The sequence below is a fragment of the Mangifera indica genome, chromosome 19 (genome assembly GCF_011075055.1).
Source record: "Mangifera indica cultivar Alphonso chromosome 19, CATAS_Mindica_2.1, whole genome shotgun sequence".
NCBI lineage: Eukaryota > Viridiplantae > Streptophyta > Magnoliopsida > Sapindales > Anacardiaceae > Mangifera > Mangifera indica.
The window spans coordinates 1,378,548-1,450,636 of NC_058155.1; the positions used below are offsets into that span (position 1 = coordinate 1,378,548).

Genomic DNA, 72,089 nt, shown 5'->3' on the forward strand with positions numbered 1-72,089 from the left:
TATTTGGAATATATTAGATTTCATGTAGGTATAGGATTCAACCACCTCATAAAACTCATTTGCTCATGTCCATTCCTCTTACTACAACCCTTGTGTTGTTTGTTACCTATATACATCTAATTCACTTTCTTTGAAATTCAACAAAAATCTACTAAAGATCTTCTATCATAAGGTATTTGGTAAGTAGCTTCTGAGTCTATAATCCACGTAGGATAATACTCAGTTAATATCATAGTATTAGAAAATAAAGTTTTATTACTTTATGTAGAATGAGACTATTATTTTCAGTTCCGTTCATTTACGAGCAAAATAACTCTTGTTGTTTCTATTACAACGATTCATTTTGTTTCTGTATCTTCTTCCAGTACTTTTGCTACTCTACCGTTTCAATTTCTTGTCCTTATTGTTTAAGCATTATACGACCTCCTTCCCTTATTTGGATTCAGGCCACCTACTTTTGAAACTCGACTCTGCAACATATGCATAAATACTAAGTCTAGCTACTTTAAGAGCACTTGTCTTCTAGTTCTATATGGCAAGAACTACTAACAATAGTCCTTATATTTTCATTGTGGATTATATTTACCTTCATATGCCCTCATTTTTTAGAACAGATAGCTCAACTACATAAACCTATTGCTCATTTATCAGGTTGCACCTAGCTGACTTCAATCCCATAATCATATTTGACATTCTATCAAATTTAACGATCAACTATCTTCATTTGGAAACTACAGTTTCTCTAAACTTTTTAATCAAAATCATACTTATAGCATAAGTAGTTGAGCATTACCGGTACTCGTATACTAGAGCATTATTCATGGGATAAGTCAAAATATTACATGAAGTGATTCTTGCTTCTTACATAATTTTAATATGTCAAATCGAATTCTATAAATTACAGTAAACATAAATTTGTGTACCCGATTTCAAGTTTGCAACGAAGTCTATTTGAATACGACGTGAGGTGTTGATGTGAGTCATTCCTACAACTCTATTTGACTATGTATTGCATTCTTTTTGGGAGACTTGATCTCTCTATGTTTTTGGTTTTGTGTACGGAGTAGAAGAAGAGAAAATTTCTTCTGTAAAATATTGCATTTTTTTTTTCTTTAGGGAGACAGTTTGGACATTTAAATAGATGTCCAACTGCCAATAACTCTTTTACATCAATTACCCTTGGCAATTAAAGTAAATATCAACCTGTCATGGGTGGATCTAGGCCTAATCCTTAAAATGCTTATAAGGTTGGAAAAACAACCAACACAATGGGAAACGACTACAAAGAATACTAAATATGATTTTTAACATGCAGCCAAAAAGAAGAAAGAGCCAAGAGTATCTAACCGTACAAAGAATGCCTTCACCCAGCCCATACACCATTTCACCAAGAAATCATGTCGAATTTTGAAAAGATGAGGGAAGAAGCTTCAAATCTCAAGGTATGAGAGTATCCTAGATTTTTTGAATCTATGTATTTAGACTGTGTCTTAACGCTTAATATATACCTTCTTCAAGACAACAGGGATTCCTAAGGATAATTGTTTCATTCTTATTTTATGATGCATTCACCCTTATGCCTACAACAACCCATGCATAAATCAAACACCTTTTCAAGAAAATCCTTCTCTTTTTTTTAAAGGTTGAACCTACTAAATAAAAATGATTTTTTGAAAAACCCCCTCGCTCCATTTCAATCTCCATACCACCGAACTAAAAACCACATTTTTAACTTACATAATCAAAGATTGATATAGAGAAATCTTATCTGCAAGTATGCCTCCTATTCTCATTATCTTTAATTTTGTTTAATCCATGGCTTGATCACGAACTATTAACTTTTCTCTCTTGAAGGTTAGTTGAATCACTTTCTTCTTCATTGAATTGTCCCTCTTTCCTTTCCTCCCAAAAGGTGTAAATGGTGGCTCTTAGGAGAAGTTTTCCTAGAATATACTTCTAGTCCTTTTTCCTCCAATGGTTGACCAAATGTTCTATGTAGGCATTCAATGGTAGTAAGTTAAATCCTATAGAGCAAAGTTGAAGATTTCTCACCCAAATCCTCCTAGAGAATGGATATCCAAAGAAAAAGTGATTATGGGATTCTTCCAAGGCCTTACAAAAACAACATTTCATGTTTCTTACAACCCCTATCTTCATCATCTTATCTTGGTTATTAAGTTTACCTTAAGGGGGCGTTTGGTTTGGGTAATGTTTGATTACTAAAATAGAAAGATTCTCTTGAAAATAGATTACTTAGAAGATTACTGGGTATAAATGATTATTATGTTTAATAAAATTTGATAGGTATAAATAATTATTGTGTTTGGTTAAATGTAATAAAAAATTACTAGTAAATTATTTTACTTAAATGTCCTTGAATATAATTATTTTTAAATATTTTTATATTATTTGTCATATTAATTAAAAATAAATTTATTTTTATCTCAAAAAATTAATAAATAATAATATAATTATAATAAACTCAAGATTACCCCAGTAATCTTTAAATACCTAAGGTGAAGGTGGTAATCAAATTACCACCTATATTACCTGCCACGTCAGCATTGGTAATAGAAAATTACTGTAATTTTTATTACTGACAAACCAAACAAGAGAATAAAAGATAAATTACCAAAGTAATCTTAAAATCCTTCAATCAAACGCACCCTAAAGGTGATCATGGGATGTCTGCCCTTTGATGGTTACTCAAGGTTTGAAGTTAATCTCAAACTAACTCAACTTTATTTCCCTCTTTAGTAGCATGACCAAGGGTTTTGGCTTTTGTAACACTTGGAGGAGTCAGTAGTTTGTAAGTACATTAATTGAGTGCACTTTCAAATAACTACATAGCTTTCAAGAAGCAATAACTAGTGTTAGGGCTAGATGCTCCATTTCTAAGTATCAAGTCTCAACATCAAGCAATTGTTTACTAATATAATAGATTGACCATTGAATTTTTCATTCTTCTCTAACCAGAGTAAGATTGACCATGTGCTATGACATCAATAATTATAAAAGAAATGCTTCTCCATTCATAAGATTTGATAACAGTGAAGGTTATCCAATGTATTTCTTGTTTGTAATATTTTTTTTTTTAAGTTTGTCCAAGTATTTCTAAAGATCTTGGAAAGCTTTTCATGTTTTGCTATCTATTCAAATTTCTTCCTTTAGAGGTAAAACAAGTTTGCTCTTCATTTGGATCAAACATTAAGGATTTGGTTGTAGCATGAATAAAGACATTCATAGCAACTAATAAATGCATATCCAGAAGTCGCATAAATGAACTAGTCAATTCTCAACAAGGGGAAGTTGTCTTTAAGACACACCTTGTTCAAGTCTGTTAAGTCAACACGTATCCTCAATTTTTAATCAAGCTTTGGAACCAAGACAAGCTTGGGTAGCCAAGTCGAGTATCAAGACTCCTGAATGAAGCCAATAAAGAGAAGTTTAACTACTTTCTCTTTCAATGCATCATACTTTTGACGTTTATGACTCTTCACTTTTATCTCATAGGGCACATTTTGAGATAGTTGTTGAATTGGTGACACATCACATTTAGGCTTATCCCTACAATGCTAATGTGAATCTTGATGAAGACCTCTAAATTTTTCTTTTAAAATGTGACCAATCATTAACTTTTAACACGTGGGTAAGTTCTTGTTATATATATACACCGAAATAATAACATATCACTATGTAATTGTGTGATTTTTAATTAAAGATAAAACAATATACAATTACATAATAACATATCCATAGGCAATATATATTTGATTTTTGCATTTTATAGTCAGTTAAATAGATAACATAAACACAACTTTTATATCCGATCACACCTTGTTCACAAATCCTTCTTCGTTCTTACCTCTAACAAATGTGATAGAAACCCTAAAAACTCTACTAAACAAACAAAATGCTATGTACACTTATTACCATCATAATAGTTAATCATATATTGGATTATATATCGTAAACTTAACTTTCCATAAAGTATCATGAGATATGCTTTTTTTAATAATAATTTATAAATATCACATCATCATCTTAAAAAATATCACAATTACCTTTTAATATTTTAAAATTTCTCTAATACAACTATGTTATTACTTTTTAAAAAAATGTATCAATCTATATATGTTATATATATCACATCGAACGATATATATTATATTATAGATTATATCTATTATATCATATCAATTTGATATATTTTAAAATACATATTATTTTTCATCTTCATCACTTCATAAAATATCTATCGTGTATCATAAAATACTATTAATCATGATTGTCATCCAATATGTAACTAGATGTTTTAACATTTAATCCCATTTTTAATTTAAAATAGGTTAAATGTGTAATTTTGAGTTCAATTCTTCATATATTAACCTACACCACCATATTTTGAAAAAAATTAAAGTAACCCTTTGCAATCGTGAGGCATTTGTAATAACATAGTCTAAGTATATAAAATTTTAAATTAACAAAATGTCCTTGTGAATTTTAATTAGAAGAAATTAGCTTCTTTTTGTTTTTTTCCCTAAACAAAAATAGCTAAATTTGAAGTATGAAGTTTATTTTATCAATAAAATTATGCATATAAATAACATAACAAATAACATATGCTCATATAATTAGATATTATATTATCTTTAATTTTAAATTATTAAATCACATGATAACACAACATTATTTATATACAAAACTATATATTACTATTATTTTATAGGCCTCAAAAAGTAGTTAAGTGTCAAACACAAACATCGATTTTAGGATTGCATGAGAAACCCCTCTCTATATAGTTTTTTATTTGTTAACAAAAAACTCTAAACTCATTGTCATTTCAAGACTGAATTGGATCACCCAAATAGATGAATCGATCAACCTAAAGAAATGAAACTTGTGCCCAATGACCAACTTCACAAATATTGCATTAGCTAAGTCAATAATTTAATCATAATATTTCATCAATAGATTTCAAACTCATGCCATCTTTGTTGCTTGAAGAGTCCCAACATTTGCCAATCAAGATACTCCTGGGGGCTAGAGATTGTGTGTGTGAGTGTTTGTGTATATAAAAAATTTAAATATTTTTTAATATTTTCATTGAATTTAGATAATTTTAAGGAAAAATCTACGGTTTAAAAATACGCTGGAACACTTGAGACAATCAAAGGCGAAAGTAAATTATCTAGTAACGACACTTCATGTGCAGCGTTGTGAGAATCAAGTGGGTATATGAACAAGAGTATGGGGCATGCATGAACTAGCATTTAGCTTTATTACCAGTAACAGTGTTCAAAAGGCGATGTAGTTGGAAAGCTTCACCTTGATTCCCATTCAATGTTCTTCTCTCTATGCAGCAAGCAGTAAGCTGCCTGAGTAACCTCTCCAGATATGAATGCAAGCAACCTTGCAAATCTTTCATGTTAGGGTTTGTTGACAGGATCATCGCATTAACTGTATCAGCCACAACCTCCCGCTGTGAATCCTCAAGAAGATACCCCACCAATGACTCCTGTGGCTTTTCATATGCCAGTAAAGCAACACAGTCCTACACAATTTTATCAAAAATAAGAGAATCATAACATAAGCAAACAACATTCTACTTACTTCACTCATACCTGAACCAAATCAGCAAATCCAGCCAACCCAAAATATTTAGTTAATTCGGTCCTTCCATAGTTCACAGCCTCCTCTAGTCCTCCAACCTGCATGTAATATCAACATGAAAAATCAAATTACAAAATATCGAGTTTTTCCAAGTTTGATAAGACTTTAACCTGCCATCATTCCTCCCAACAGCTCTTCATCCCTAAAGGCCAAAAGCTAAACTAACCTTACAAAGATTTAGGGTTTCCTAACTAAACATATGACTCTTCTCTTTAATAATGTTAAATTTCGGCAATCCACAACATATAAAACCTGGGGCATGTTTACCTCTTGGAATTGTATTGGAAGGGAAAGAGAAAGGGAACTGAAAAACAATAGATATTCAAATAGTGAATAACGAATGGAATAAATTATGATTCTGTTATTTACTTAAAAGAAAAAACATCAGGGAAATGGAATTATATATGTGATAGATACAAAAAAACTCTCAACATTACAATATTCAATATAATTTGAAAAATATGATTATTTAGAAAAGAATTGTAAATAACAAAAAACTTTAATACCATATTGTTAAATTCTTTATTTTTTAATTTTAACAATAGATGTTCTAACCTAAAAATCAAAATTTAATGCCAGGTCAACACTGATCAACTATCAATCAACACTAATCAATGGTGGACAACCATCAGCCAATGCCTATCAACAATAAATAATCAATCATCAATCAAACCGATCAATGGTTGAACATGTCCAATCAACAATTGTTAATCATCAGTCAACAGTGGGTAACCATAGTTGACTATTCAACAAACGTCATTTATAATACCTACTTAAATAATAGCTAAACTATAAAAGAATAAACATTGAAGTTAAAGCTTTAATAAAAAAATATAAATTAAATCCAAAATAGGTCAAAAATGTCATTTTTTGGGATTCCCTACCCCAAGAATTTGAATTCCTTGCAAATTTTCAAGGAATCCTTCACTCATATTTTTATGGAATTGATTATCTATTGGATTCTCATTCCCTCCTCAATTCCAACAAGTAAACAAGGGAATTGGGAATCCTACTTCCATTACCTTTGTCAACTCTTAAAAGTAAATACGGCCTGGGAATTCAAAAATTAAGAGACTCCAGCAACCAAATTCTTTTTTGGTTAAAAAAAAAAAAAAGAGAATTAAAATTACTTCATAACCTAAAAGTGACCAAAGATGTGATCATGATAGTAATAGAAATATGGATACCCACGTGCTCTTAACAACTTTTCAAATATGGTATTTACACATTTTAAAGAAATATCTTAAATTGTTGTCTACATTAAATCAGATGAAAAGCAAAGTCTCAGGCATCATGGATGCACTGAGATGCAGTTAAAATATGAAACTATTCCTTGCTTATAGAAGAAAAAATATTCTAATATCAAACTGTTTGGTTGATATTCTGCAACATGAAGCCACTAAGAAACATGATAAAGAAAATTTTACCCGTACTAACTCGATAAACTTTTGACAGTGCAGCAGAAAACAAGTGGAAGATTTATCATCCTGCAGAAAGCAAATTTCACTGTCATAATTTGGACAAATTAAGTTTTGTTCTTACGGAAGGCTTTGGTCGGCCAGTTTTACTAATGATCAGCCTTAGAATAAAATGGCAAAGCAAAGAAACATGTTAAGGAGAAAATTATACCAGTTGTGGACTTTTCAGGGAAAAAAAAAAAAAAAAAGAAAACTGAGTGAAGAATTTCATTGCAAAAGCTATATTGAACATGATTCATAACCATGACCTCAAAGACTTGAAATGCCTCGCTTCCCAAATCAATAAATAACAAATCCACCTGCATCACTAGATCAAATTTACATCAAGAAAATGGGCACTGTAACTTCCTATTAGCAGATTCCCATAATCCTAGAACAAAGGATGCTGATGTACAAAGTAGCTCAACATAATGAGCTGACACAACCTGATGCTGCCAACAATTCTATCCAATCCTGCAACCCAGGAAAGTCACTAGGAAACTTGGCCTGGAGAAGTAGATAGCATACTACAATATTCTAGTACAGCCATAATTATGAAAAATTTTCACCAAGAATATGACATGAAAATCCAATAACCAAAGCAGGGCTGACCAACTAAATCCTAAATGCCACATACTAATGACAAACCAAGACAGTCACAATGGTGAAAAAAACAGAACAGGGGCTGTGGAATACATCACCATCTATAATGTTATAAACAAATGTTAAGCTCATATAAATAAATTATAAGATAAACATGAACGGAGTCAGGTCACACGTGAGTCCTATTGATGCATGTATAAAATGTAGCATATTCATGACAGCAAATACTTGGACTTTCAGAAAGTATACCTGGACAATCCATGGGTACCAATTGCGCAATTTACAAAATGCAGCATCAATGTCACCACTCCGGATTAGCTTCATTAACAAAGATAACAAGTTAGCAAATCTACATAATATAGTGACTAAACTGATGTACTTTAGTCACATGGTAGACAAAAAAAAATCATCAGAAATGAAATTTAATAACCACCACCCAAGTTGGAGAAAATTATTGTGAAGTGGATAAGCAAAATACCTTGCTTATTTTACAAGAGCATTTTAAAATTAATTAGGCAAAAAGATTAACCAACGAGATTATGTGGAGGTCTTACTCTTAGAAACAGAGAAAAACAATAAATTAAAGATGAGCTACATTTGGAATTTTCGCAGGGTTCATAGATATAGCAAATCTATATGGATGAAGTAATCATAAACTCTTTAAATTGAATAATACAAAGATATACTCCAAATTGCCAACACCACAGCATCAAGAAGACTTTAATTTGTCCTGTTAAATTAACGCCTTCCCACAAAGAGAAACTGCATTAATTTCCTCACTTAAACCCAGATTTTTTTCGGCAATTTTCAAAATAATGTAAGACATCCAATAACTTGAAATGTCAAATCATTTTATTCATGTTTGGTCCAGTAGTTTCAAACAGAATGTTTATGAAACAGTTCTCCCATTATTGCTCTTAGAATTTTTTTTTCCCATCATTTGGCAACTAAGAGGCCATTTAACAGTTAGATTTCTCGTATCTCACATAACAGATAAATTATAATGGTCTATATGTTTTTAACATTCAGCAGTTGAATGGACATATTAATGACTAGATTACATTGTACAGTTATACAAGCCATTAATTTCTAACTACCAATATATTTGCCAACTCACCACATTTCTTGCCTACAAAACCATGTTCATCCACAAGGTAGAGCGAAATTAATTTCTGAGATTGTCATTTTCTTCTGGCTAATTACCCTGGCTCAAACTTCTTCTCAAAGCTATATACCAAAGATATGCTATTGGGTATATTTTCTAAAAGCATTCTGTCTAGTTGGTACTGATTCTAAGCTCATCTCTTCGAGAAAGATGTTTTATAAGATTCAGTATAACCTCCTAATAATTTAAAAAAAAAATAAAAATTTTAGGTATTCATTAGGAAATATTGACAGAATTTTTAAGTATTTGTGTATGTAGAACAGTTGTTTATATTAGAGGAAAATTACTAATTTGATTTCCTCATTGTTTCAAAAGACTCTGGTTAAAATACTAGACTTTTAATTTGTTTCCTTTTTTATAGGATTGTGGGGTGTGTCCACTTTTTTATATATTGTACCCTTATTACAAAAATAAAATGAAAGTTGTATATTGACATGAACCTTAAAAAAACTATACTTCAAAAGTTAATTACTAAGATTGGAAAGTCTAAAGTCATATAAACCTCACACTAGAAACCCATAGTTTCTGGTGTAAAATTCAAATTTCATACCTTACGCTTGAGATCCTAACATACCTTTACGCTCTACAACACTAGTACCCACACGGGCTAGCATTGCTAGTCTTAAGCGAACACTAAAATGCTAATGTCACTACCTGCATCACACAATTTCAAATAAAAGATGTGATGGTGACTCTAATACCAAATGATATGTGTTAGGTACCCGAAGCTCCTGCTATGGAATATCTTAGCACTTTGTTGCAGAACTAGGCCAACAGTTACACTCTTCTCCCAATAGCAAATAACGCAACAGCCACAAGCAAGACAATAGTTTCTAGATTGTAAAATGGTTCAATATGTAATGTGAATGTTGTAATGAAACAGTGTTGAACAATGGAAATTATTCTGATTTATGGAAATGTTTACAAATGAATAATACTACTCCTCGTTTTACATATCCAGCCACAAGTCAACATAACCAAATACGAAAGCCTAAACTAATTCCAGCATTCCAGAGATGGCCCTTCCCAGTTTTTACATGCAAAAACATAATGCCCTCTTTCTCACTTAAGCCCCCCTATATTTCATCTATCCCCTCATTAATGCTTCTCCAATCTGGTATTGCCAATTCAGCTTCTAGCAACTCCTAGCATGCAAATTGTCTCCTCACACAGTAACCCCATACAATACCTTCTCTGGAGGAAGGATAGTTTGTTGTTTCACTTTTTCCTTGCTATATTCCATTTGTTTCCTTCATCTTGCTGCCAGATGTCTTTGTTATAAAGCCCCTTCTATTCTTTCTTCTCACATACACGTTGACTCTAACAATATAAACCTTAAGAAAACCACACCTTAAATACTAGTTATTGAGATTGGAGAGTTCAAAGCCTTATACACCCCACACATGAAGCCTATACTTTCTAATGTGGTATCAAGTTTTATATCTTACACTTGAGATTCAAACACATATTCTCTCAAAATCAGCTTTATGGTATAAGAGCCAATAAGTGAAGAACTAATTTTGTTTAAGTAATCTAGTTGAGAGTTTGCTTGAAAACCGAAATCATTGATAACCCTTCTATTATTGGAAAAGTTCAGAAGTTGAAGAAAAGGCCCAAAAGTTATCAAAATGGTACATAATAAAATAACCAGAAACTATCAGAATAGTAGAGAAATTGTTGGAAAGTAACCAAAACTACTGGAAATATTCAGTGGCTACTAGAAAAGCATTGAAACTGCCCAAAAAGTATAAAATCCGCTAGAGAGCACAGAATTTTTTGTAAAAGTGTTGTCATCGCAAGAAAGGTCTCAGACATCATCTAAATAGCATAGAAAGTCCCAATCTACTCTTGAATACCTTCATCAACATTGAAAAGTGTTGATCTGCCTCTAAAAGAGTTGATCTACCCATATAGCTCTTTGTTGTCAATGAAAACACAGAGGCAGCCCCTATAAAGCATCAATTTATCTTTGTTGTTGACAAAAGACTACAGATCTACTTATCTCTTCAATCTCTCCTCTAAGACGCAAAATGATTAGCACAAGAAACGAGGTCTCTACTATAAACAAGGAAGTATTGTCTTTAGCTTCATCTGAATTGGTCTAACAAACCATGGTCTCACATTTGGTTTTAAATCATTCATGCAGATCATCAATCACAAGTTGGATGGAAAAAACTTCTTCCAATAGTCCCAATCAACCTCTTTAGTAATCTACAAAAGAGGGAAAATGGGATATATCACTAGTGAGGCTAGACAACCTGTTAGGAATCCCAGCTCTTATTCAAACAAAACACAAAATTAAAACACACAAAATATACTAAACTAAAATATTTAATTAACCAAAACGTTACAATAATAAACCGAACAATTCAAGGAGTTCGGAACCTCCCATTTTCCAGTCATTCGAGGCGTTGGAGACCTCCCTAAATCAGCCAAGAATGGCTGCCCTCACACCAAAACCCTAATATTTTTCTTCTCTTCCCACTCTTAAAACCTAAACATATATTTATAATAAAAATTAATCGTTGGATTGAGGACAAGTGTCCTAATCCTAACATTAAATGATACGAACCTTAGGAGAATCACACCTCAAAAGCTAGCTATTGAGATGGGAGAGCCCAATGCCATATAAACCCCACATTAGTTGCCCATACTTTCCAATGTGGGATCCAAGTCCCATACCTTGCACTTGGAATCTTAACATACCACAATGCTCCACAGCCCCGACGCCCACGCGGGCTGGCTGTACGCTAGCTCACTGCTAGCCCCAGGCGAACACTGCAATACCGGCATCACCACCCGCGCCGCAAGATTGCGACTGGAAGACATGGTGATGGCTCTGATACCAAATGATACGAACCTTAGGAGAACCACACCTCAAAAGCTAGCTATTGAAATGGGAGAGCTCAAGGCCATATAAACCCCACATTAGTTGCCCATACTTTCCAATGTGGGATCCAAGTCTCATACCTTGCATTTGGTATCTTAACACAACCCGATATTAGAGAACATATGCCATATAAGAGCTCAACAATTCCATCGTCATGGCCTAGTTGATCAACTCAATGGAACCCTATTTAAGTTGCACTTATTTCTTTTCTCCAAACTACCAAAGCTATTTGGGATGTCGTCAAACATAATTACTCTGATCTCGAGAACGCCTCCTAAGTTTTTTAGATAAAAACCAACTCAAAAACATATGACAAGGCAATTTAGATGTGATTGAATTTTACAATGCAATACAAACACTCTGGTAGGATAATGTATTTCCCAGGAAATTAGTATCCAAATTATGAAATATACAGAATAAACACCAAATTAAACACCAAAAGTTATAGAAAAAATCATCACCTATGGAGTTTTAATAAGGGATAAGGGCTTAGGAACTCACCACTCAATTGAATCCCAACCAAAGAGATAACATCAACCCACCACTCAAAGGAATCTACACAAAAGATAAAGAGTAAGAAAGAAACTAAGTTCTTAGTGTTCCTATAAAAAATTGTGGACTCAATGAATCTGTTGTATTAATAATAAAAGTCTTAATCTAAATATCACCTTAATTAATACTACCCAAAAACTATTCCAATGCCCATGAATACGAAAATACGCTTTTCTTATATTCTTATAACACTAAAACACAAGAAATTATTAATTTTTAACAAAACTTTCAATTTTTAATGGAACTCTTCCATTCTTAAATAATTCTGCAATTATGATAAACTCTTCAATTTTTGAGTAACTCTTCAATTATGATGGAAACCCAGCTTTTATTCAACAAAAGTAGAGGACGAAAACACAAAATACACAATAAAATAAAACTATTTCATTATAAAAATGTTACAAGGATAAACCGAATAATTTAAGGAGTTCAAGGCCTCCCATTTCGGACAGTTCAAAGAGTCCAAGACCTCTCATTTTTCAGTCGTTCAAGACTTCAAAACCTTCCTAAATCAGCCAAGGTTGGCTACCTAAATTACGAAACCTTAGAGTATTTTCTCTCCTTCTTTTGAAACCTAAACACCCTTTTTATAATAAAACTGCCCTAAACCCTATGGATTGAGAACAAGTGTCTCAATCATAACATTTCTCTCCCCTTTAAAACCACTTTGTCCTCAAAATGGGCTTTTTTTTTTCATATATACATTAAGTTGGATATATATATAAATATATACATATATACATATATATATTCAAAATTCACCTCTTTTTTTACTTCTTGATTTCATCTTTATTCAAATATTTTGACCTTTTTTTTTACTTTTCTTTTGACAACTGTTATAAAATATAATTTTTTCTTACTTTTTATGCAACCGCCATTCCATTTTCCCACTTGTTTGCAATTGCCATCCCACCCATTTTACATTTCATTTCATAGACTACCAATCTGCCACCTATCCCCTTTTTCAAATTTTTTTTCTCTTTCCTCTCTTTGTCTTTCCCACAATTGTCCCCCCTTTTTTTCCCTCTTCAATCATCTACAATCTTCTCAACTTCCTCTTCTTGTTTCAACCAGCCTTCTCCACTGCCATCGTTCCGTTTTCTTCTCCTTCTTCTTCTGTTTTTTTTTTTATTTGGTCATTTTTTCCGACATGCACCTGTCAACTCATTTCTTCCAATGATGATTCAAGACTCAATCGTGACCAATTTTCAATGACTCTTCACTTTTCCAATCATCTTCATCGTCTCAATTTGTCTATCACTATCATCATCTTGAACCAATTTTGTTCCAGCAAAACCTTCCGAGAACGATCCACCTTCAATCGAAGACTATCAGACTTCCTCATCCATCTCTGGCCATTTCCCTCACTGGAATCGTAGCAGAGGATAAAAACACAAAATGCACAATAAAATAAAACTATCTCATTAATAAAAATGTTACAAGGATAAACCAAACAATTCGAGGAACTTAGGGCCTCCCATTTCTGACAGTTCGGGAAGTCCAAGATCTCCCATTTTCCAACAGTTCGAGACGTTGAAAACCTCCTTGAATCAGCCAAGGTTGGCTGCCCAAATTACAAAAACCTAGAATATTTTTTCTCTCCCTCTTTTAAAACCTAAACACCCCTTTTATAATAAAACTATCCTAAACCCTATAGATTGAGGACAAGTGTCTCAATCCTAATAGATTATGATAAACTCTTCGACCTTGAGCTGATTTAATGACTTTTTGCAATAAAGAAGTGGATTAATTATCCCACTTAAGTAAGATGTTGATTGAATTTATGTCCCCATATTCTTCCAAGAATAATGCATGATTTATTTTAGCTCGAGATTGCGTAATCAACCTTGAATATTCTTTCTATTGTTCACTTCTGACTACTCACCATTGAACTCTATTTTTTTCTATTGTTCACTTGTCGTTGCTTTTGGTCCAATCACAAAAATGCGTACAAAAGCTCGACATGTTCTACAAAGCCAATTGGAAAATCTAGAAGAGAATGTGAAATTCAAGGGGCACCTTGAAAAGGAGCAGTTGTATGACTTTCTAGCCAATCTTAAAAAAGACCAAGATGAAGTGCAAGGAAAACATCTAGGTTGAGGACTATTAACATCCATTGGTGACACATTCTTAGAAGTGCAACAAGAAGAAAATAGACGATGTGCCATGCTCGGAAGAAAGAAAGACCTACTTGTAATAATCTCAAGAGAGAGACTTATCGAGACTATTGCTTAGGCTACCAAAAATTCCTCTGATTGATTTGTTGGAGATCAAAAAACAAATCAAAGTGGAGGACAATCATGGTTCACCATTGCCACAAAACTAGACACACCCATGAAAATTGTTGGAAAATTCATAGAAAACCAAAGAGATTGGAAGCACAGGGTTCAAATGAGAGAGAATATTCAAGCTTCTATTAAGCAAAAATCCAAGAGACCAAGCACCAACAGTGAGACAATAGGTGTATTTTTGAACAAGTCAAAAGATTTTAAACCAATTGGCAAGAGAATCCAGTAAACTGCACTTTTACTAACAAAGGTATTGCTCTCCACGCTCAGTCTCAACATACTTGGATCTTTGAATCAAGGGCATTCAATCATGTGACATGTAATCCATCACTGTTTTAATCATACTTTTCATCTCTCAAGATTTCTTAAGTTCCAATAGCCAATAGTACTTTCTTCTCAAGAGTTGGTAAAGGCTCAATTCGCCTATTAAATACTAATGTTCTTCATTTAGTACTACATAAACCAAACCAAACTTGACTTGTAATTTGGTGTCCATCAGTAAATTGGCCCAAGAACTTAATTGTATTGGTAAATTTTCTACAACTACGTGTGAAATCTAGGAGCAAGGATTGAAGAAGATGATTGGCATTGTTAGGGAAGATGGTGAACTCTACTTTATGGATAACGTATGCATGGAAAAACAAGCTTCAACAGCCAAGAAATAACCTTATTCTGTTTCCAATAATGATGAAATAAAGTTGTGGCGCTGTAAGTTAGGCCACTCCAATTTTTGTTACCAAAAACATTTTGTTTCTAAATCTTTTTATAAATAAAACCCAAGTTTTTTCTCTTGTGAAGTTTGTCAATTGGCAAAAATATTCATACCTCATTTCATGTCATATCCTACACAAAATTTCATCCTTTCTCATTAACTCATTGTGATATTTGGGACCCTTCTCAAATAGAAATTATTTTAGGTACATAGTGGTTTATTACTTTTATCAATGACCATACTAGAGTTTATTGGGTCTATTGTCTATCTCCTCAAAGAAAAACGTGAGGCGGTAAAAGCCTTTGAAACATTTCATTCAATGATAAAATCCAATTCCAAACTTCCATTCAAATATTGAGAACAATGAAAAAGAATACTTTGTTTCAATCCTTAGGGACTATCTAGCAACCCATAGAATTATCCCTCATAGTTTTTGTCTGTATACACCTCAACAAAATAAGCATAGCAGAAAGGAAAAATCACCACCTCGTAAAGATTGTTGGAGCCCTAATAGTCACTATGCACATCAAAAAAAATCTATGGCATGAAGCAATACTACCAACCTCATATCTCATAAATAGAATGCCTCCAAGAGTGCTCAAATTCAACTTACCAATCTCAATTCTCTAAGAAAACATGTCTTACCTTTCAACTTATTTCCTCCCTTCCACTTAAAACCTTTGGGCGCACAACTTTTGTACATATCCATAGTCAAATCCGTTTGAAACTAGATCTAAAGTTGAATAAGTTTGTTTTCATTGGATACTCATCAACTTAAAAAGGGTAAAAAAGTTATTTCCCAATTCTTTAACGTGTCTTTGTGTCAATAGATATTACTTTTCTCGAATTACAATATTATTTTCCCTAGACTCCTCTTCCAGGGGGTGAAAATAAGCCTTGCAATTCAAACCTTCCAAACCAACCAAGCACAAATTCTTTTCCATTTCCTTTCTACTCAACACCATTGCCTTGTCAACATCAATCCTATTGTGCTACTTATAATACATGAAAAAGATTTGGAAAAAGGGAGAGCTAACTCTCTTCAACTTGATTTGGTTGTGTACTCATGCAGAAATCATTCACAAAGTAGTATAAACCAAAAACTCAAATGAGTCAAGATTCTAATCTAAGACCTAGCCTTGATGTTGAGCCTCCCATTGCACATGAACATCACAACAAAGATAGTGATGTATTGTCCCAAGATCAACTGAACATACCTATTGCTCTAAGAAAATGGATCAAGTCATGTACCCAACATCCTATGAAAGATTGTCGCTTGAATTTCAAGCATTTACCACTTTATTGCCTAAAATATAGATAACAAGGAACATACAAGAAGCACTTGTCAATCCTACATGGAGATTAGAGTCCACGAAGAAATGGGTGCATTAGAAAGAAATGATACTTAGGAAATTTTGAAACTACCAAAGAGAGAAAATTGTATGATGCATGAAGGTTTTCACCGTGAAGTATAATGTAGATGGGAGTATCAATAGGTATAAGACAAGACTTGTTGCCAAAGGTTTTACTCAAACCTATGGTATAGATTACCAAGAAACATTTGCACTAATGGCTAAACTAAATATAGTAAAGGTTTTCCGTCATTAGCATCCAACCTTGATTGGGCTTATATGCAAATCAAATTATTTGTTCCTTTTTAGGTTAGATAGCATATATGCATATTCCAAAAATAGGAAATTGGATTCCTATAAGTACAATGCATTTCTAATATAAGCAATCTATTGAAAAACAATAAAATTGTCTTTATTTCACATTTGAAGACAAAAAAATTGCTATTTTAATAGTACATGTGGACGACATCATCATCACAAGAGACGATCATGAATAACTTGATTCTTTGAAACTTATCTTGCAAGAGAATTTGAGCTCAAATATCTTCGAACTTTTAAGGTGCTTTCTTGGTATAGAGGTAGCTCAACACAAAGCTAGGATCACTATATCGCAATGGAAGGGTGTACTTGATTTAATTCAAGAAATGAGAATGTTAGGATACAAACCTGCAAAGACCCCTATGGAGTCAAATGCCAAATTAGGTATTAGAGGTAAGGAAGTTGAACGAAAGCAATACCAATGATTAGTGTGAAAGTTGATCTTCTTATCTCACATAAGACCAGACATCACTTTTGTTGTAAATGTAGTAAGTCAATTTATGTATGCACCCAAGGAGAAACATCTTGAAGTTGTCTACAAAATTCCGAGGTATCTAAAAAATACCCCTGGGAAGGGACTTTTTTTTTTTTCATAAAATGTAATCACAAAATGGTAGAAGTCTATACAAACATTAATTGGGTTGGTTCATCCATTGATAAAAGATTCATGTTAAGGTATTGCACTCATGTTTGGGGTAATCTAGTAATGTGGAGAAGGAAGAAGCAACCAATGTTTGCCCAGAGCAGTGTAGTGGTTGAATTTCATGCATTGACTCATGGGGTATGTGAAGGAATATGGCTAGAGAGGTTACTAAGTGAACTATAAATTCCTAGTAACTATCCTATGAAACTATACTATGACAACAAAACAATCGTGACCATAGCTTATAATCCAGTCCATCATGACTGCAAAAAGCTTATGAAAGTCCACGTCATTTCATTAAAGAGAAGATTGATAATGGAAGTGTATGCTTGCTTTATATTCCTACCAAAGAGCAAATAGCAGATATTTTAACTAAGAGCCTTAATAGACTAGGTTTCAAAGATTTAGAAAACAAGTTGGGAATGATCATCAGATACATCCTAGCTTGAGGGGGAGTATAAAAATCTTAGGTATTCATTAGGAAAAATTGATAGAATTTGATAATTTAATTATAGGATAGCTGTCTACATTAGAAGAAAATTACTAATTTAATTTCCTTACTGGTTTAGAAAGAATCCGTTTAGAATATTAGGTTTTAATTATATCATTTTTTCAGGGATTGTGTTGTGTATATATTGTACCCTTATTTTAGAAACTAAATTAGAGTGTTATAATTTCTCAAAATCTGCTTAAAAAAGGTTTACTCCATATACTTTTGGCTTTTAAAAAAGGAACAGAGAAATAAATAAGAAATAAGAAACACAGCCCCAACCAACAGTCTACAATAGAGGTGACTCAAGGCAGCCATTACTTTTATGAAAAAGAATCAAAATCCTACCTGTCGAAGAATCTTTCTTTGATTTAATGCATACGCAATGTCCTGCTCATCAACACCATTTTCTTGAGTAATAAAGACAGGAGGCACAGTACTTTTACCAGCCAAGTCAAATGAATGAAGTGTATCTTCATAGCCATAATGTAGTAAGTACGAGCGAACAAGCCTGCCCACCAAAAATAAGATAATCAATAATTCTAAAAATGGTAAAATATGCTAATAATTGATTACTGATATAGTAGCATTAATCCAGTTTAAGTCAGCAATGAGGAAAAATTATATAATAAAAACAAAAGCTTGTGAAAATCTGGAAGGCAAAAGAGGAATTCAGAATTGTTGTGAAAATTTCCGATGTGGGCCTCATTCAGATATTCTGTAGTTTCTTAACGTCTAAGAGCCCTATTTTATCTGATTCATAAGTGTTATGCTGTTGGTTTTAGTCTATAATTTTTGGAGACAATTAGAATTCCATGATTTACAGCTTTACTATAATGAACTCTAGTAATAGCCCGAGTCTTATTTACCACCGGGCATCTTAAGCATAGTTTAACAGCAACTTTCCTAGTCAGAGTTTGAATTTGTCTATTTACTATTCAAGATATTCCATAAGATCAGTGAAAACTTACCCATAACTGATATTTTGTGGTAGTGATATCTTTTCAATTGTCATTTGTTGCTTCATCCTCTCCTGCACTTCATATTCCTAATGATGATACAAAAGAGAAATAAGTTAAACAAGATAAATTTAAATGAAACATGGAGCAAAGCACTTTTACTGAAATCAATTGTCCGAGAGAACAAATTAAAGAAATCCCTATTTTTTAATTCAGAAAATCATAGATCCTTGAATTAAGTTTTATAATTGCAGGACATTAATCTGCAATGGAAATGAAGACGACTGGTAGAGGTGATAAACTTGTACAGGGAGCACAAGTAAATGCATTCACAACACCAACTCCATATCTCACAATGCTCTAAAACTTTTGAATCATATTGCAAATTTTTCTCCCAATAAATTCCAAATATATTTCTGATGTAGCTAATTCAGCCATAGCAACCAGGAAATAAATCTGAAAACAAGTCTTTCAACATCAAATTTACACACGATTTATCTTGATTAAAAAGCTTTGTCATCATCTCTAGCCTCAAAAGCCACCTGATGCAGAAGAATATTGGAATTTTGAGATTTTGGCATTTAATTATGGATTACCCTCAAGGTTTATCATAAATGCTAGTTTTGCTATGCTTTCATGTTAGACACAGCTTTATAGTAAAATCAATATATTAAAAAATAGGTGGACATAGAGTTATAAATCAATTGATATGATAAAATTATCTTTTTAAAACAGAAAGTGCGACTAAAGGAACTTAATACTTGGCAGTAAGCTGTTAAAAGAAAATTGTTTATGTACACTTCAATAATTGTGGTGTAGTTCCTTTTTATTTTTTTATTTTCTCAGTCTATAATATTGTATTCAACATGTAAATAAATGCAATAGTAAAAATTATGGGTAAAAGAGTAACATTAAAAGGAAAATTCTAAGTAAAAAAAATATAACAGACAAAATAAATTACTTGAACAGATCTCTGCTTTTTTTAATCATTTCTCTGTCCTCATATAATTCCTAGATCCAGTGAAATTGTTCTAGTATACTTGAGGCCTTTTTTTTTTTTAACATTTAGTCCGGTTCTAGAATTCTTAACCCATGCACTGTAATATTGTTCTTTGACTTGAAATGAGTTGCTTTTATTGGAGCTTAGGTAGTGTGGAGTTCCATAAGTAGGAACTTTGGAGAGTAGTCATGTGGTAGCTTAGCAGCATATTTTTTAGTTTTGAGAAAAAAATACATCCCATCTCGAGTGAAAAAAATGCATGTTGTGCAAAGGACTTCAACTTGAAAAGGCACCCAGAAATTCATTTTTTGTCTCTATGGGCACTAAAAATTCAATTTTCAACCCTACAAATGATCATCACAATGGTAAGTTAAAATCTGGAGGGTGCATTCTTGTAGTCAATTTGCCTATACACAAAAATACCAATGAATCATGAATGATAGAATGTACTAGTTCCCATCTTAATAAGGGCTTGAAGATCAAGCAAAGCTTGCTTCAAGGAAAATTTGACTAAAGGGTTGACACGCTTAGTTGATTTGAACAAATCCATTTGAAAACTTTTGCACTAACTGGAGCAACAAATGAGGAATAGGTATTTAGAAACACTTATGAAGATTGAAAATAAGAACTCAGAATGAAGATATGAAGATTTTAAGATAAAAAACAGAGTTTTCTCTGTTTTTATATTTTATTGCTCATAAGGACTAAAAGGATTTTACAAATCAAGTGATACTAACAATTAAACTTTCTTCACAGCTGCTAACATTTTGGGTTAATGAATTAACCTAACCATCTTTCTACCCACTTGCGAATAAAATAACTCAGGCCTTTGACAAGATTAAATTAGGCCAAAAATCAAAAGACAAACAACAAAAATGGCATCATTAGTGAGAAAAAAGATAAGGGGAGAACATATATGAATTCATGCCTTTAACAGTAAAAAATGATATAAGACCCACTATTACAAGAATCAACACCCTCTTCTCCAAAATTAGGTTAGACGTGCTCTTATGGGTGATTGCACCAAATTCTGCCATAAAAATGCTAAATTATGAAGGTCAATTTTTTAGTTATCCTAAAAGCATTAAAAATCCCAACATAAACAATATTAGGAATCTTAACTGACAAAATTTCACCTAAATCATTTATCTCCTTAATTATATTTTGAATTTTAAATCTCATTCAGCATTGAAACCCAAAGATGCCAAATCCAAATTACAAAAAACAAAGGAAACATGAAATTCATTTGTAGTGCTTTCTAATTCATTAATATTTTAGAAATCATATAAAAAAATTAATTATAAGGCATTCAGAACACGGACTGTAATAATTTGATTAAAGAAGTTTAATATTCAGGTTTTTTAGATTTCAAGACCTTTATTTCTCCTGCTTCTTTCAGTTAGTTTTCATTTTTGGCTGTATTGACTTGTTGACATATAGATATTCGGTAGACAGCTTGTTCAATACTTTGTAATGCTTTTTCTTCAATTAATCTGAGTTGTGTTTCTTACTAAATAAAAATAACTAACAAAATCAAAAAGTATCAAAAAGAGCTTTCTGTTTTTGACAAACAAATAATGACAATGGAAAAAAACAATATTTCATATATTTTTAACATAGAAAATGAGAATGATGCAGAAAACAAATTTCATATTATATGAGCACAACAAACATGGAAAGAAGAAATGAGTTTGCAAAACAGCAACCACTGAAGGATTTAAGTCTCACAACAATTCATAGAGTTGTATATCAACAGCACAACTTGAAAAAATCATTCAAATTCAGCATGGCTAAATCGAAGTTCCAATAACAACTACACCAATGCAGCAGGTCTCTATATTCAGAAAACATAATATTTGACATTTATTAAATGCTAAAAACTCAGTATGAATAGAAACCACTGTGAAAATCAAGTTTAAAAAGGCATTAAGATATAACAAGTGAAAAAGCTCTTAAACTGTTAGTAAATCTTTCAAAATATAATATGTTTGACCTTCCTCCTTATCCACATACACATATGCAAGCACACCCAATACAAAAGCTTAAGAAAGTAAAGTACAGTTTGGTACCTGAGTTTGTCCTAAGTAAGTTACATCCAGTAGATTCAGAAAGTAATTGTTTGGTCCCTGTCAATTATACTAGCTATTACAAGCTTGCTTAAAACTTATCGAAATTGTCTACGAGTTTCCAGAAAACCACCTCTAACCCCAAAAACTACTGAAAATTGTGTTGTTGCCAAAATGTTGGAGATTCTTCTCAGAATCTACAGATCTACAATCATCACTACCGCAAATTGTCAATACCTTCATCATCGCCGACAACTCAAAAATTTGGCTCAAAAAACTGTCGATCTGGCTCTTGCTACTGAAAATTCGAAGATCCAACCCAGAAACTGTTGATCTAACTTCTTTACATTTGTTGTTACTGAAAACTTACAGATGTGGTGTCGCCTAAGAGAAAATACCCATCCACACCTGTATCTTCTGAAACTATCAGATACACCCCCATAGTTCTAAAAATATCAGATACAACTCCATAGTACCAGGAAATATCAGATACACCCACATATCTCATGAAATAATTATATACAACCCCATAGTCCCAAGATAATCGAGATTGCTACAAATTTTTACGTGCCAAACATGGACAAACACACCACCAAACTCAAAAAAGTAACCCCTTGAACCTATCTTCCTAACAAGCCACACTACTTCACCAACTCCTAAATCAACAAAAAATAGGCAAAGGAGAAAGCCTGACTTCCCACAATCCCACAACCCTATGGCTCATATAGGTAATTGTTTATCTAGAACACTTGATGCAAATTGTTGGGTAGTGGATGCAAGAGCATACAATCATAGACTTGGTCAACAGAGATAATGGTAAGCTATACCAAGTGTGATGAAAGTTTGAAGGTGTCAGTGCAAAATTTTTTTTGTTAATTAGTTAGCCACTTTCTTTCCTTCTTATTGTGTGTTTCAAAACTGATCTTTGAGAAGGACAGTCGACATTGCCAAAGAGCTCGACCACCTCTATTATTAATCGGCAAGCGAAGCTCACTCAAGGAAGAAGTTGCCCAATAAAACCTCTTTTGCAGCGTTCTCTATTTCAAATGTAATTTTTGACATAAATGAATGGGTCACCCTAGCTTTCCATAATTAAAGTCACTAATTGCATTTGATTATCAACAAGAAGAATTTTTCTTCTCCATGTGAATCTTGCATACTTGTTAAACGGTCTCATACCCGCTATCTGATTCATACATATAAACCCTCTGAATCTTTTCATATAATCCATGGTGACACATGGGTCCATCAAGGATATCGAACTAAATGGTAATCAATGATTTGTCGTATTCAGTGACAATCACACCCGGGTATGTAGAGTTCATTTAATGAAAGAATAATCCAAAATCATCACCATTTTCAAAACCTTTCACAAAAGATCTTGAATGTCTTTCAAACACCCATACATGTTCTTCGGACTGACAATAACCTTGAGTATTTCATACAAGACCATACCAAATACCTAACTTTTCATGGTATCTTACATCAAAGCACTTGTTCCCATACACCACAACAAAATTGAATTGTCGAAAGAAAAAACCCCTACCTTCTTGAAATTGCCTATTCTATGATGTTTTCTAGCTTCATCCCTCATTTCTATTGGGGTGAAGTTGTCCTTAAAGCCTCCTACATAATCAATCAATCACCATCAAAGGTCCACCAATTTCGAAACTCTCTAAATGTTCACTTAACCGATTACCCTCATGTTCAGATACTAACCTCTCTCCCACCAAAAGTACAAGGACAAAGTGCTTATGTTCATGATCATAATCCCCATTGCCATAAGCTTCAACATAAAGTATTAAAATGTATATTTTTTGGTCACTCACCAACCCAACAAGGATATAAATGCAATTATTCTTCTACCCTCGAATTCTTGGTGACTTCGATTGTCTTTTTTATTGAAGATATACCCTATTATCCCAATACTCCTCTTCAAAGGGAGAAAGCAAGTGAAGAGTCACATTAGGACCCTACAATATCATTATTGATTTCTTTACCCTTTCCAAGTTAAGAATCCTCTGTCACACACCTAACTAATGGGATTGAACTTGCTTTTAAGCCACCTGACACCATATCCATTGGGATTGAACCTACTCCTAAGCCACCTAAAACCATATCCACTGGGATTGAACCTTCACTTGAGCCCCCAAAAACCAACCTGAACCCAAACCAGTGACTGATCAAAGAGGAAGATTGGATCCCAAGAAACCAATCAAAGTCTACTCCAAAAGACCTAACTAGTTCCTAAGAACTACTAGACATCTAAACAAGAGAAAAATCCTAAGGAATCGGAGATATGGAGTGATTTGGATCTTCCCATTGCTTTCGAGAGGGGTGAGTTCTTGTGTTAAATACCCAGTTAATAATTTTTTGACATATTCTAAATTGTCTCCAAACTTCTGAGAATTTACTGTAGTTGCTGAAGTGAGTATATCAAGGAATGTTCAAGAAGCCTTGAAAGATCCAAGGAAAAGTGTAACAGATCATAAAGAAATGAGAATCTTGATTGATAACAGTACATGGAATGTGGCAAAACAACATGAGAATAAGAAGATTGTTAAGTACAAAACAGATGGAAGTATTGAACGGTACAAGAAAAGGTTGGTAGCCAAGGTTTTACGTAAACTTAAAGTATTGAAGATGAAGAGACCTTTGCACCAATTGCAAAATTGAATTCTATTTGAGTATTATTATCAATTGCAACAAGCCTTGATTGAGCGCTTATTCAACCTGACATAAAAAAATGTGTTCTTGAATGGGAAGATCAAGGAGGAGATACATATGAGGATGGCACACGGGTTTGAGGAGAACGGTGCAGTTAGGAAAGCTTGCAAACTGAAAAAATCATTGTATGGTTCAAAACAATTGCCAAGTACCAGTTTCATAAGATTTAGTACAATGCTTGGTCAAATAGGTTATCGACAAAGCAAAGTTGACCATACTTTGTTCATAAAGAACACCTCTAGTGGAAAGAAAGCAGTTTTGATTGTCTAAGTCAGTGATATTATAATTACTAGTGATAATCATACAGAGATTATGAATCTTAAGCATTAGTTGGACGCAAAATCTGAGGTTAAAGACTTAGGCTCTACGAGGTAATCTTTTGGTATGGAGGCATTAAAGAGCAAAGAAGGGATTTTGATATTTGTACCGAAGTATGCACTTGATGTTCTAAAGGAGACAGGAATATTAGGATGTAAACCTGCTAGTACACTTTTGGAAAAATATTAGAAGTAGACAAGTAGTAATGAGGGTGGTTAGTCAATTCATGCATTCACCTACTTAGGTACATTTTGACACAGCTTTGCGTGTCTTGAGATACCTAAAAGGAACTCCCAAAAAAGGGTTGTTGTTTCAAAAGAATAAGGATACAAGGATAGTTGGTTTAAACAATGCAAATTGGTCAGATCGCCAAAAGATAGTAGGTCCACATTAATTTTTTGTACAAAATTGTGGAGTAATTTGGTGGATTGGAGAAATAAAGAGTAGTCAATGGTTGCCCGAGGTAGGATAGAGGCAAAATTTGTGAGTTGATTTGGGTAGAAAGAATTCTTGAGGATTTATAGTTGCCCATGTCCAGACCCCATATTCTCTATAGTGATAGCAAATCTGATATCAATATTGCACAAAACCTGGTTCAATATGATAGGATTAAGGACTTAAGAATAGATTGAAACTTCATTAAAAGAGATTGAAGGATGGATCAGTCCAATCTACATTCCATCCATAAAACAAGAAGCATACATTTTAACCAAAGCTGTGCTAAAAGTGGCCTTCGATCATTAAAATGACTGACATCCATTTAGCAGCCTAAGAGGGAGCTTTTGAAGGCCAATGAAGTATTTTAGGAAGATTGATTGATTTGTTTTATTTTGGAAAGTGGTATTTTAGGGTTGTGTAGACTGTAATTTCTTTTCTTATATTTGTTTTCTGTTTGTACAAATTTCCTAACTAATTAAAGGTTCTAATCTCTTGTAAAAATTCTCTCTTTGAATAATAAAATGGTATGGAAGAGATTGTTCAAACAAGAATCCTTAGTTTTAAAGGGTAAGTTTCGAGGGCTCCTAAGTGCAAGCTGTTGAAGTTGGGGTAAAAGGTATGGCACTTTGTGTGGAGTGCAATGGGAAGATGGGTTGCCAACTTGCAGCCAAAGGTATTAGCTACTGGTTTGCAAGGATACAATACAGGTGTGTGAGGCCTACTAGGATGAGGGAGACTCCTACGCTCACAATTTTGTTACTAGCAATTTCATAGCCCGCTACAAATAATTTGCATTTTGTTGGGTTTTGGGTTGGGGATAGGGCAAGGCTACTATATGGGGCTGGGCACTACACAAACGTAGTGTGGGGTGGAGGGCTTACGAGGGAGGGTTGGGTGTATATTTTTTCATTTTAACTTTCATAACTTTACTACTTTATTTTTAATTATAAAAGATATCGAATTACTAAAGTACCCTATGCAGTTAATTTTAATATAACGGTAGTTAATACTTATGGAGCCAAACATTACTTTCTCATTCTACAAGACCTTACTATTACTTAGGCCAGACCTGAGGCACCAAATTGTAGTTACCTCAAGCTTAAGGTTAAGGAAACATAGAAAACAGAGAGTTGTTACCAAAAAGTACAAGCTCATTACTAAAGTTAAAGAGTTAAATATAAATGACTGAAGAAGAGACTTGCCTTAAGATCAAAAGCAAATTTTTTCTGCCCAAAGTTGATATGAACCCTGCAGGATTCAAATCAAACACATAAATTCACTAACCAAGGCCTCAGTTAATAAATAGTAAATGTGATCAATATGATTGTAATAAGTGTTTGGACAGGTAATAAATCCCAACACGTTCACAGAATTGGATACTAAACAATCCTTACTTAGCTACACATGAGAGGAAAATGGTTTATGACACTCAAAATACAATACTAACGGTCCATATCCATTATGACATTGGCATAGTATAAGAAAACAAGTACTGTACTCAACTGCATAAACAGCATGAAAATTCTTTTCATAACAAAAAAAAGCCAAGCGCCAGCTTCCTCCATACGTGGAACAAAACTACAACAATTCACAATGTTGCTTACAGGTGCACTTTGATGTGGTTAAGTTAATCTATGAAAATTCAACCGCGGGTAAGTTAGTGACTTTAACAGTGCATCAGGTAAATTTACCATAAAGGTCAAAGGTTTCTAGGGGTCAATATTTACCTGCTCCAATTTCAGGAAAAATAAAAATAAAAGTTAAAAATTCATTAAAAATAAAATATAAATATAAAACAGGAAACCAAAAATCCACAGATTTAGAGAAACAAGGAGATAGTAATTTCTCTGCAATACATTATACATCCCTCAAACAGGACAAAAGAAAATAATCCTATCCACTGTAGATTGGTTAGATTCTTATTCATAAGTCACAGGTGCTTGGGAACCAAGAAGGGACTGTATCATTCAGGTGGCTGTGCATATGGTAACTTATCAAAATCCAAACTTATTCAAACCTGATTAATCTTAAATAGTGTTTGGCAAAAGCTTTGAGAAGTGATAAGTAATTTACCTGATTATAAAAGATCCTCATTAATTTACTAGAAAGACACTTATATCTTATTAGGGCATTTCAAGAATTGTTTTGAGTTCATGAAGTTTCCTATAAAGAAATTTAATAAAATTTCCAGGAAGTCTATTTCTCCTTACTATTTTCATCTTCTAATCTCATAAAGTTATTTTACATGGAACCACTTTTCTAAAGAATTAACTCTAGTATAATTTTAGTTTGTCTCCCTTGAGTAAAAAAATACTCCTTGTCAACACTTCTCTGTCCACTTTATTGATTTTCCTGAATTCCACTCCATCAATTTCTTGTACTTACCTAAAGATTTTCAGATCCAAACCAACAGTTTGGACTTTACATTTGTTCCTTTTGTTGTACTTTGTGATGTTCACTTTCTTTGGCCTTCATAGTGTTTTTTACCGGATGGACAGCATTTTTTAGGTACTTTGGCATATTACATGCCAAAAATAGGGAAGGACCCAGATCTTGCCTCTTCAAGCACTCAATGGATACACGATAGTTTAGAGCTATCCACTATATCAAGGTCGATAAAGTCTGTGGTTGACTCCCTCAATCTCCAATGAGCTTAACAAATCAAACCAGAACATTCCCACAATACTTTTGCTTTCTTTTTTATACGAACCTTAGAAGAATCACACCTCAAAAGCTAGCTATTGAGATGGGAGAGTCCAAGGTCATATAAACCCCACACTAGTTGTCTATACTTTCCAATGTGGGATCCAAGTCTCATACCTTGCACTTGGGATCCTAACATACCATCACGCTCCGCAGCAACGGCGCCCACGCGGACTGGTTGTGCGCTAGCTCCTTGCTAGCCCCAGGCGAACACTGCAATGTCAGCGTCACCACCCGCGCCGCACGATTGCAACTGGGAGATATGGTGGTGGCTCTGATACCAAATGATACGAATCTTAGAAGAACCACACCTCAAAAGCTAACTATTGAGATGGGAGAGCCCAAGGCTATATAAACCCCACACTAGTTGCCTATACTTTCCAATATAGGATTCAAGTCCCATACCTTGCACTTGGGATCCTAAAACTTTTCCAGCCTAAAAGCCATTATCCCTTCAATAAAGTTAGAATAGCAGGAGGAAAGCAATACCCAATTATACATTTCCTTATTTAAATGATATCATTGCTTTCCATATTAGCTCAGTGGGCTTAAAGACTGCGTTACCAAAATCATCAAGCAAGTCATACTACAATTACCCATAAAATACAATCAAAGTCAATCTTCAACAGGAAGCAATCTAATTCTAGAATCTGTCTCAAACTCAATGAAAGAAAAAAAACCTTCATTTCAATTCAAAATTCTTGGTTCAACTTTGGCCTCATTATTCACTCAATACAGTCATCATAGTTTCAAATTTTTTCACAAAGCAACCTTATCTTTACTTCATATAAGTTTATTTACTTGATTTGTCCTCTAGGTATGACATATAGGTCATATTTAAATCCCATGACTAAGAACTCTCATTTACAGTGTCTTTCACAAAAATATTTCTACATACAATGTTATCATGACAACTGCAAAATTATGAAACACTTACGCGACAAGATCCAACATTTTCATTATAATCCATTATGCATCAGCACTGAAGTGCACGGTTAAACTTCTATACTAACCAATTGATGTAAACAAAAATCAAAATTCAAAAAAAACAAAGGGGCCAAAATAGAAAAGAAAAAGTCAATTACAACGAAAAGACATATAAATTGTCATTTTCATAGTATTTTCAACAGATTTTCCCACTAAAACTCGGATGACTGGATATTCTTTTTTGTTCAATTTCATTTAAAGAAAATTGTTAACAAATAAAAAATTTACATAGTTTCATCATTGATTGAACAATCATCAATTTTAGATCTAAATGGAACTTTAACACCACAGACAGCAACATCTCCTAAGTAATCTAATTTATTCACTTTTTTATGGTATAACCAAGAACAGTAAAAACCATTTAATTTAAAAAATACACAGAAGGCATCTCTTTTAGGGGTAGGTTTCCATAAATATCTATAACAAATTCAAGTTTGGATCCTGACAAAATTCTAAAGAAATGAAACTAGTGCGTACTTTTACTCAAAATTCAAGTGAGGACAATGAAGTTTAGCCTTGCAAAAATTAACGAAATAAACAAATAGGTGATTAGGCTAGTGTCAAAAGGCAAGAACACTATTATGGATCAGCATAAGAGTTCAAGAAAAGAGAGCAAAATAAAACCACAACATGCAAACAAAATCAGCTACAAGAATAACTTTACAGATAAATGATATTTTTGTTGTAAATCTTGCACCCAAATACTACTTCAAATAGATAAAAAGTTGTGAAAAGACAAATACTTAAAACAGAGTATCACATACTCCTCGTTTTGGCTGTGAACTGCAATTGTTGGAAACAAAGGACCCTTTATCTCCTTGTCCACTGCTCCCACTACAGCCCCATTCTTACTAGCATCAAACAAAGGGACATACAATGAAGAGGATCACTAGAAGAAATCTAAAACATCGTAGCTAACAAAAGCATAGTTAACTCATCTTTCTTACGTGAAAAAAAATTCCTGAGAAGCATAGTTAATACCACCACCAACAATATCATTAGTCGTAAAGGTTGGGCCAAAAGTCTCTCCCTTTCCTTGCCCATGATAAAGAAATCCATCATCCCCATGATAACCACAACTGTTGGCTTCCCACCTTCAAAAGGGATAAGTGACGCAAAAAAAAGGTCAAAGATATATATCATAACTTCTTTTATAAGAATAGTTCAACATTAATTCAATAGTTCCAAGAAAGAAGTTTAATTAGTTATCCAAGCTCAATAATGCCAATTAATTTAAAATAAGAATATTTCATAATAACAAATCCATGTTTGTACAACAGCAATAGTGATTAAAAGAATGTACTTTTCCAATTGCAATGCAGTTCATGAATATTCTTGCAAAATAATGGAGCACCACCAACCAGTGTAGCTAAGACTAAAAGCCAAAGATTTTCTTTTTCTTAAATAAGAAACAATAACAATCTTGCTAACCACATACTAGGTACATCAAACACATGTAGGTGAGAAATTTCTCTATCAATTATCCAGCCCTTAAAGCAATACAATATCTATTCACCAACTGGAGGGGGACTGTTGAAAATTCTAGAAGAATCCCTATTTGTTAGGGATTTAAGATCTTTGTCCCTCTTTATTAAGGATTTAGGATCCTTAATTATTAGGTGTAGAATCCTTAATTTTTCTACTGTTAAGGAACATTATGATTGCATTTTCTTATAGTTTTATATTTGCCTTTATTGTTAGGAAATTCTAATAAACATTAAGTTTTATATTTGGAATATTTCTTCTTGTTAGGCAATCCTAGTGATTATTAGGGTTCTCCCTCTGTATAGATTAATGGCTACACCAATAAATAGAATTTAAACGAGTTATTTATCTCAAAACTTGTTTCACATCGACCCACTGAGGTTTGGCATAAGGAAATCAACACTGTGATTTAATAAATTACAGACTGCTACTACTGAAAAAGTGTTGTCCCTAACAACTATAAAATAAATGACAAAAATGATTTTGATAGGATTAAAAAAAAGTAAATAATCATTGCAAAGTATTAGGAAGACACGTTGTAACTTTACAACCTAGATCGACAACCCCAACCCGTCTTTCTCATCGACAAAAGAAAAAAAAATCTACAGTAAGTAAAAATCTCACCCCTGTAATTTATTTACATAAAATAAACTCTCATGAAAAAACTTCTAGCGACTATGTGCTTTTGTTCCACTTTCTATGAACCATACCAACACAGCATTGCATATAAATAGTAGAATTGCTTGAGAGAAGCAATGAAGAACAGGAGGATTTTCCATGAGTTTATTTTTGGAGAGTTTTCATTTTCTATTTGTGATGCAAGTGTATGTTTTAAGTTCTCATATTGCTATATTTTGTTTATTTATAAGAAATAAGTGTCTATTTGTGAGAAACCTTCCTTTCTTTGGATATGGGTTAACTATGAGAATAGATAAAGACATATATAGAAAACTTAGTTATATGTTTTGGATACTTTCTATGAATATATATGTGTCCAATAATTGCAAATTTAATGAATCTGATCATTTCAATAGCAAAAAGCATTTTAGTTACATGATTGTGCTTGGTATATGTGATTCAGATGAAAGTATTATGTAGGAGTGTTGAGAAATACAAAATTTTCTCTGGTTTAGGAAATCGTAGATTGTTACTATTTTGTTAGGGATTTAGTTGTAATTTTATTATTCGGTTTATTTTCCTTTTTTGGTTTCCAATTTTTTGATATAAAAGTCAATCGAGTTGGTTCCTAGTTTCTATTCTATGTTCTATTATCAATTGTATATAAACTGAGATTATTCCTTAAAAATAATAAGATTAATTTACCATTCAACTTTTATTATGGTATCAAAGTCCTAGGTTCATTGTTCTTGGACTAGGCCTTTTTTCCCTTGATACGGACTTCTTATGGTGCAATTATTATAAAAAGGCTAGTCACACAATATACATGTGTTGGAAACTTTACTATAAACATCCCAGGAATGGACAATCAAAGGGGCAGGGACAAGCATACATGACAAATTCTCAAAAAACAACTGAGGAGAGTCTTCAAGCACATTCAAGAACAGTTGAGTTCAACAAATCAGAGATTGAAAATTTAGGAAGTTTTTTGAAGTCATCAGAAAAACCAACATGAACAGGTAGTTGTACTCTGGCTTGCACAGGTATTTCTTTCTCTTCTCATGCACTTGATGCTTTGAATACAACCCACCCAAATCTATGAATAGTTGACTCAAGAGCAACCAACCATATGACCTATTTTTTTCATAAATTTGTTTCATATGAACCATGCCCAAGAGATAGGAAAATAACCACTGTTGATGGTTCAATAACCACCATTGCTAGTCAAGGAGTTTGTATAAAAATTATCTCACTTTAAGAAATGTAATTCATGAGCTAAGACCGTTTATTAATCTTGTGTCAATCCAAAAACTCATCAAAGATTCTAATTACAATTTATTTTTCATTCATCTCATTGTGAGTTTCAAGAAAAAGGCACGACAAGGATGATTGGACATGCTAGAGAGATAAATGGGCTTTACTATCTTGAATAAATTAGTCAGCAGGTTAATCCAAACATTGCTTCATCTTTATCATTTCATGTTGAGTCATCCAAATCCAATAAAGACAAAATTTGGTTTCATCACCTTTGTCTTGGTAATCCCTCATTTAGTCTTCTCAAAATAATGTTTCATTTATTGTTTAAAGGATTAATTATTGATGATTTTCATTGTAATGTTTGTGAACTTGCAAAACATAAGCGAGTTCAATCCTCAATTAGTGATAAAAAAAAAGTCTTTGTCCTTTTACAATTATTCATAGTGACATTTGAGGGCTTTCACCATTCCTAATATTGTTAAGACTCGATGGTTTTCTTCCTTTATTGGCATTCATACCAGTGTGACATGGTTATTTCTTTTGAAACATAAATCTAAAGTAAGCTCAATTTTTCCACTCTTCTACAATATGATCCAAACACAATTCGGTATTGCAATTTAAAATTTTCATTCAAATAATGCAAAAGATTACTTAAATCAGTCTTTAGCTCTTTATTTTCAGGAAAAGGGTATAATTTATGAGTCTTCATGTGAAAATACACTTCAACAAAATGGAGTTGTTGAAAAGAAAAATAGACAACTTCTAGCCATTCCAAGAACATTTTTTATTTCAAAATAATGCTCCAAAACAATTTAATGAAATTGAAACTATTCAGGTAAGCATTAATCCTAAATCTGATGAAATTGAAATATTTTATCCAAATAATTTAAATGTTTCAATTGTCATTAGAATAGGTATTAGAACATGCATCAAACATTTCATACACTTAAACCTGACATACAAACACTTGTTCCCTAACCACAAAGCTCTCCTCACCAACCTAAACACAATTCTCATATCTAGGGCACTAGGTGACAAGAATTAGAAAACTATCATGAAGGTGGAGATTGAGGCTTTAGAGAAAAACATAACATAGGAATTGGTGAAATTGTTGCGTGGAAAAAAATATAGGGTGGAGATAGGTGTTCATTGTGAAGAATAAGTTAGATAGTGTACTAGAACAATACAAGGTAAGACTAGTGGCAAAAGGGTACACTTCGGCATATGGAGTACATTATCTTAAAACATTTGCTCCATGGCTAAGATGAATAATGTACGAGTATTTTGGTCTTTAGCTGCCAATCAGGAATGGACACTACAATAATTTGATGTGAAAAATGCATTCTTACATGGTAATCTAGAGGAGGAAATTTAAATGGAAGTGTCATCAGGTTCTGAGTCAAAAACAGACAATGATGTAGTATGCATATTGAGAAAAGCCTTGTATAGGTTGAAGCAATCTCCTAGAGCTTGGTTTAAGAGATTTACTAAAGTCATGTTTAGCATGGGACATAGAAAAAGTCAAGATGATCAATAATTTTTTAACCAATTTATTGTCTTATAGCCATAGTTAGTAGATGTTGAACAAAAATTTTGGTCTATATTTGAATGCCAATGAGAGGCTTTTTGGTGATTTTTTTCTACTATGCCTCTAGCAAACGTTTGAAGGTGGCCACCACTTGTCTCCATCCACCTCTCTTTCCACTAAAATTCCCTCTCCAATCAAAAGCATTGTTTGGGCTTCAGCCAAGATATACTAAGAAACAAAGAGAGGACTGGAAAGCCCTACCTATGAATGATCCTACATAAGGCCATCAAGATTCTCATCTCTATTGTTACAATCAAAGATAGACTACAAAATTAAAGTATATGGACAAAGGATATCAGCAAAAGCTCAATCAGCTTAGCCAGAACCTTCTCTCTGTTGTGTTCAATAAATGATGAGATAGCACTAAACCTCCAGCTGGCCTCCTATGTATCTCTTACAGTAGTAGTTAATCAGCTAACAGTCTATTCACAAACATAAACTGAGGCTCTTCAATACATTTCAAATCTTTTATTATTATTTGATTATTCTCTAAAGAAACCTTTAGTAGATCCATCCCTATTAAACTGTCATTGGGAATTAATATTACAAAAGAAACTCCATTCCAGTTTGCAATTATATGAAACAATGATTGGAATTATACCAAACAATGAAGCGAAATAAATTCTATGATGTTCATAACTGCTTTGTCAAGTTTGCTATCAGAGTTTTAAGAGACAGTCCAAATAATAAGTTATAGTTACCCGGGTTGTCTGCGCATCTTGAAAGAGTCAATAGTAAAGCCAATTCCAATCTGGCCCTTGGCACCAGCGTCCTTTACAAAAATCTCGAAGTAGTAGACAAGGCGCTTAACAGGCGCAGGCTTGTTTGCTTGGATCACGCCGACGTCGTGGCCGTGGAGGTTGACGCTGGTATACTTAACCGATAACTTGTCGGGGGAAACCACAAGGAACCCTCCCGAACTGTTGATTGTGTTAAGCTCCGTTGGTGCCTCCTCGTCCTCCTCCTCAAAACCCATCCAACTTGAAGAAGACCGAGCCTGCTCTAGAAAGAACAAGCCCAGATCTTGATTCTTGCTGCTGCTGTTGCTGCTCATTATTTCAATTAATGCAAAACCCTAGAATTCTTTCAAACAGTCATGCTTCAATTTTCCAGATTAATTACTAGAATCAGTAATAGCCAATTCGAACGGTTAGAAGGGATAAAAAATTATTAATAATACTATTCTCAGGAAAGTGGCAAAACACGGCAAGTATCTTTATTCAAGACTTTTCCTCCCAAAAAAATTTTGGGAAATTAATTAGATAGGAAATTAAAGGGAAAAGGACAATTTCCCATCCAAATTTTAGTTGAAATTCAAATTATATTTACGAGAGATGAAAAACCTAAATATCTACTTATAAGTTAACTACAGTCTAAATTTTCAGTTAGAAATAAAGTTAAAATCATTATTTTACCTATAAACTTTAAAATCTAAAAAATTCAATCATTTCTTCCTTTAGTGTAGAAAACTCACATTTACCCTTATAATTAAACTTTGAAAAATTCACTTTATCTCTTTTTTAGATTTTATCTTTAGTGGCTTAGAGAACTAACCGACGATTGGAAAGAAACGAAGGTCAAGGACTACCCTTTGTCGTCCATATGTGCAAAAAGAGATGAAGGATGACCTTCATCATCCTTAGTCATTGCATTTGGATGAACGCGATGAAGGACGAAGAAGGGTTGTCCTTCTTCTATTTTTGTCGATCTGAACAATGTTTCATCATTCAGATAGATCTAGATTATGAACTTTGTCGTCTTTCATTATCGGATCTGGAAGACGGGTGAAAAGTGTTGGTCGTCGGTTGGAATAATAGTGGCTGAAGAAGGAAACAAATCCTAAAAGTGAAATCTAAACTTTCCAAACTTTGAGAATTGGTTGAAGTGTTAGTTTATAAATTCTAAGGGGGAAATGATATAAATTTCAAAGTTTTATAGTTTATGGATAAAATGACAATTTTACCCCTACTTCTAGTTGAAAATTTGGATGACAGTTAGTTCATGGGTAGATGTTTGAGTTTTCATCTTCGTGGGTATAATTTTGAGATTAGGCTAAAATTTGGGTGAGATATAGCCCTTTTCCCTTAAAGTAATTGGCCAAAACAATAGGGGTCTAAGCAGAATTGCCTCAAAACTTAAAAATTACACAAAAATGCCCTATTTAGCTACAATGGCCAAAATGCCCTTATATATAAACCAAAAATAATTCATATTCCTACCCAAATTTCCATGGATTCACGGTTCAAATTCAAAGAATTTCACAGATCTCCCATGGGTCTCCCACGTCTCAACATATGTTCATCTTCTTCAGATTTTTGTCGAATTTTTCAAGTTTTCTAATGACAAAAAATGGCAAAGAAGGTTAATACATCATTTATACTCTTGTTTGAATCAATTTATTGTTAAAATTATTACAAATTTGATGAAGATTTTGAGCATAAATATTTAGGGTTTTGATTTTAAACAATTCATAACATGTCTTGATTCTTGGTTGTTTTAGTTAAATTTTTTAGGGCTATTGTGTTGCAAAATGTGTAGATTTAATTTGTATTAAAATTGGAGGTTGAAATGACCCTTTTTTACATAAAAATGAGTTGGTTTGACCAGAGATCTTACTTGGGGGACCCCTAGATTCTCCGAGGTGAATTAAATCTCCCCCGGGTTGGAACGATGACTCATGGGATGGGGGGAAATTTAATTTTTCAAATAGTTAGAACCTAGGGGAGGCGGGGGAAACCCCCTCATGGGGGGAGGGGGGGGGGGTGGGGAGAGAAGGTAATTGTATAGTAACCCAAGGGTGATCCATGGAACATGAGAAATATAAGGGTTAGGGGGAATTTACTTTTTTAAAACTATAGGGCATGTGGGAGATTAGAAAATTCATAGGGGGCAAAGGAAAATTATAGGACCTATGTGAGAGTAAAAAAATATAAGGGTACAAATTGATATTTTTCACTCTTAAGGTTTTTCGATATGTAATTTTCGAATTTCATATCCATTTTTATTGTTTTAGGGTTTTTCCATATGTAATTTTTGAATTAGAAGTCTGTTTCTTTATTTTTGTGCGTTTCTAGCTCGTTTTACGATGTAATTATCGAATTTCAAATAGATTTTTGGTTTTTTATACTAAGATATTTCAACGTTTAGTTTTCGAATTTCATATACATTTTTCTTGTTTTAAGGTTTTTGGATATATAGTTTCAAATTTCAAATTCGTTTCTTTATTTTTGTGCTTTATAGACTTGTTTTCTTATGTAATTTTCAAATTTCAAATCAATATTTCGGTTTTTTCATTTCTAAGCGATTTCAAAGTTTAGTTTTCAAAATTCAAATCTTTTTTTTTTTATTTTTGGTCATTTTAGGATATTTTGACTTATACTTTCATATTTCCAAGCGATTTTTTAGTTTTTGATATTTTAGGGTATTTCAACGTGTAGTTTTCATATTTTAGTTCCTTTCTTTTTATATTTGTCATTTTACTATTTTTGGATATGTAATTTTCAAATTTCAGTCTAATTTTTTTATTATTGTCATTATAGGGTATTTCTATATGTACTTCTCAAATTTCAGATCAATTTTTTAGTTTTTGTCATTTTAGGGTATTTCAACATTTAGTTTTTGAAATTCAAGGCCCCTTTTTTATTTTTGTTATTCTAGGTTGTTTTGACTTGTAATTTTCGAATTTTCGAGTGATTTTTTGGTTTTTGATATTTTAAGATATTTTAACGTATAATTTTCGAATTTTAATTCTGTTTTCCAATATTTGTCATTTTAAAGCTTTTGGACATATAGTTTTCAAATTTTAGTCTAATTTTTTAATTGTTGTTATTTTAGAATATTTTGACATGTACTTTTCAAATTTCGATTTGATTTTTCAGTTTTTGTCATTTCAAGATATTTCCACATTTAGTTTTCGAAATTCTGATCGACTTTTTTTATTTTTGTCATTTTAGGATATTTTTATTTGTAGTTTTTGAATTTTTGAATGATTTTTCAGTTTTTGACATTCTAGGATATTTCATCGTGTAGTTTTAAATTTTAGTATTATTTTTTTTATATTCGTTATTTAAGGTTTTTGGGCGCGTAGTTTTCAAATTTTAGTCCAGTTTTCCAATTGTTGTCATTCTAATATATTTGAACATATACTTTTTGAAATTCAAATCGATTTTTCAGTTTTTTTCATTTCAGGGTATTTCAATGTTTAATTTTCAGAATTTAGGTCTAATTTTTTAATTTTGTCATTCTAGGATAATTCGATCTGTAATTTTTGAATTTTTGAGTGATTTTTCTGTTTTTAACATTCTAGGGTATTTTAATATGTAGTTTTCTAATTTCAATTCTGTTTTTTCGATATTTGTCATTTTAAAGTTTTTGGACATGTAATTTTCAAATTATAGTTTAGTTTTACAATTGTTGTTATTCTAAGGTATTTCGAAGATTGATTTTTCAGTTTTTGTTATTATAGGGTATTTCAACGTTTAGTTTTTGAAATTCATGTCAATTTTTAATTTTAGAATTTCTGAATGATTTTTTTTATTTTAGACATTTTAGGGTATTTTAACGTTTAATTTTCAAATTTCAAATATGTTTTTTTATATTTGTCATTTAAAGGTTTTTGAACGTATAGTGTTCAAATTTAAATATAGTTTTTTCTTTGTTTCAAATCTAAGGTAATTTCACACGTAATTTTTGAACTTCCATTCGATTTTTCTGTTTTTATCTTTCTAAGGTATTGCAATATGTAGTTTCTGAATTTTAAGTTTGTTGTTTTCTATATTTGTCATTTCCATCTTTGTTTTTATATTTGTTTTTTTATGAAATTCTTATAATTTTTAAATTTTTTTATAGAATATTTCTTATAAAAGAAAACGGGCGATTTAAGAATCCTAGATGAGTCATGACACTTTCGAGCAAAGGTTATATGTTGTGTCTAGTGCACCGCTATATCAAAGATTAAATCTACACTGACACCAGAGCAATTGTGGTTGTTCAAGAGGACGTGTTTTAGGCACCTCCTACGATTGCCAGATATCAAGTTTAATGGAATGTTGGTACACTCATTTCTGCTAAGATAGTTATATCGGGGCTTAGATAGAGATGAGTTTTGGTTTAGGGTAAATAGGATTGATGTGAGATTCAACTCATTTGAGTTTACATTGATGAAGAGGCTACCATTTAGCCAGATCACTACACTTTTATCATATATTCCATATGGATCTAACATAGGATTAGAGATACTATTTCTAAAGATGTCAGAAGGTGCAATATCATGATGTAGAGCCTATTTTTTTGGCTAGGTCATAGGGGGATAACGATATCGATGTTGTCAATATGGTCTTATTGTATTGTCTGCATATAGTGTTACTGGGAAATGATCGATAAAAAAAGGTATATGTAGAGTACCTTTAGTTGGTTGATCACTTGGATAGGTTTAATTCCTATCCCTAGAGTGTCTCAATGTGGCAGATGATGTTCAAGTCGATGTCTTAAGTAAGTGACAAAGTCTGCTCTTGCCAAATGCCTAACATGCATAAATATAACATCTACAAATTTCTCATTGCGTTCTAGATAAATGTATATTTGTTGATTACTTATATTGATTGGTAAGAACAAAAATTAATTAAATTTAACCATTAATGTTTATATTGCAGTATTTGATATATAAGACGCCTAAACACCTTGTATAATTGGGTGGATTTAATTGATGTCCATGCATCTCCACGGATGTGCAAGTAGCATACGTGAGATGTTCCTAGTTAGAGTTATATGGGAATTATTTTCATTGGTGATAAGGTATATAATTGTTAATTGATACCTTGATTATTGCAAACAGGTTAAATTATATACCTTGATTATTAAAGAGGCTAGACTATGGTATACGGACACTGTTTTATACACGACTATGTTGGATTTGTATTCCTTCTCATCCTTTTCAGTGCCCCTCGATAGAAAATGCAGCATTTCATGTGATTCCACTTGTTGATATACAGGTCGGTAGTCTTGAGATGTCTGAGGAGCCCATTCAGCCATTTGTTACGAAGCATACTACATGTCTTCCTATTGTTGAGACCACTGACACCATACACTTTCTTGGGGTTTAGGACCATGCTACCAATCACCCATACAAAAGTGTCCATCGACGACATCACCCATTCTATCCCCAATAGATGTTGCATTACCCCATACAAAAGTGAGATTTCTTGTTTACGAGATGAGGTGTCTTCTTAGATGTCTTGATTAAAGCATTGTTTGACTCGTTTGAAGGACATCATCACGCATACACATCCAGCTCCAGTAGATCAAGTGACAAAGTTATATCTTATTTATTTCTTGTAAAAATTGTATTTACTTGTTTCTCTATCATGTATATTAACTTCGTATAGGTTACTCACGATGGTGTGGGACGACCTCACTCATTGACCCTTCAATTCCATCACGTCTCCCACATAGGGTCTGTAATTAATTATTGTTATAATATTTAATATGAAATGTTGTTATTATATTTTATATGAAATGTTACTAATCAAGCTGTCATTATTATTCACATAGGGTACTGGCCATGAGGGGGTCTCGGTTGGCCCTTTGGTTACATCACCTCCCTCATATGAGGTTTGCCATTTATCGTTGTTACTATATTTTTTTTAAAATTGTTATTGATTAATTTATTTTATATATTTTTATAGGTACTAGTCATGAGGGTGTTCCGGTTGGCCCTCCAATTGCATCACCTCCCCCATTAAGGTTTGAAAATTATGGTTGTTATTATATTTTATATGAAATTTTATTTATCAATTTGTTATCAATATTCATATAGGGTACTAGCTATGAAAGGGTATCGATCGAGAGTTCTTTCGTACACATTCCCTAACCATAGATATAACGTATATTTTTATGAAATATCATTGATCAATTTGTTATTAACATTATTATGTATATTTAAATGTTTTTTTCTTCTTTTCAAGATGAGCAGTTATGGTTAATTGCTGATGAGCGGTTATGGTTAATTATTGATATCCCCAGCTCCAGTAAAAGGGTAATTGAAATTAGTTTACAAGGGGACAAGCTATTGAAGGTTACTTCACATGAAGAGCAGGTTAGGGTATATCAATTATAATTTGTATATTTTCATATATATTGATCACTGATAATATAAAATTACTTTTGCAATCCATAGAAGCGGTACGGATGGTTGTTGTCAAACTTTTGCAATCCATAGAAGGGGTACGGATGGTTGACTTGACAACAATAGAGGATTCTCTCTCCAAACCTCCTCCGTCATACATCGATAATGTAACATTAACCGATTTAATTGTATTTGTTATTTAAGATTAAATATTAAATTAACAGTTTTATATTATTTTTCAATTGGTGCAGAGTGTTCATGGTAGGGTTATTTAGAAGAATCTGTTAGTTTGCACCTCATATACAAATCTAATCAAACTGAGGGTGAAACGACAAATTCGGATCATTCCATCTTCTATTGTAAAGTGGGCTACAACATCTGACGACTACACAGTTTATTTCATTGGAGCTTAGTCTAGAGACACTTTTTTGCAGGATTGTTGTCGAGCTATGCAAGTGGCTGACCGACGATATAACTTGTTTTTATCCATTAAATTTGGTTAAATGTTTTATATATTCGTCAAAAACTAATACAATTTAAGTTTTATATATCCATTTTAGCATGTAGATTTTTTTGGCACTATTACCTCGATATTAGCACAAGCAGTAAATTGTTATTCCACAGAGTTAAATGACAACCTGCACCTTCCTTGTGAGGCATATTAGGATGGCATTCAACAGTTGGACTACCAAACTGCTAGAGGAGTATGCGTGGCCCAAGCTTTTCACAACAATAGTTGAGGCAAATTATACCCCTGGTTTGTTTTACAAACCATGGGAGGAGGTCAATAAGGTATAGTATAATAGTGTTTCTATTATAATTTACTTTGAATTAACTTATATACAACACGTGTATCCATTATAATTTCTCAATGTTTATAAGTTTTCATTCTTATAAACTTCGATTATATCCATTGGGTAGATAGAGTTATAGATTTTAGTGATTGGTTGATCACAATATATGACTCTAAGGTATCGTACACAAGGAGTTATAAGGGGCTTGCACAACAGATGTGACCCTACATAACATTCATACTAGCATTATTAGAGGCAAGAAGTTTTTGGACCACTTCTGGGCATACACCACAAGTAGATCACCTAATATTCATCGAGCAGAGGGTGTCCCCTAGTAGGGCGAGAGTTTTGGGGATTGTGGTATTTTTATATTATGCTTAATAGAGTGTATGATGCTATCACGGAGCCTGGATTTTCATCGAGAGTCATCCACCTCCATGCATCAGCGTTTGACCTTACAGTCATATTTTTACTACATCGACTAGATCACTAATGTATATTTGTATTTATAATTGTTTATTTTACTAATTTCTAAGTTGTTATATATGTTTATTGTATATAGTTGTGTGTTTAATATACATTGTTTATCATTATATATGGTTATGAGTTTGATTTTATTTTTTTCAATTTTTTTCCATTGTTTATTTTTTTCCCTTTTATTAATCAATATATATATATAGCCATATCTTGAACTTATCAAAATGATCAACACAAAACTTGAACCGAACTTACAATTTCTTACACAAAGTGTCACTTATTCATTATGTAATTTTTTATAGAAAAAAGGTGAGCTAGAAAATACTATTTACTCCAAATTGCACTACCTTACAATTTCTACAAATTAAGCCTCAAATGCAATTCCAATACATCCAAGCTTCATACACAAGTATTTATAATACCCTAAATTATCATATCATCAAGTGTTATACAAATATTGATTAAGACAAGACAATCAAAAATAGAAGAAAAAGATAGTGGCAATTTTGTAATTTCTCTGCAACTCTCTACCAAGACACCCTAAATAATACACACACACACACACACACACTAAAATGGTGTCAAATTAGAACCCAAGCATAAAGGATAAATCCACCAACTTTGAAACTCTACCAACACTCCCCAAACACAAGTAAATCATACATTAATGAAACGACAAAATGTTCACTCTAACAATTACATAAATAATGTTTATTATAATAACTATATAATTAAAATATTATTCACACTAAATATATTACATTGCATATGAACACAAATACTCATGTGAAACATTAATCAAAGTATATCGACTACGTATCATTTTAACAAATATAAAAATCATATATTTAATAAAATGAAATAGAAGGGTGAGCTAGAAAATACTATTCACTCCAAATTACACTACCTTACAATTTCTACAATTTATGCCCTAAATGCAATTCCAATACATCCAAGCTTCATACACAAGTTTTTATAACACCCTAAACTATTATATCATCAAGTATTGTATAAATATTGATCAAGACAAGACAATCAAAAATGGAAGAAAATAGCAGTGGCAATTCTATAATTTTTCTACAACTCTCTACCAAGACACCCTAAACAATACACATACATCCTTCAAATCAGAATATAGATATCAAATGGAAACCAAGTTTACAATAGTTTAATATTGGTAAAGGAGGCAATTTTCCTAAAAAGTTGTGCCATACTCATGGACCTAATAATCATGGACATGTCAAACTTCGATGTGATATTAAACATGGACTTCTTGAGTGGAAATAGACTACAAGAAGAAGAAAGTTAGATTTAGTATGGACGATGGCAAACAGTTCACCTTCAGAGAGGGTTGAATCCTCAACATGATGATTAACAGTGTCTAAGCTAAAAAGATGCTAAGTAAGAGGTGTATGACGTATTTGGTGCACATGATTCAAAAATCAGCAAAGATAGTTTTACTCATAAAAGATACTTTAATTGTGTGAGAGTTTCCAGATGTATTCCTTGACAGTCTTCTAGGGTTAATACTAAAGAGGGAGTTAGAGTTTAACATTAAGTTGGTCTTGAGAACAACATCAATTTCTAAAGCCCTCTATAAAATAACCCAACCAAATTATAGGAACTAAAGAAATAATTACAGAAATTGTTAGATAGAGGTAAGTTGGATATGTTCATAGGATGGTTGAGGTCATATGTAGCCAAAATTAATGATGAGAGATAATCCTCCAAAGAATTTTTTAGAGGCCCTCAATCAAGTACTAAAATTTGAGACCATGAGATAATGCATGGTCGGAGACAAAGAGTTGTTAGAGGAGCCTGCACCACCAACCTTGGTATAGAGATAAATTTAGTTGACTATTAGTGGTAATCAAGAGGGAGGCAAAAAAAATAGTCTTAGTAGAGATAGTGCAGTCCAATTTAAGAATAAGAAAAACTAAAAAGGTAAGAAATAGAGAAAAAGAAAAGTAGCCCAAACATAATGATTCCCTTCCATGTCACAAATATTGTAGGAGGCATACAAACGAGTGTTTAGTTGGACAAAAGGTATGCTACAGATGTAAACAGTTGGGACATTTTGCCAGGTAGTGTATAACCCCAACAAAGTAGACAAGTAGGAAAGGATAGGCCTGAGTATTTGCAGCTACACAAACACATACAAATGTTAACCCTACAATTGTGATAGGTCAATTATTATTTCATACTTGTCTTTAATATGTTTTAGTTGACTCTAGTGCTAAACATTGTTTTATTGCTAGAGGCATAGTTAAGAGATTAGGACTGGAGCCTTCAGTCATCCTCTAGATTAGAATAGAGATGTCAAATGGAAACCAGATTTATAATATTTTAATGTTAGTAAAGGAGACAATTTTCCTGAAAGGTCGTATGATAGCCATAAACCTGATAATCATTAACATTTTAGACTATGATATGATACTAAGCATGGACTTCTTGAGCAGAAATATACTATAGGAAAAAGAAAGTTAGATTTAGTATAGATCATGGTGAGTAATTCACCTTTGGAGATAATCAAATCCTTAACATGATGATTAGTAGTATCAAGGCTAAAAAGATATTAAGTAAGGGTTGTATGGTGTATTTGGTGCACATTGTTTAGAAATTAGCAAAGATAGTTTTAGGTGTAAAAGATACTTCAGTGATGCAAGAGTTTCCAAATTTATTCCCTATAAGCCTTTCGAGGATAACACTAAAGAAAGTTGGCCTCGAGAACAATACTAATTTCTAAAACCCCCTACAAAATAACCCTAACCAAATTGTAAGAACTAAAGAAATAGTTACAAGAACTATTGGATAATGGATTTGTTAGACCGAGCCACTTATCATGAGGTGTATCAATCATTTTCTTAAAGAAGAAAGATGTACTAATAAGGATGTGCATTGATTATAAGGAGTTGAATAAGGTGACAATGAAGAATAAGTATCCACTCTTAAGGATTGATGATTTATTTAACTAGCTCAATGTTCTCTAAGATAGATTTAAGGTCAAGGTATCACCAAGTCAGAGTAACAGCGTAAGATATACCTAAGACTACCTTCAGAACTAGGTATGAGCATTATGAGTTTGTGGTCATGCCTTTCAGATTAACCAATGCCTCGATAGTGTTTATAGACTTATGAATAAGTTGTTCCAAGATTGTCTAGATAAGTTCTTGGCAGTATTCATTGATGACATCCTAATCTACTCTAGAACTTGAGAAGAACAAAAACAACACTTGAGATTTGTGCTCTAGAGGTTAAAAGAGACGTAATTGTTCACAAAGTTCTCTAAATGTGAGTTTTTATTAGATAAAGTATCATTTTTTGGTTATGTGGTTTCAACAGATGACATATCACTAGACCCTAGCAAAATTAAGGTAGTGCTCGAGTTGTAGAGACCTATGATAGCTAAAGAGGTAAAAAGTTTTCTGGGATTGATAGGCTATTGCAAACGCTTTGTTAAAGAATTCGTTAAGTTAGCTCAACCTTCACAGAGTTGACATTTAGAAAGATTCCTTTAAGATAATCAGATTTTACAAATAGAGTTTCCAAGAATAAAAAAAGAGATTGACCTCATCTCTCATCCTTGCCTTACCAGAGAAGTGAGTTAGATGAATGTGTTACAAATATCCTCAGGTATGATATTGTCATTTAACACAACATATCATACCTAAATTGATAGATAGATTGTGAGAGTTAATCAAGTGATCGAGGACATGTTGAGGGCTTGTTGTCTAGAAAGAAGATTGAGTTAGATAGATGTGTTGTTGTTGATAGAGTTTGCTTATAATAATAGTTACAAGACAACCATCAAGATAACTTCTTATTAGGCTTTGTATGACAGAAGATGTAGATCACCATTGCACAGGAATGAGATAGAAGAGAAAGATGCCTTAGCTAAATTATTGGGACCTGATTTGATAGAGGATGATTAAAGATGTGAGGATGATCAAAAAGAGGATGCAATCAACCTAAGACTGTCAAAAGAGTTATGTAGATAAGATGAGACATGATACTGAGTTTCAAGAAGGTGGTAAAGTGTTTATTAGAGTTACCCCTATTGGCATGTTAAGGTATTGAAGTTTGTAGGTAAGGTTGCCTACTAGCTTGCACTACTATCGAGCATGGATTGCATTCATAACATGTTCCATGTATACTTGTTATGTAAGTACATCAGTGACCCCACCTATATGCTTAGTGTTAGGGATGTCGAGTTAGATGATAATCTAGTCTACGAGGAATGTCCAATTCAGATATTAGACAATAAGTTAAAAAGCTCAAGCATAATTAGATTCCCTTAGTCAAGGTTCTTTGGAGAAATAACTGAGTTGACGAGGCCACATGGAAGGTTAACCATGATATGCGATAAAGGTTACCATATCTATTTGAGTGAATTTTGAAGATGAAATTCATATTAAAAATGGAGGATTGTAACACCCAAAGGAAAGTCTAAGGGCATTTCAGTCTTTTTTCTTTTTTTAAATACAATGGTTAATGACTTTCAAGGGTATATGCTCGTGTATAAAGATATACATGACCGTTTATGGTTAGCAAAATGTCAATTAGTGGATCATATTATGATTGTGGTAAAAAAAAAGGTTGCCTTAGTTATATAACTAGACATATGGTCATGCATAGTCTATACAAGCAAATGTATCACGTCTTGGAGATAAAATAAAAATGTGGTAACCCTAACTCTCTTTTATTATCTCTCATAATTATAAAAATCAGATAGTATGAGAGAGAAGGGGTATTTTCATTGCCTGTGAAATCGACGAAATTACCATAGTCGTGCAAAGGAAATGTTTTCATTGGAATCCAAGTAAATGGAGTGGTTTCCCTTGTTTAATCATGTAATATTTGGAATGTTTCTATTATATGCATGATGTAGGGATGTTTAGATATAGTAGTGCTGATCGAGTTGATGGAATTGATGATAATATGTGAACATGAAGAGTTATATGCTTGCTTAATCTATTGATTGTATGAATGTTTAAGTTTTGATTTGATTGATGCATTAGAGCTATGTATGTGTACTTTGATTAAATAAATTGTGTGAATATCATGATTTGGGTATGTAGAGACTTACATGTGTGCCTTAGAAGAAATAATCTTATCAGAATTACAATCAAAGAAACATAAAAACCCTAAGGTATGATTTCCAGATTGTAACACACGACCATGTATGATGCTCCAAAAAATTTTGAAAGTTTGAAAATCCTGCGCTAATTATAAGGGAAGATATGCATAACTGTGTGATTTGAGACACATGCCTTTGTATGGCTTTCCAAAAGTGGATGACATGTATCGAAAGACACGTGGCTTACACATGTGGATCATTATTTACAAGATTATGTCCAAATTAACTATTCGTGTGCATTTACTCTATGGACGATTATGTGTTGAGTGACATACGCTTATGTATATCAGTTAGAAGGCACATAGGTGTGGGTAGAGAAACACATGACCATGTACCCTTAGACAAAGAAAAAAGAGGATTATACCCTTAGGCTATGTGCATAGAATGAAAAGGGTTAAATAAGAAAAGTAATGAGTTATTGAGGATAAGGAATTTAATAAAGATATAGATAAGGTGCCCAACTGTGTGAACAATAAAACAAACTCAAATCAAGTTAAATTTGAGTTGAAAGTCAATAAACTTAAGGCTAGTGTCACATAACTAGATAGTCACCAACTATGTGCATAAGTGACGTTAATTGTGGAAGCAATAAAGTTGGATACCTATGAGATGCATCATGCATTCTACACCAAAGTGCATAGCCACATAGTTCAGTTCATGTGTGTGTAGTAAGGATGTGGCTTTTAGATATTTCTCTTGTGATCAATGAGATGCACTACATATGTACCAGAGGTAAGGGTTACTCTGGATGATTAGTCAGTAGTTTGGATCAGCTTATGTTGTAAGAGAATGAGTTGATATCATAGATTTTCTTGTGTGATCAGGGTGTCTTAGTTAGATAGCCTAATAGGCTATTTGGCATGTGCATAAGGCACAATTGTAGCTTTCACCAGGGCATCGAATATAACGATTTCAGCTTGGGTCTTTACAACTTTCGTGGATAATCAATGTCAAGGCACCAAGGTGTCATAGTGTGATCACATTTAACTTACAAATGGAATGCAAGTTTTACCATCAGTTATTTATAATAGTTTTGGGTGTCGAAAGACCACCACTTATTAAGTTTTACTCATATGTTTCCTTTCATATGTTTACAGGTAGAGGTGAGTAACAGGGTAGACGAGGGATCTAGTGGTCTAGTTAACAGCTACACGAGGAGAGGAGTCTTTTGTTAATAAGCTTTTTTTAGATATATTATTATTATTATTATTATTATTATCATCATCATTGTTGTTAATATTTTCAGACACATGGTATTATATAAGTATTAATTAATAAAGTTGTTTTTATTATATCACCCTTTTATATGATGTATAATTATGATCATGCATTAAAGTTTTCAAATAGTTCAGTTGTGCATGTCTCTTTTGGTATATTTCCATCAGGGGTATGTATCTAGAAAGTAATGTTTCATATTTGAATGACTTTATGGAGGTATAATGTCTCATGTTGGCCGCTATGATACCTAAGTTACAAAAGTAGCATGAAAAGATCGATACACCATCCATTCTCACTCATTTTTGTGAGCTATTCAACACGTGTGAAGGCCAAATGTTATGAGGTGTTGTGTACATTGCATGATTGCAAACTCTTTATAGGCGACCAAGTTAACCTTCATGTGGTTAAGATGAATAACTACATTAAACAGTTGGTGACTTGGTGTTAAAATTTATTCCTATGTTTTGGGTTAATTTTATTATGAATTTTAATCTAAGCAAGAAGAAAAACACCTTTGAGGAGTCGTTATACATGTTGAGGACTGTAGAGTTGGAAGTAAATAAAACTGTTACTAGTATGCTTTTGGTTGATGCCAAAGCAACCAAAGCCAAGGGCAAAGGCAAGGCAAAAGCCAAGTCCAAGTCTAAGGCCCAAAAGCAATATGCTTTTTCTATGGCAAAGTTGTTCATTAAAGGTGACATTGCAAGACATTCTTGGAAAGCAAGAAGAAGAGAGTTGTTGCTTTTACTTTAGGTATATTTGTCATTGATATAAACCTTTCTCCTTATACATCTTAGGTTGTAGACATAGGATGTGATTCTCATATTTGTTCAAATATATAGGAGAGGTTGCTCACCAAAGGAAAGGTTAGCCTACGTGTTGAAAATGAAGCAAGAATTGTTGCATTAGTTGTATGATCTTATTAACTTAGGTCACCCAATGAGCTAGTTTTAAAGTTGAACAATTGTTATTATGTTCCTTCTATTTCTAGAAACTTGATTTCTACATTTGTTTTGGACAAAGAGGTAGTTTTATTTTTTATTGCTGGCGGTACTATAATCATCAAACTCAAACAATATTTTCTATGGAATAATATAACTGTGCAATGGTTTGTATTTTTTAAACTTGATAATAAGATACTCAATGTACAAAATAAACATTTAAAAACTAATGATCAAAATACCATGTATTTGTGGCATTATAGGCTAGGCCTCATAGGACCAAAACACAAAGAAGGGGTTGTGCAATCATTTGATTTTAGCTATATGATAAATTTAAATCATGCCTATGGGATAAAATGGTCAAAACACCCTTCACTAGACATAGTGAAAATGTGACTAAATTATTTAGAATCATACACGGTGATATGTATGGGCCCATGATAATGCATAACAGATTTGGGAATTATATTTGTCACATTTTTTGATGACTTCATTAGATATAACTATGTGTTCTTTTTGTGAAATAGAAATATGAATGCTTTGAAAAGTTTAGGGGATTCAAGATCGAAGTGGAAAAGCATCTTTGGAAAAATATTAAAATCCTTTTAAGAGATCAAAGAGGTGGATATGTAAGGGTTGAATTCAGAGAATACCTTAAACAAAATAGGAAAGTATCTGAACTCATTCCTCTTGATACACCTCAACACAATGGTGTATCTAAATGGAGGAACAAAACCTTGATTAAAATGGTTTGGTTCATGATGAGTTTCACATATCCATCATTGTCATTCTGGGGCTATACTTAGAAACAACTGCTTACACATTAAACAAGGTCACATCCAAATTTGTGAAGAAAATTTCTTATGAGCTTTGGATTGAGCAAAAACCTAATCTATATTACATGAGGATTTGGGGTTATGGAATTTATATCAAGAAATTAATTTCAAACAAGTTAATGCTAAATTTAAAAAGCGTATCTTTGTGGGGTACCCGAAGCAAACAAAGGGATACTGCCTTTACCACCCATATGAGCAAAAAATATTTGTTGCTCAAAACAATATTTTTCTTGAGAAAGAATTTATATTCAAGAGAACTAATGGGAGGAAGGTAGATCTTGATGAAGTTCTTGTTAGTGTATGCCCTAGGAATTGTTTCTATTGTTGGTTTCAAGGCATTTTATCTTATGTCTATGCTTGTAATAACTTATTCATAAAAGAAGTAGCCTTTTTGTTCATATGTATAAGTTGTTTCCTTTATTTGCGATAATATAAATTATGTATATGAATTGTCCAAATGACTCACTTAAAAAATAAACTAAATCATCAAAATGTTCCTTATGGACGTGCTATAAGTTGGGTAATTATATCACATAGTAGGAATACTGAATACCTTTGTTGAATGTTATGAGATGACATCAGTGTGGGTGACGATGATGGTTATGTCATTAGGGTATTAGTATGGATTAATAGTTATATAACCATTTTTTGAACATGACCGATAATTATTAGTCACACGACATTAAATCATAGTCAATGACTTGTTGTATGATTATACTAATGTATGAATAATCCTTTGACCTAAGATGTCATGGTCAGATTAGATACGAATGTACGTGATTCATGTGGTGTAAGAATATGGGGTTAACCATATTCTATATGAGAAACCATATTAGTCGTGTTATTCATATACAGAGACAAATGATGATCAAGATGGGATCTGTTGACTAAAAAAATTAGGTTTTAGATATCCACTTATTTGACTCAGATTTAAGTTTTAGAGTGAGCATCGATAAATATTGGAAACAAAAATCTTTGGCCAATGGATAATGTAAGTCATATGAAGGATGTTTATAATGACGTGTTACGAATATATCAATTGACGATTCGTATATAATCAAAATTAGGGTTTTGACAATCCATGATTCTAAAATCAATTTGGATTGGATAACGAAAAGATATTACCTATACGAAATGTATAATTAGGGATATGAGGTTCGATGGAGTATTTCTTTATCGTGGTTCAGAGGCTATGATACTTTGTTAGATGTTGTCATAGTTATTGTTTCCGAATCACTTTCAGATCGCCCAAAGGAGGACTCATAGCTACATCACGATGAACCTAAAGGGTCACACCAATAAAAAGCTTTTGAGAATAAGGATTAATTATCTAAGGTTGGCTAACACTTTCTAAAGGATAATAAAATCCATATAAAATATTATATGAGTGCAAAAATAATATTTTAAAAGTTATTATGTTAGTGAAATAGAATTAGGGTGGTTAAAGTATATAGTTGATATACTAGCTAGATCATACTTTAAATTGTGCATTTAATGGGCCAAAAGAAAATTTCAAAATTATTTATTAGCCGTCATTATAAAATTGGCTCTTTAGTAGATTTTAATAGAAGTTAATTCATTTGAACTCAAATCTCTCTCACTCTAAAAAGAAAATCCTCTCCCCTCTCTCTTTAAAAGGATTGGTGGTGGACTTCTTTGAAGGTTCTTTCAAGTGAGAGACATCATCTATCATCCTTAAGTAAAAAGAAAGTAAAGGAGTAGGTATAGTCCTTATTATCTCATGTCTTTTTTTCATCACTTCTTGATTGATGTTTTTTCTACATGCATGTCCTTTTGCATCATTTATCTTCCCATTTTTATTTCAAATGGCATTAGAGTCAAAATGGCTTCTTTCATATTGATTTTGAAGCTAAACATGTGACTTTTGTGTACAAAGATATGTATTGATATGTATGCATGCATGTTAAAGATTTGCCATAAAATCAATTTTTCAAGCATATCCTCTCATTATACCTCTTGGTTGGGCCTGCTCTTGGCTAGATTTATTCATTTTCCCATGTTCTAATGATTTTAAGATGAAAAACATGTGATTTAAGGCACGTATATGATGAAGTGTTCATGGGATGCATGTATGTATACTTGATTTAGACATGCATGTGGTTTTTGGCTTGAGAATTGAAATTTAAATCCTAGAATATTTTTTTGCACATTGGCTGGATGTATGTGATGATATACATTGAAAATTTTATGTTAATTTTGTGTATTATACATAAAATGCATGAATTAAAGACATGCATGTATAGTATATGCATAAGAGAGTTTGATGTATGAAGATATGTTAATATATTTGCACATTCATGTTGAAATGTTCAAATAAAAAATTCTGGATTTTTAGATGATAGTTCAAGCATGCTAAATGTTAGGTTTAATGGTGATTAAAGCTTTTTCGGTGAAGATTATACAATATGAAATAAATGTAATTTTATATGAATTAAAATTAGGATGCATGATTAAAAGGTTTTTAAATGACATGTAATGGATGTATATGTGCTATGAATGGTTAATGCATAATTTGGTTTAATTTGATTAAATGGTAAATTTTGCATATATGTCAATTTGCATTTAATATAATTAAATGTTTGATGTGATTAAATGTTGAAATAAAATTGAATACATTTATATTATATAAGTGGTAGCATGTGAAATGTTGCATGTACTCTTATATAATCCTAATGCAAATTAAATACTTGATTTAAAATTGTCATGAAATTAAAGATTTTCATTAAATAAAGACTAGAAATGTAAAATGTTGCATGTGCCAACCATGAATTTAAATTAAATATTATGAATATATGGATTTAATATATATAAATATATATATATACACACACACACATTATGTCATTTGTGCTTGAATTATTGCATGATGTTAAATTTATGTTTGATTAGATCATATATAATAGATTAATGTTTGATTAATTATGAATGAGTTCCAAATTATATTAAATGTTAGTTTAGATGATGGATGTATGATTTAAAGATAATCATGGGTGTAATTTGTCATTTTTCAAAATTTAAATAATTGAGTTGTAATATTCTTTTAATTAAGAGATTTGTATTTAAATAACCCTATCCCATTTATTTAATTTCTAATTTATCAAGTTTGCATGCTTAAGTTTCGAATGTAATCGAACTAGTTAGACGAGGACATGAACGTTATTCGGATGATGATCCGTACAAAGATAAAGACTTAAGCGAATAGTTTGTCATTATGAACGGGATTTTGAATCTTTTTTATTAGGAGAAATAGATCTTGGTGATGATCCTAAAAGTTATAAAGAAGCTACACCAGATGCTAATTCAGGTATATGACTAAAAGCTATGATATCTAAATAGAATCCATGCATGCTAATCAAGTATGAACACTTATTGATCCACCAAAAGGAATTGTTCATATAGGTTGTAAGTGGCTCTTCAACAGAAAGATTGACAAGGATGGATAGGCAAAGACCTATAAAGCTCGACTAGTAGTAATAGTTTATACTTATAAAAAAGGGTTGAATTATGAGGAAACTTTTTTCCATGAATATGAAATTTGGCAGATGGATGTCAATATACTATTCTTTAATGGACAAATTGAGAAAAACACATACATGAAGTAGCCTATAGGTTTAATATCCACTATTAGAAGACATAAAATATGAAAGTTGGATCGATCTATTTATGGATTGAAGTAAGCATCAAAGAGCTGGAAGATTTGATTTGATAAAATAATCAAATCGTTTGGTTTCGTAAAAAATCCAAATAAACCTTGTGTTTACAAATGGGTTAAGGTTCATGTGATTACATTTCTCATATTTTATGTAGATGACATGCTTTTGATGGGTAATGATATTAGCATGATGGATGAGCTCAAGATCTGGTTATCTAAAACCTTATCAATGAAAGATTTGGGAAATGTTTTATACGTCCTTGGAATTTGCATTTATAAAGATAAAACAACTTAGTGTGGTTCCAAATATGGCTTATCAAATAACCATATTTTGTGACAATATTGGTACTATTGCATAAGCAAAGGAACCAAGGGCATATAAGAAGTCTAAACATATTCAACGAAAATTTCACATTTTAAGTGTATTCGTTGGAACTAGAGAGATACTAATGCAAAAGTCACTATTAGCAGAGAATGTTATTGACTCATTGACTCAGGCAATGACATTGAAGCACTTAGACATGGGTATGAGATACAATAGCTAATGACTCTAGCGCAAGTAGGAGTTTTATTTGTGTATGTCTTAGGAACCATTCATGTTGTCAGTTTTAGGATATTTTATTTTGTATATATATGTAATGATTTATTAATAAAAGAAAGAGTTCTTTTGTTTATGTACATAAACTGATTCCTTTATTTGCATTAATATAAAGTTTGCATGTGAATTGTTCGTGTAACTCACTTAATATGTAAAATTGAATTATCATATTGTTTCCTGCAAATGTGAAATAAGTTAGGCAATAATATCTCATTGTGGGCATACTGAATGCCTCCATTGAATATCATAAGATGATATTAGTGAGGGTGACGATGATAGTCATGTCATTAGAGCATTAGTTTGGATTAACAGTTGGTGAACCATTTTTTGAACGTGATTAATAACAATAAGTCATATGGTCATTAAATCGTAGTCAATGATTTATTGTATGATTGTATTAGTGTACGAAGTAATCTTTTGACCTGAGATATCATGGTTAGATTTGATAAGAATGCATATGGTTTATATGGTGTATGAATATAAGGCTAATCATAGTTTGTACGAAAAGCCATATTGGTCATACTTTATTTATAGAGGGAGATGAATAATGATCAAAATTGGATCCATTGACTCAAAGATATTGGATTTAGAGTATTTGCTGCCTTAATCCAGTTTCAAGTTTCTAAACAAATGTCAATAAATATTGGAAACCAAAATCTCTAATGTAGAGTTTTAGGGTATCGTTAATAGCAGAGTAGCAGAATTAAAAATTTTAAAATTATCAAGGTTCTAAACCCATCTAAGATACCTGTTTTAATGAATAGATTCATTAACATGTTAAATATATATAAAAGTTTAGAAATTATGCTTGTATTGTTGTCTCCTTTAAGACCTCACGTGACTATGTAAAGATTGCTATCTAACCCTCTTGAGGTGGTGCCTTGGTATCCACGTGGAGCATAAATGAAAGGCAATCTAGAATGAAGGCTGCTAGGGCTTTTGTCAGTTAGATCTTGAAATTGGATCACAACAATAGAAAGTTGCATCAACAAGATTCTAGGCGTGAAAATTTGTGTTTAAGATGTATGTGTTTAGGATTGTTGTGTGAAATTTGACTTAAACTAAACATCTTTATTTATAAGGTGTGTATGAATCCTAAGTTAGTTAGGACTCTAACTACTTACGTGATATGGTGTCTAAGAGTTTTTATTAAATTAAGACTTTTAATTCAATGAAAGTTTTAATGTATAAGAATCCTAATTAAATTAAGATTCTAACTCAACCTAAACTTTCTATCAAACAAGGACTTTGAAGAATCTATATTTAACTAAAACACCTTATCCATGAGTTAGCTATAATATTCTTAAATTAACAGAAAAGGTAATTTGGTCATTTTATTATCATTTAATGTTACATTTATCACTTAATTATTTTGTTGTTATTAATTGTGTGTATGTGCCCGTATACAAAAACTGTATACACCTGAGGGAGAACTCGGAAAAGCATTTCATGGCTATATATATGCCTTTTATTTAAAAAGGCACATAGATATGGGAAATATATATATTATGAATGACTTCTCTAGAAGGCATTTTGGAGAAACATTAGCATGAAAAATGGGATGGAGAAAGAGAGCAAATAAACATTTTCCTTTTATTAATAAAAATAAGACTTGACGGTTTGTTGGCTGCTTCTTTAAAAGAAAAGAAACAACCCTTTTCTTCAAATTCTTTCGTTGCTACAATTTTCATCTTCTCCATATATAGTATCTTTCCACTTCCTTTACCCGAAAAGGTTCGACCACTGTATTTGGTAATATTCCTAGCATCCATTTGCACAGAAAAAGAGAGAGCACGACCTTTTGTTTGTCGGCCAAGAAAGGAAATTATTGGGGAAACTGTTGCCATGTGAAGACCAAAGTAATCACTGGAGGAAAGGTAGATCATCCATCCCATTCTTTCTAGTTGTGCCATGTTTTAATAATTTTGCATGGTGCTTCTAGCACCATGCACACTAGGTTTGACTTGGTCAAAGTATGGTTAATTAGATGCTCTTCCTTCATAAACACTGGGATTATCATCAAATAATCCTCGCTTTTGCGCTTGAATCAACCTCTATATGCATGTGACCTATAAACTTTCTATTGAATTAGTAATATCTTAATTTGGGCCAAATTTAGGCAAAGACTAAGATTAGTCTCTAACAAAGCATCATGACCACTTGAATGGGAGTGTCAATAGACATCTCTTAAACTTTTCCAATATCACAGTTACGTGTAATTTAATCATTTTATCAATTAATATCTCTCAAGGTTGAGACATAAAAAAGTGTAACACTTTATAACATCCCTCTATAGAATTACTATCCACCGAAGGAGAAATGTTATGAATTAATATCCGGAGCGTTGATTTTTTTCTTTTAAAATGCTTTAAAATAAACGCATCACTAAAAGTGTTTAGAAAGCATTCCAAGAAAACTGAAAATCTGGAAGCGAACAAAAGATGTATATACTCATGTGAAAACTCATCTAAAAGCATCTGAAAACATGGAGTAATCATATACAACTATACCAACATCTCAAAAAGGTCCAAAAGCAACAAGAACATGCGACTGTATGCATGTAATACAAACCAAAGATAACCTGCTCCAGCCAGATCTATCTTTGCTGACCTAACCCTGCCTCACAGCTACCTCGATCACTTGTACCTACAATCATGAAAGAAAAGGAAGTGAGTGATAAGAACACTCAGTAAAGGGGAAAGAATCAAGTAAACTATATTTTTTCCTGTTCTACCTCACTTTCGGGACTCAACCTCACTTCCTAACCTCTATAAGAGATTAAGGGGGTAATCTAGTTCATTCTTTACTATTTGGGTCATACTTTGTCCTATCTGGTGTCTATTTGATACTTTCTGGAAGCTGACTATAGGGATTTGATACTTTTCTACGCTGGAGCTTATTTCTTTCTTTCACTACACTATTTCTGAATCTGAATTGAGATCTACTGCGAGCATGCTCTACTACAAGCGGACCCTCCTAGGGGTTTATGTCCTACTACGGATGTGTCCTACTACGGATGTGTCTTACTACAGAAGTGTCCTACTACAGGCGTGTCCTACTATGGGCGATGTAGTGTAAAGTGCCCCCTCATAGTTTATAACATGTATGCGGGTCTTATATCTTACTAATTTTGCTTCCATATAAATTTATTCATAACTCACCAAACATTACTCTTGGGATGACCCCTAAATTTTGAGCCCCAAATTCCTTTTCTTGCTTTTCTTTCTTTTTTTTTTCTTCTTTTCTTTTTTCTCTCTCCTTTCTTTCCTTTCCTTTCCTTTTTCTCCTCGTTTTCTTTCTTTCTTTCTTGCCCAAAACTACGAAATACTGTTCACAGAACAGTCATTTAGCAAGGCAGCCTTCTTTTTCATACACTTTAATAGCCCAAACGGTTTTTAATTCATACAAACTATATATCGTTGAAAAGAGGATTCAAAGATCTTTTGAACAAACTATAATAGCACTCATAATTCATCAGGTAAGACAACCAAAATGAGGACGAAATCAGTGGCAAAACTATAAATATTATGTAACTTTCTGCTATGAACAAAATCACACATATAGACATCCCAAATGGCAAAACAACATTTCTTAACTTCAAAATCATCATTTATAACATAGATCCAAGGAACCAAAAACCTAAAACATGCAACATATTAAGGATGATACCCCTTACCTTGTTTCAAGCCAAATCTTTGCAAGCTGGCTCCCTCCTCCTTGTTTTGTTTTCTTTATCATCAAAATCACCTTAAATCAACACCAAAACATACTAATATATTCATATAACATGCATCCAATACATAGATAAACATAGGTAAAGGGAAAAGAAAGAGATCTTTTGGTTACCAAGGCTCCCAAAGTGCTTACTCTTCTTTTCCTTCCTTATCTATCTTCCAAAACCTTCCAAATCACTTAATTTCCTTCAAAAAACACAACAAAGAAAAGAAGAAACTGCTCCTCTGGAAGCAACGGAAAAATGATAGAAAAAGTGTAAAGATTGCCTTTCTTTGACTTTTCTTTCTATATATATCTATTTACATATTTTTGAATATATTAATATATATAAAGCTTTTTTTTTCTTTGTAATTGGTTTGTATATAACACACACACACATACATTTCAACATATAAATTTAAAACTAGAAATGTCTCAAAGTAGGATTAAAAGACACAAATACCCCTGAAACATACCTGAGGGTATTACACACTCCTCTTTAGATACATACCCTTGATATGAATATACCAAAAGAGACGTGCACAACTGGACTATTTGTAAACTTTAATATATGATCATAACTATAAATGTGCAAAAAGGTGATGTAATAAAAATAATTGTTTTATTAATCAAATTCATAAAATAAAAGTATTTGAAATCTCTGTCATAAAATGACTATATAAATTGAGAGTAAACTAATGTGTTTGAAATTAAAAATAATAATAAAAATGCTAAACATATGTTTGGTAAAAACTAGAATGACATAAATAACTCTTTCCTCGTGCAGCTGCTCGCAAGACCGCTAGATCCCTATCTGCCCTGCTACTTACCTCTATATGTAAACATACAAAACGAAATGCGTAAGTAAAACTAAATAAGTAGAGACCTTTCAACATCATTTGATATTAAATTATCTAGCAATAAAACTCATTTTCGTTTGTAAGCTAAATGTTATTATACTATGACACCTCGGTGCCCTAACATAGATAATCCACGAAAACTGCAAAGACCTAAGTTAGAATTGACATATCTGATGCTCTAGTGAAAGTTGCTATGGTGCCTTGTGTACCTGTCAAATGACCTATTGGGTAATCTAACTGGGACACCAATCATATGAGGAAATCACTAATAGTAACTTTTTCCCTTACCATATAAGTTAATCAAAACTGTTGATCAAAACTGTTAACTAACCATATGAAGATAACCTTTACCTTAAGTAAATATATGGTGCATCTTATTGATCATGTGAGGAATATCTGAAAGTCATATCCCTACCATACACACCTAAACTGAATTGGGTGGTTATGCACCTTGGCATGGAGTACATGATGCATCTCATGGGTATCCAACCCTATTACTCTCACAAATATCGTTACTTATGCACACAGTTGGTGACTAACTTCATATATGTTTTTCTTGAATTCTCTATCCTTTATTCACTCATTATTCTTCTTTTATAACTCTTATCTCTTATGCATATAGTCTAACGATATATAATCGTCTTTTGACTTTGTCCAAGAAGGCATAATCATTTATTTCTCAGCCCACATCTGTGTGCCTTTTAAACCATATACACCGATGTGTGACATTTAATACATGATAATGTATAAGGTAGGTGCACATAGGGACTTAACTTGGACACACTTTTGTGTATTCAGATCCATATGTATGAGCCACATGTCTTTTGACGCACGTCATCCACTTTTGGAAAGACATACATGAGAGTGTGTCCCATATCACACGATCGTGAATTTCTACCCTCAGAATGAACATAGAATCTTCAGGTTTTCAAAATTTTGGAATGACACACGGTGTGTAGGGGACCATACACAACCATGTGTCATAATTTGGAAATCGCACCCTAGGGTGTATACTTTGTTTCAATTGCACATAAAGCCATTCAAACACACATTCAGGCCAATACAAAGTGTCTCTAAATCCTCTAAACAATTTATTCAATGGTAATCATACTTTATAACACATACATACATCATATCAAAGACATTAATGAATTATCATCTCCAAAACACATAATATTCAAATTTAGAAGACTAGGCATGCATATGGTTCATTATAATCGCATACAAAACCCGTACATCATACATATCATTTTATCCATACTTAATTCACTCTGGATCATATATATAACAAACAACTTCGAGGATTCCATAAGCAAATAAGAGATTTCACTCCACTTACTTGGACTCCAACAATAAAACCTCCCTTGCATAATAACGGTGATTTCAAGGTAACAAAAATAACCCTCCTCTCTCTCACACTCTTTGCTTTCTATGGTTATGAAAGATAATCTAGAGAGTTAAGGTTATCACATTTTTATTTTTATTTTTGGAAGTAATACACTAGCGTGTATGGACCTTACGTGGTTGTGTGTCTAGTTATATAACTAAGACAACCTCCTACTTCACTGTGATTAAGATCTGATCCACTTATTGACTTTTTATTGACCGTACATGGGCATGTACTACCAAAATCTAAAGAAATCATCGAATTTAAAACTAGAAAAAAAATTGAAATACCCTTAGGGTTTCTTGTGGGTGTTACAAAAAGTGTCTATCTCAATAATTTCTCAGTGTGAACTAATATACATTAATGACTAACATGGATTAGACTATAACCTTATCTCATTGTGGTTATAGATTCAAGCTATCACAAATGTCATTCAATATTCTCTTGTGAAATATCTACTTTTGTACTTAAGAGTGACAAATCCTTTACCGATCAAACATACTTCCATATATCTCATGATATGATTGAATATTACCTTTATAGTTACCTCAATTATGGTAGCACATTAGATAGTGTCAAACTATAACGATCTTTACACTAGATAATATGATAATCTTTAGTCAAAGGATCATATGCACCATGGTGTTTAAAGAATTTATTCCATAGACATTAGAGCAACTATCTATATGGATATTCTTTGGTTGGGTTAGTCTGGTGAATACGTCTACAATGTGCACCCATGTGTTGTACTAAACTGTCTACAATAGTTTTAACATGTAAGAACTATCACCACTTTTGGTAGAGTCACTCAACACTATGATAATCTCATCATCATTACACATGCCTTTATTCATTGTAATGTCTAGATTACGAACATTTTTAGAATGACCATTTAATATGTACATAAGGTTCTTACGATCAATTGTCTAATCCTCTCATCACAATTCTATTATTCTAAGAGCATGTTATTTACACGATCATATACATAGACAATATATGAATTGAATAACAATAAATCTTTTATTAATTATTAATATAAAATTATATCCACAAATGCCAAATTTAATTGGCTTTTAAGCACCTCCCGTAACATTGTACATTATTCTAGCCTCATTTTCATTTGTGCTTTGTGTGGGTTCTAGGGTGTAATCTTATCCTACGATCATGAGTGACTTTAACACCTTTTAACGACTATGAAAGATGAATGGGTCTCCAATGTAGGTACAAAAATATAAACACCCTATGGTTTTGTTTATATGTTATGATTCAATATCCTACGAGTGAGATCCGAGTGATGGTTATATGGTTATGTTTGATTGTCTTTAAAAAATTTTAAATCAATGATTTTGCTGCCATGAAAACTATTAAACCTTACAGCCTTCCTAAGGCAAATCCTATAGTCAAAAAGACATGGTAATGGGATACGTAAGGTTAAAATAAAACAAAAGAATTAGACAACAGTGGATGAGTTAAACAAAGTCTTTTGATGTAATAAATATCACTAAACAATATACGCAATTTAGAGTTTTACATAAGATAGACCAAGGTAGCAACATTATTAATTTCAATGGACTCTTGTGTGTCTACTTTTATGTATGGTGAATGCATAAGAAAATAAATCAAAGAAAAGGAATAGAATAAGACAACATTTTCAACACGGTTTAATTTGATGGTTGAAATGTCTACATACACAATGTAACTGTTAGTTGAGAAGTATTATGTAAGGAATGAATACAATACAAAATTTCTCTAGTGTTTTACACTCTTATCTCTTTACGATCATGGTTCCTTCTTCTTTTCTTTTTCTTTTTTTTTTAATTTAGGGTAAGAGTTAAGATTTTCTTTTCTGATATATAACTTTATATTTATATAACTATGTGGAGAAATAACATTCAAATTAAGATAATCTAGGATTATTGATCTTAATAAGATTTTTACTAGTGTGTTCCTATTTCAATAAAATTGAAAAGAATATTAATAAGACTGGAAATATCTCAATTAGAAATGTGAAGATAACTGTTTATTGCAATTATGAATGTAAAATAGGGGCATATTTGTAGAACATTTTGACATATTCCTCATTTAGTTAATGTTTGCTTATTATCTCAAACTAACAGGTTTATCCTTGTCTATCTTTGGATATCTAATATATAATAGATAAAATATTTGCCTAGTCACTGATTAGCTCCTAGTTGTTAGTTATGACAACTTGGACTCTTGAAAAAGTTCATCTCACGTAAAAATTTCATGGGTCAATATAACAAATACAATTGAATTTCTTTTTCTCTTTCTATAATATTTTTCATCATCCAATCAAGGTTTCATGTTGTGTTTCTTTTACTTGTGAGCTTGATAGTATTTTGATTTTTATTTGTATTTGATTTTAAGTATCTGAGTTTTTTTGTTACTTGAAAGTAGGTGGGTCTTACAACAAATTTTCTGTATTTGCCCTCAATGAATAGTTTAAGTGGTCAAAGTGAAGGAGGAGTAACTAGACCTTAATTTTAGTTGGTGTTTTCTTCTAGTTTGAAAGAGAAAAAGACCTACCTTATAAGATTTAATTATGATTTGGCAAAGTAGTTGATATTATTTACTTTTGTGTTACTAGCATCACATTTTTCAAACCTTGTTAACAAAAAAAAAAAAAAATCACAAAGAAGTGATATTATTACTTTATTCCTATTTTTTATTTTTTTAAAAATTACTATGTAACCCAAAATTAATAAGATTTAAAAAAATCTAAAAATTGAAATTGCATTAAAATTCTTTTATTTCTCTTTCCTTCCACCTCATCACTTTTTTGAAGACCTTAATCGCCAATGATCTCACAATTATTAGTTCACATCACTCGTTGTCATCGTGATATGAGTTATAATTGGCGACAACTTTCACTTGAATCATTAATCAAATTAGGCATTGGTTAGACTTAGACTTTAAAGTTTTTTTTTAATTAACTAAAAATAGGGATTTAAATAATAACTTTTTAAATTAGGAAAAAAAATGGTTTGTTTGTATTTGTAATATTTATATAATTTATGAGATTCCACTTTTGTCAAAATACAAAAAAAATGTTATTTCTCATATTTAAACATGACAACTTCTGGTTCTCATTGTGGGGTAATTTGGGCAGGAAATATTCTTTCCTTTTTTTTTTTGTGGCTAAGTATATTAGAAACCATGCCTTAGAGGGGGAGCTAGCCTAAGGTCATCTAACTAAAAAAAGGGGAGAGAAAGAGCCAATCAACTAGATACAAGATGTACAAAAAACAAAAGAATGACAAGAACCACTCCCTATAGAGTGGGAAGTATCAGACCGAAAAGGAAGATTGTGGTGAGAAACCAAGTTTTCTCCTTTTGATTGACTATCTAAGTTCCTTCAAAGATAAAGGTCAAGAAAAGGAAACAACTCAAAAATCCACATTAACAACAACAAAAGAGGAGAAAAAACCAAATATACAATAGGGATTGTAATGGAAAAAGTAACTATACAGTAGAGAAGACAAAGCAGAAAACTTAGAGTTAAAGAGCAAAAGAATAATTTTAGTTAGATACAAAAAGGAAAGCCAAACATCAGGTCTGATGATGGATAAATGGGCTTGAAAACTAGTAAAGAGACTAGAGGTGATGATGAATAGGATCATAGCACTAGCATAAGGCAAGGAGGAACGATGAAACAAACAGGAGGGAAAGATAGAGTGTTGGAACATCTTGCAAGGCTTATAAAAGTAGAGGATCACTTGCAAAAAAAAAACACATAAGTTAGGTTAAAAAACCCTCTTCCTTTCACTCCCAACATCACCAACACAGGTTTTCTCACTAGAAAACACAATTCGACAGAAACCAAGAACAAGTAATCTCTTTATCCTCCATACTTCTAAAAATTTTCTTAAATTTTAAAATTTTATCCCAAACAACATTCTTTATGGATTTTTGAACCAAGGTAAAATCTTTGTTCTCATTAGAAAACACATTTTTATTCCTTTCCTAGCAAATAAAGTAAACAATTACATCGAAGCTGAGTTTCCTAAGGTAGTGTTTTAGATTATCGTTAGCCTGAGAGAAAGATATATGGTTTACATAATCTTTCCAAGAACGAAAATCATAATTCGTATTGCTTAATAAGAGGATTTCCTTCCATACTTTAAAAGTCTTTGAACAAGCAAAGAAAAGGTGATCAATAGATTCCATAGCATTTTTGCAAAAGCAACACAAGAAGTCATTTGCAATGCCAAAGCTTCTAAACTTATCCTTAGTCATAAGTCTACCTTTGATCGCAAGCAATAAGATAAAAGCATGTCTTGAAATATTTTTCATAAACCAAACAATGGAGTGCCAACCAACATGGTCGACTCTCTTTCTTAGGTCATTCCAAGTGGCATTCATACTAAACTTTCTAAAGGAAGTAGGAGTCTGAAAAATTTGGTCAATTCCACCATTTGGGCTAAGAGTAGGGTAGTTCTTTATATTAATAAAAGCCATTGAGTTAGTCGAATGCCATTTCTAAGCACCATTCACAATAACATATTTGACTTTAGCATCATTAGGTAAACACAAATCATAGATGAGACTACTATCATACCTCTCGAGAAGGAGGCCTTTGTGGTGCTAATTATTAAACCAAAGCGAAATATTTTCACCATTGCCTACCTTGTTGGAGATGAGGTGTTGAACATCCTTCCAAAGCTTTAAAATGTTTTTCTACCCCTAAGAACATTTTTGTGGAATACTAACCTTCTAGAGAGATTTATTTTGTAAAATTTTTTTTTTTTTTTTGCCTAGTTAATAAAAAAGAAGTTAACATTAATTAGGCAAGATTCCAAATATGCCTAACCATTGTCGCCTTGTTCCAATATTTGGTTTTCATGATCCCAATGCCACTCTTTACAGTGGAGACACATGTCTTCCTAAGCAACCTTAGCCTTGTGGCAATCAAGGGTTGTGCCAAGCCAAAGAAAAGATTTTAGTTTACTCTCTCTTTATCGGTATAAGCAAGAAGGATGAAAAAAATTACCAATAGTTTTGAATACTTATTAAGGCAACCTTAATAAGCGCAATCCTACCAACGTTGGAGAGGAACTTACTTCTCCACAAGAGGATTCTACCTAATGTCTTGTCAATAAGGGCTTACAATCCTCACTTTTTAGTTTAGAAGTGATTAGAGGAACACCCAATTATTTTATATAAGGGTACCCTATATCAAACCCCATCACTTTAACAATGCTTTTCTTCTCCTCATTACAAATGCCTGAAAGGAAAATTAGACTTTTTGAATGATTAGCACCCAACCTCAACAAATAAAGGAACATATCAATGACCTTTTTTACTAAAGAGATACCAAATCAACTAGAATGGAACAAAAAAAAAACACTAGGAAGCTACCAAATCAAGAAGACCTGAGAGAACTGCTATGACAATGACAAAAAGGTAAGGGGACAAAAGGTCACCTTATTGAAGACCACGATTACTACCAAAGAAACTCATCATTTCACCATTAAGGAAGATAAAGAACTTGAAGTGGAGATGCACTCCTTAATCCAACCAATCACAATAAGAGTAAAACCAAAAAGGGCTAAGGAGGAGAGTAAGAACTTATAATTAACATAATCATAAAAGTTATGAAAATCAATCTTGAAAGTGTAATTTGTGCTTTGATTAAAAGGATAGTGGTAATTAAGAAGCAAGATTTGGTAAAGAAGAATGTTGTCCACAATCTTCCTTCCTTCCATAAAGTTTCTTGGGAAACATTAATGACGTGTAGCAAGACATGTTTAATTCTATTTGCCATGATTTTAGTGATACACTTAAAAATGGTGTTGTAATAAGAAATAGGTCTAAAATCATTACAAGAAAAAAGATTGGCATATTTGGGCACAAGTGCTATAGAAGTGCAATTCAACACTTTGAGAAGCATATCGGACTCAAAGAAATTTTTAAAAGCTTCAATGATATCCCTTCTTACAATGCTCTAAGCTTTCTTAAAAAAAGAATACACCATACCCATTTGACCTTAGGGCTTCATAGTTAGACATGTTAAAGATGGTATTCTCAATTTCTTCCTTAGTAACTTCTTTAATAAGGTTTGACACCAACTCACATGGAAATTTTCTTTTTTATTACTTTTTTCAGACCCAAGAAATTGTTGACACAAGGCTGCCTACTAAAAAGCTCTTTGAAGTAATCGACGAAGATCTCTTTCACACAAGAAACATCTCTCACCATGTTTTCACTGGTACTTTTGATGCAAGAGTATGATATGTTCTATTTCGTCTTTCATTCACACACTAGAAAAAGCATTTGGAATTGTTATCACCATTTTTAAGCCAATTAACTCTAGACTTTTGCTTCGCAAGGCTCCTCTACTTTGCTAAGGAAAAGAAGTTTACCAATTTGATATTTTTCCATTATCCTCAAAGCATCATTGCTTAGATCTCTACTTAAAATAGCTTGAGTATGGGAAAACTCAACTCTAGCCCCCTTGCCTTTTTGAGATTTTCCAAAGTTCCCTTTTATTGAGATTTTTTAACTCAATTTTGAGTTTCTTTAGTTTGGAAATTAATCAACCAATAATGTTTGTCTTCCACACATTCTCAACAAAAGGCAAAAACCTTTCATGATTAGCCCAAAAGTCAAAAACTTAAAGAGAGTTTTCCAACGTACCTTTATTTCTCCACTAGAGACAATGCAAGGGCAATGATTCGAAAGTATTGGTCTATCAAAAAAGGCATTTGCATTAGGAAAAGACCTCAACCAAGCATCATTCACAAGGGCTCTATCGAGCTTACACCAAATTCTTCTAATTCCATTGCTCATATTATTCCAAGTAAAAAAGTTACCATTGAATCATAGATCTTTCAAATTTGCCTCATTGTACATGTTGTTTAAATCCTCACTATAAAAGTTCTCAATGTTACAAACACCAAAATTTTTGGCTGAAAAAAATTGAAATCACCTATCACAATCCAAGGAAAATTTAAGCAAACCTTAGCTGAATTCAAAATGATATCCCAAGCCCGTTTTCTTGCCATTGGATTGTTACAAACATAGACAAAAGAGCACCACAAGTATCTATCAAGGGATATCATATGAACCTTACAAAAAATGACTTGAAAGAAAATCTTATGAACCACCACATTGACATGATCCAAATTCCATATAACCCAAATCTTACCCTAGTTTTATAGTTATTTGCAAAACACTAAGTTTTGTTTACCGATCAAGCAATCAAATTAAAATTACATCTTTTAACCTTAGTTTCCAAAACATCCACAATACTTAATTTATTTTTATGAAGTTATAATCCTAACTCTTTTTGTTTAAAAGAGGCATTTAAACCCCTAACTTTTTGTTAGGGTAGATACCCTAAAGTCAATTGATTTGACATTTGTAATTATAATTTATCTCATTAATTAATAAAATAATTTATAGTTCTTCAATTTATATGCTTTTCTATTATATGATTGTATGAATAACATGCCTTTAAAGTGGTAAAATTGTGACAAGGGGATCAAATGATTGATCATAGGAATCCTATGCACATATTAAGTGAGTATTCTAGAAATATCCATAATCCCGATATTACAATGACCAAGAGTACCTGTAATAGTGATAAGATTATCATAGTATTGAGTGACCCTATCAAAAGGTGGCTATAGTTCTTATGTGTCAAAGTTCTTTACTAATAACTTAGTGTAATATATGAGTGCATATTGTAGATGTATTTATCATACTAACCCTACAAGTGGATACCTATATAGATGGTTACTGCAGTGTCTATAGAACAAATTATCTGAACACCACAAATGTATGTGATCTTTTGACTTGAGGTTGCCAGACCATCTTATGTAAGCATCGGTATAGTTTGACCTTATCTAACATATCGTCATAATAGGGGTATTATAAAGGTAGTGATTGACCATATCGTGAGATGCATAAAGGGTATGGTTGATCAATAAAAGATTTGCCACTTTGAGTGTAAGAGAAAATATCTCATATGTGAATGCTAAAAAAAATTCATGATTGCTTGAATTTGTGGCCACAGTGGGATAAGGTTGTAGCCTAATCCATGTAAGTCATTAATGTATATATGCTCATATCAAGAAACTACTGAGATACACACAATTCTATGTCTCAGCCTCGAGAGATATCGGTTGACAAAAGAATTGAATTACAAAAAACTATGATGTTGTAAAAGCTTAAAAAAATGTTCGCTGACATTCTATCGTCTAAGTATCCATGAGGCTTTGCTAGAGGCCAATCTTGGTTTGTGTTTGAATTCAATCAGAATTTAGACACTATTAATTCGATATAAAGCTTATGGGTCATACACATTAAGAAACTGATACGAACCAAAAGGTAAAGATTATTTGATGATAATTTCGGGATCATGGAAAGAAAGAAATGTATAGATGTACTTTGACTGGAATCATTTGGTGTGTACATAGCATTTTACAAATGCACTACTTAGTTTCGACTAGACTCACCAAGAAGTCTAATCGAGCAAGGCCAAATAATGGATACAAGTCAACTAGCTAAGTTAACTTGTAAGTAAAGTGTTTTTAGTTAAACAAAGATTCTTTAGAGTCTTTGTTTGATAGAAAGTTTAAGTTGAGTCGAAATCGTAATTTTATTAGGATTCATATGTATCAAAACTTTTAATAAATTAAAAGTCTTAATTTAATAAGAACTCTTAGACACTTTATCACCTAAGTTGTTAAAATTTAACTTAGGATTCATGCACACCTTATAAATAAAAGTGTTTAGTTTGAGCCAAAGTTTTTCAACAAGAAAAACACATACATTCTAAATACACATCTTCATGTTAGATCCTTGTTGACTTAAGCTTTCATTGTCGTGACCTCTTTCTCATTTTACAGTGATTCAATTTTCAAGATCCAATCAACAAAAACCTTAGAAACCTTCTTTCTGGATTGCTTACCATTCATGTTCCATATGGATACCAATGTGCCCCTTAAAAGGATTGGATAACAATAGTTACATAACCACATAAAATCTTGAAGAAGCCAATAACGTTAGTATAACCCTATATGTGTTTAACATGTTCATGAATCCATGTATCAAAATAGGTATCCTAGATAGGTTTTAAGATTTTTGATCTTTTTTAAAATTTTTAATTCCACTACGCTATTAGTTAACAGTGCCTTAAAACTCTACATTGGTATCAGAGCCATCATTTAAGCATATTTTCTTGAAAATATACCTACAAGTTTTGATTACATTTATATTTTGTTGCATGTAATTGATAAATAATCGAAACCCTACAATTAGTAAAGTTGATTTGTAATTGTGTTGCTGCACGATTTATTGAGTTCAAGAACAACATAAAGACGTGTTAAATTTATTTAGTGATTATTCCTAAAATTTTCTTGAGTTTAATTATAGATGTAGGATTAAATTCAAGGTTGATAGTTGGTTTGTCACGTGAGCATAACTTATATGCCATAATTGCTCACATGATGATTAGCTTGCCTTTGCACTATGACTTATATATTCCCTTTATTGGAAAGTCCAAAAACTAAGACTGGAAACACCACTCTACATAACTGGAACGAAAACTAAATAAGACGGTGTTGTGCATGATAAGGCTATTCTACGCTACAATATGCGCTTAAACAGAAACAACTTGCTATTACTACTCAACTAATAAATAGTGTGTGAAAGGGGAAGGTCGTTTGCTTCTATTGTAACAAAACTGGTCATTGGAGGAGACATTGCAAGGACTTTTTGGAGAACAAGAAAAAGAAGGTAGCTAAAACCTCTACTTCAAGTATGTTTGTCATTGAGATAAATTATTCCTTTTGCTCATCTTAGGTTATAGACACAGGATACAATTATCATATTTTTCTAATATGCAAGAACTGCAACATAATAAATCTCTTGTCAAAGGAAAGGCTGACCTACTAGTTAGAAATAGAGGACATGTTACTGTATTAGTTATAGGAATTTATTATCTTAGGTTGCCTATTAGACTTATTTTATAATTAAATATTTGTTACTATGTTTCATTTATTTTTAGAAATTTAATTTTTATGTCTATTTTAGGCAAGGAAGGATATTCAATTTTTATTTTTGGTAGTACTATAACTATTAACTTTAATAATATTCTTTATGGAATGGTTGATTTGTATAATGGTTTGCACATTTTAAAACTGGAAAATGAAATTTTCAGTGTGCAAAATAATAAACGTTTGAAAACAAATGGATTGAATACCATATATCTATGGCATTGCAGGGTAGGCCATATAGGACCAAAACGTACATTAAGACTTCTTAAATAAAGAGTTTTATAATCATTTGACTTCCAATCTTATGATGAATGCAAATCATGGCTATTAGGTAAGATGATCAAAACACCATTCATTGGATATAGTGAAAAGGTGAATGAACTATTAGGAATCATTAATGGCGATATGTGTGGGCCTATGATAGTTCATACTAGATATGGGAAAACCTACTTTGTCACATTTACTAATGACCTTAGTAGATATGACTATGTGTTTTTATTGAAATACAAGTTTGAATGTTTTGACATATTCAAAGAATTCAAGACTGAAGTAGAAAAGCAACATGGGAAACAAATCAAAATCTTTTAAAACGATAGAAGAGATAAATACTTGAAAGAACATAAGATAGTCTCTCAACTCACTCTTCTCAGTACACTACAACATAATGGTGTATTTAAACAGAGGAATATGACTTTGATGGAAATGGTCAGGTTCATGATAAGTTTTACCAATCTATTTGTCTTTCTAAAGATATACCTTAGAGATTGCTACCTATACATTAAACTATGTCCTATTTAAATCTGTTGATAAAACTCCATATGAGTTGTGAATTAGGCAAGAGCTTAATCTAGAATGCTTAAGGATTTGGGACTGTGAAACCTATGTCAAGAAATTAACTTCAAATAAGCTGAGAGTTGAGTTTGAAAAGTTATCTTTGTGGGATACCCAAAGAAAACTATAGGATATTACTTCTACCACTAGAAAGAGTAAAAAGTCTTTGTTACTTGTACCAGTGTGTTC

General features: G+C 32.3%; 1 protein-coding gene across 4 annotated transcripts; it reads right to left on the bottom strand.

The window, feature by feature from the left end:
- Positions 1–5,088: 5,088 nt before the first annotated feature.
- LOC123203139 (ran-binding protein M homolog) lies at positions 5,089–35,431 on the bottom strand. 4 transcript variants are annotated; one of them, XM_044619324.1, is made up of 11 exons: positions 34,991–35,431; positions 30,289–30,435; positions 30,106–30,192; positions 26,854–26,899; positions 19,115–19,191; positions 18,492–18,654; positions 17,359–17,370; positions 7,983–8,051; positions 7,101–7,160; positions 5,625–5,711; positions 5,089–5,554 (listed from the first exon to the last, which is right to left on the bottom strand). In XM_044619324.1, the coding sequence occupies exons 1-11, from the start codon at positions 35,341–35,343 to the stop codon at positions 5,267–5,269; spliced, it is 1,389 nt and encodes a 462-aa protein (XP_044475259.1). In that variant the 5' UTR covers positions 35,344–35,431; the 3' UTR covers positions 5,089–5,266. The 4 variants fall into 4 exon arrangements, with proteins under 4 accessions (XP_044475259.1, XP_044475261.1, XP_044475260.1 ...); XM_044619326.1 differs by lacking the exon at positions 7,101–7,160; XM_044619325.1 differs by lacking the exon at positions 17,359–17,370 and having other exon boundaries at positions 34,991–35,430.
- Positions 35,432–72,089: the final 36,658 nt, after the last annotated feature.

Bases quoted from the DNA above. Each gene is read 5' to 3' on its own strand.
- LOC123203139 (XM_044619324.1), bottom strand. From the start codon at position 35,343: ATGAGCAGCAACAGCAGCAGCAAGAATCAAGATCTGGGCTTGTTCTTT. The intron at 30,193-30,288 runs GTAAGAAAGATG...GTTTGATGCTAG, and splicing joins TCTCAGGAATTTTTTTTCAC to TAAGAATGGGGCTGTAGTGG. The intron at 18,655-19,114 runs GTAAGTTTTCAC...TTTGGTGGGCAG, and splicing joins CCACAAAATATCAGTTATGG to GCTTGTTCGCTCGTACTTAC.